This window comes from Lathyrus oleraceus, chromosome 3 (assembly GCF_024323335.1).
Source record: "Lathyrus oleraceus cultivar Zhongwan6 chromosome 3, CAAS_Psat_ZW6_1.0, whole genome shotgun sequence".
Lineage (NCBI taxonomy): Eukaryota > Viridiplantae > Streptophyta > Magnoliopsida > Fabales > Fabaceae > Lathyrus > Lathyrus oleraceus.
Window position 1 is genome coordinate 301,002,097 of NC_066581.1, and position 72,089 is coordinate 301,074,185.

At 35.3% G+C, this 72,089-nt stretch overlaps 2 protein-coding genes and 1 long non-coding RNA gene across 4 annotated transcripts; 1 reads left to right on the top strand and 2 right to left on the bottom strand.

Annotated features, from left to right (window-relative positions):
• Positions 1–1,424: 1,424 nt before the first annotated feature.
• LOC127127230 (uncharacterized) lies at positions 1,425–2,552 on the bottom strand. Its single transcript, XR_007805289.1, has 2 exons — positions 2,025–2,552; positions 1,425–1,840 (listed from the first exon to the last, which is right to left on the bottom strand). It is a non-coding gene; the product is annotated as an uncharacterized LOC127127230 (long non-coding RNA).
• LOC127127229 (uncharacterized) lies at positions 1,834–18,296 on the top strand. 2 transcript variants are annotated; one of them, XR_007805288.1, is made up of 2 exons: positions 1,834–2,065; positions 17,999–18,296. XR_007805288.1 is itself a non-coding variant. In XM_051056360.1 (2 exons), the coding sequence occupies exons 1-2, from the start codon at positions 2,046–2,048 to the stop codon at positions 15,549–15,551; spliced, it is 597 nt and encodes a 198-aa protein (XP_050912317.1). In that variant the 5' UTR covers positions 1,834–2,045; the 3' UTR covers positions 15,552–16,182. The 2 variants fall into 2 exon arrangements, 1 of the variants encoding a protein (XP_050912317.1); XM_051056360.1 differs by lacking the exon at positions 17,999–18,296 and adding an exon at positions 14,975–16,182.
• Positions 18,297–30,195: 11,899 nt separating this feature from the next.
• LOC127127231 (cytochrome P450 76T24) lies at positions 30,196–32,912 on the bottom strand. Its single transcript, XM_051056362.1, has 2 exons — positions 31,960–32,912; positions 30,196–30,931 (listed from the first exon to the last, which is right to left on the bottom strand). Exons 1-2 carry the CDS (start codon positions 32,866–32,868, stop codon positions 30,323–30,325), a joined length of 1,518 nt encoding a protein of 505 aa, XP_050912319.1. The 5' UTR covers positions 32,869–32,912; the 3' UTR covers positions 30,196–30,322.
• Between the last annotated feature and the right edge of the window lie 39,177 nt (positions 32,913–72,089).

Genomic DNA, 72,089 nt, shown 5'->3' on the forward strand with positions numbered 1-72,089 from the left:
GGAGATATGAGATAAAAACATAGGTTAAACACAGGTAGCTAAAGCATGTTTTCGACACCAATATTATAAGATTAGATAGGTGTGATTATTGACAGAGGCAGTTGGAAGACTTAAAGTTGTTTTCGATAGCAGTAACGATTTTGTAGCAGTTCAAGAACTGAAGAGTCGTGGGAGCCAAGATAAGACAAAAACCCATGTAATAGTGTACGTGTGAGTTATGGAAAGTTAGCCGTTGTTGACGGTAATTAATGTACATAGTCTATAAGTATATTTCATTTCTATGAAAGGAGTTCGCCTTTTCATTATACTCTCTTTAGAATTCACACATCCAAAATATATATAGATACATAATTTTGAGAAATGTATGAACTTGTGTCTCACTTTTAATCTAAGCATTTTATTCAATTGTTTTAATATCTTTATGCAGTTACTTTGTATTTTTCAAGCAATTCTGCAAGTTACTTGTTGGAACCAAATTGGATTCGGGAGTCGATTACGCAAGGGGAAGGTATTAACACCCACCATGTCCGTTGTACTCAGCAGGAACCTTTTAGTTAGACTTGCGATCGAATGTTATCTTATTTTAATTGTTTTCTTCAAGTAATCAAAAGTTAAAAAAAGGAAAGGGGTCGCAAAAATATTTTTATTAGGATGCTTGCCGAGATTGCGGGTCTTGCTCATACGTATTCTCGGATACAATGAGGAACTCAAAGCTTCGTAGTTCGGGGGGAGGCTACAATTTGTTGGTTTGTGTTTTTTATGAACAAGTGTTTTAGATTGCATTCTAACGGTTGAACATTGGTTACTCTACTCTCGAAGGAGGCTTAAGCACTAATTTGTATGCGCATTAGAACAAACTAAACAATTTTCTTTTGAAAAAAAGTTTTGATCGCACGGTGGTGAGAAGTTGAGTTAATATGTTGAATGTTTGTTTGAATGACGATTACTCGGATAGTCAAGTAAGGCAAGTCATATCTTAATAACCAATTAGATGAACGGAAGGCTCTAGACCATCTCCTTTTTCATCTTTAATTGCAAAAGGATTTAATATAGTTAAAATATTTTGAGTGGATGATGAATACTCGAATGGTCGAGTAAGGCAACTCATATCTGAATATTCAGAGAAGGGAATATAAGGCTCTAGACCACTTTCTTTTTCATCTAAGTTATTATCAAAATGAGTCTGATTTGATTTAATTATGAAAAGAATTTTAAGGTGAATTAAATTGAAATTTTTTAATGGATGACGGTTACTTGTTTTAATAAGTTAAGTATTTTAGATTTAATTTGGATAAAATACTCGATGTTGATCAAGGTTTTAATTCGCGCTCAAAACAAAATAGGATTATGGAAATGATTTAAGAAAAAAGTCGTTTGGCGTTGGACCAGGATTTTTGCATTTTAAAAGATCTATTTACAAAAAGTTAAAGTTACTACTCATTTTATTTCAATTTAAACCAAATATAACAACATCAAAATACCATTTAAAATGAGCAAAAATAGAGATAAGAGTGCATCAAAATATGATAGAGGTTGGACCACCTCTGTTTGCCACATGTCGCAGATGGAATGAAGACATGGTGGGGAATCATTGCTGAGGGAATCTCATAAATTAACTCAACCCACTTTCCACACATCCTTACAACAAACAAACTCAAAGGCCCCTCTCTCTTGCCTATGAACAAACAAAGATCCAACAACATGAACCCAGAAAAAAAGATCAAACGCGGCGGAGGACAAGAACTCTCATGGCGGTGTTGATGAGTCTCACGGTAACGCCACAGTGAGACACCTAGAATCCATCCCCGCTTCTTACCCTACCTAAACCCAAATCCATCATCTATTTCAGCAGAATCACAACCAAAAATCACAAATCCCAAATCAGAAACAAAAAACCTTGAAACTTCAAAGTGAAATTAAATCTTAAATATCAACAATTTCAAACAATTAGTGGAGGGTTTTTTCTCAGTTGAACAACAAACACGAAGGTTTGAAAATCTTAGACAAAAGGAAAGAAAAGTTACTTGACCGGAACTAGTCTGACGATGACGTCTTCTCCGACGAGGTTCAGATAAGTCTTCTATCTACTTTCTTGGCCTTCTTCTTGCTTATGCATATGTGTGATGATTGTAATGATGTTATTATGATGAGCGGCCTTAGCTCAGACCTAAGCTTAGAGCTTTGATTTGAAGCTCCAATTGGTCTTTGTTAGAGAGCTCTTGGTGAGTTTTTTTGAGGGATTTTTGCACAACATTTGGTGTAATCAGGGTCCTCTTAAAATGAGTGAGAGAGGTATTGTTATATAGAAGATTTGTGAGTGTGTCATTTGTGTGAATTGAAATATCCTGTGAGGTTTGTGTGAAGGAGAAAACCGTTACACACAATTTCCAAATCCCTGATTTCACGGGATTTCAGAGTGTGATGTGAATTTGTTGTGTGAATCAAACATGTATTGAGAGTTATTTCATGTGACTGTTTTGATTTGTGTGGGGAGGTGCGTGTGGAAAATTGAGCTATATAATATTGATGTAATAATTTCACTAATATATCTTATTAATGAAATAAGAAAAACAATATATATACTAGAGCGGTAGGGGCCTCTAAAATACTACTACTAATAATACTAATAATGATAATCATAATGGTGGAAATATTAGTAAAGATAAAGAAATTATTGATAAAATAAAGAGATTAATTGTTATGCACTGTCAGTTTTTTACACGGTCAATGCATCACAATCATCTGTTTGTATTACTTTTTAAGTGGTTAAAATAAAAGTCAAATATGTTAAATAAATCAATGGTTGTAATTAACTGACAATGTAAAAAATCTTGAGATTAATTACTATATACTGTCAGTGTAAAAAGTTTTACACCGTCGGTGCATCACCATCACCCGTTTGTATTACTTTATAGATTTTTAAAATAAAAGTCAAATTTCTTTTAATATCCAACGTCTATAATTAAGTGATGGTGTAAAACCCTTTTACACTGACAGTGTATTTCAATTAATCTCAAAAATCTTTACACCGTCAGTGTATATTAATTAATCTTTAAAATAAATTGTAAGAGTAAAATAATATGCGGAAGACATGGAAGACATGTTGAAAATATTAAAAGAGTTGCTTTTATTTATTAAAGTACTTATAAAGGATGGCAATCAAGAATTTCAAGTTTTAAGACTGAAAACTCGAATGCCTTTCACAACATACAAATGATCCTTTTATAGGTAAGGATCCACACGGACTTCAAACTAAATTAAACTAAGCATAAACTTTATAAAAATAATGATTCACATGGTCTGAATAATTGAAATAAAACAAAAAACTTTAATAAAGTAGAGTCAATAATTCAAAAGTAATTTTGAGTGGAAGGTAATTGAGGCCAACAAAGGAGGTCGTTGTTGTCTTTAACTTCTTATCTTCACCATAATTGATTTTATGTTCAAAATAATTCTGACAAGAGGAATCTTCAAAATCTTATATTCATCATAATTGAACTTATCTTCAACATAATTTAGAGATCTATGATTCCATAATAATTATCTTCATTATTATTTTCATAAGTGCTAGAAGCACTATCGCTTTTAGATAAAGCAGTCATAACTTCTTTAATTCTATTCAAGAATTCTTTATGGCTGGAAGTAGCAGATAAAGAGGCAAGTAATTTTGATTTATCTAACAAGAACGATGTATCTTCTGGAGAAATGACATTTTCTTTGCAAAGACCCGTATGAGACTTGAACCAAGAATCTAATCTTGATGGAGAAAGCAAATCTAGATTAAACTTTGACCACCATTTAACAGAAAATTTCTGGACTAATTGAGTAAAAGAGGACCCTTCCCATAATGGATCAGTTGAAAAGGTCCAAGATGAAATCCATGTAATTTCAAAAACAGCACAAAAACATAATAAAGACTTGTAATCAGGACAGGTAGTTTTTGCTGTAAAATTGTTAAAGGCCTTTGAGGCATAATCAGGAAATATTTCTAAAATTGGCCCAACAATTATGAACCACTAGATAAACCAATTAGGAAAGCTAAGTGAAATATCCTTGTTGAACCATATAAGCCAAGTGTGGTTGAAAGGTTCGACCGACAAAAAATTGAACCAAGCATCCATGTAATCAAAGTACGAATAGTATTGTGGAGTAAAGGCTCTGGAAAAAGATTTTAATTCTGATGGAGGTTGATTCCAATCAAAAGGAGATAATACCTTATTAACTTTGAATTTAGAGAACTTTATTTTAGATTTATCATTCGGATCTGTGTGGTGGGTAAAAGTAATGGACTCAGAATCTACCAGGATAAATTCGTAGAATTTTCTGGTCTTGGTTTGGTCTTTAGGAATGAAGAAAAATCCTGGGGGAAAAATTCTTGAAATATTTTGTAATAAAGAGGAGTTTGGAGGACAGTAAAGTGTTTCTAAAGGTAATATTGATATAGACAAATCTTTGATAATAAATGTCGATTTTGGTATAGAAGAAGGAGGTGTATAGTAGGCTAGTTTAGACGGGTGATTTTTCTGGATAGATAATGGACTGGTAATTTGAGATGTAAAAGCTAATGGAGTTAATAATGTAGGCTTAATAGTTGTCAGGGGAGTAGCAGTAATAGGAGAGATAACTTTGGAAATAAAAGATGGAGAACCTAAAATTATTTCCTTATCTTTTTTATCTTTAATGGGAGGACCATAATCATCTCTGGAGTCAACTGATTTTTTACTCATGTTTTCCCTGTAAAAATTCTCTGGTTAGAAAATCTGGTAATGAATTTTTAATTCCTTGAATATGCTCGATTTTAAAATCAAAACAAGAAAGTAATGCTTGCCACCTAGCAAATATATGTTTTGAAACTAAATTTTTAACATCCTTTTGTAAAACACTTTGTCCAGCTTTGCAATCTGTTTTTAATAAAAATATTTTTGAAAATAAGTCATCTTGAAATTTTGTAATACACAAAACAATAGATAAAATTTCTTTTTTAATAGTACTATAGTTTAATTGAGCTGGGTTCCAAGTTCCAGAATAATATCTGACCACTTGTACCTTTTCCATAATGCAAGTCAATAATCACCACCAACCGGGCTCTAATACCAGAGCGGTAGGCCCTTCTAAAATACTAATAATAATAATAATAATACTAATAATGATAATCATAAAGGTGGAATTCCATGTCTTCCGCATATTATTTTACTCTTACAATTTATTTTATCAATAATTTCTCTATCTTTACTAATATTTCCACAATTATGATTATCATTATTATTATTATTATTATTATTATTATTATTAGTATTTTAGAGGCCCCTACCGCTCTGGTATCAGAGCCCGGTTGATGGTGATTATTGACTTGCATTATCTTTTACTAGATTTCTACTAGTTTTATTAAAAAAAAAGAAGTGTTATTTGAAAAGTTTTCTTATTTCGCTGTTTCTTTTTAACCGTAACCATGAACTTTGAATTTCTCTAAGGGTACCTGCTGGTAATGTGTGGTCCAGGTCGTAAGTCCAGATAGGTGAGGCGGTAAACCCATTGGTTTAGCACACTGTAGTTGCCGTTAAGAAAACAAACAATAAGGGGGAGGATAGAGACAGATAGTGGGTGAGAAAGTCGAAGAATAACTAGTTCGATTAAATAAAGCTATTTGTATAAATATTGTTTTAAAACCATGTCTCAAATCATCAAGGCTTTTAGCGAATTAGGATGTAGTTCACGGAGTAAAATTAATAACCGAACCTTAGTTCCTGCTACCTTAAATAATGATAAAATTGAATTAGATCAAGATACCTTCCCCAACCGCTATACTCTAAGAGGACCTCTAGGTCACCCTCTCCAACCGAATCCCAAATACTAGGTGTTATTACAAATGACGAACCCTTTGTCATAGACAAAGCTTGGATTAGAGCTGACTTTGAGGCCATTTATAATTTAGAAAAGAGAAATTGGTATTTCTCAAATTTCTTTAAAGATCAGACTCAAATGTATTTGCAAATTTTTTATAGGTTTCTAGAAACACATGAAATTAATATCTATTTCTTTATATGGTTTGAATTACTCTGTCTAGAAGAAGAGATAGAAAATCCTTTTGCTGTTAAGATGTACTTAGATGTTAATGTTAGGATAAGTACCAGATGGAAAACTTCTAAGAAAGAAATTATAGAGTCAGTTCATCCACCATTGGAATCTATTAGAATTACCCCTTCTAAAGAGAACATAGAAATAAAAGCTTCACCATTTAAATCGATAGCTAATCCTGTAGATCAGAGAAAAGACATTAAAATAATCTGCATAGTCAGATTAACTATTCAAACCAAATACTTCACACTATTTCCCAACAATTAGATAGGATAGAAAACTCTATTCCTCAACCTAAGGATGTTAAAGACTATAAATTGGATCCTACCCGACCTATTTATCAATACCATACTCCTTCTAACCAAGAGTTGAAAGGAATGAGTTTAGGTCGTGATACTACTCATAAAATAGAGGAATTAGTTACTAAATTAAAAGCCTTAAACATAGAAACTTCTTCAGAAGAGATAAATACTTTATCTCGAGACGAAGAATACGACAATATGGTGAGCAAATTAGGCGGAAGAGTCCCAAGACCTAAAACCCGAAACTATTATCCTAGGCCTTCATTTACTGATGTGCAATTTGAAGAAAGAAGTAGTTTTATAGAAAATAATTATTCAGGAGAATCCATTGTCGAGTGGAATATCGATGGTGCGTCTGAACAACAAGTTTTGGATACAATACAAAACATGACCATGGCTGCTACTACCTTCAAACTTAAAGGAAATACGGATAAACATACTAAAGAGATATTAGTTATGGGATTTAGCGGACAATTAAAAGGATGGTGGGACAACCTCCTTAGTTCAAAAGCTAAATACCAAATAGATTCAGCCGTAAAAATAGAATCTAACGAAGAGATTTGTGTTACAACCCTCTTATATGCTATTACTAAGTTCTTTGTAGGAGAACCCTTTAAACTCCAACAAAGAGCAGCTGACCAATTGTTAAACCTTTATTGTCCAACCATGTCTGATTATAGGTGGTATAGAGATATGTTCTTATCTAAACTATGCCTTAGGTCGGATGGTGTGGCAGATTATTGGAAAGAAAGATTTATTAGTGGTTTACCTAGGTTATTTGCAGAAAAGGTAAAAATTAATATTAAGCAAAACTTTAATGGAACGATCCCCTATCAATTATTAACCATTGGGGAATGATCTAATTATGTAATTGAAACTGGTATACAAATTTGTACAAATTATAAATTACAAAATAAGATTAAGAATGAAAAGGCTAGTAATAGGCGTGAAATGGGATCATTTTGCGAACAATATGGAGCTACTCCTTTAAGAGCCCCGAGTAACCCCAAGAATAAAAAACCTGCTAGTAAAGGAAGAAATAACTTCCATTATCATAAGAAGCAATTTTACAAAGACAAGCCAAAATTCTATAAAAAAATCTTACAAGAAAAATTATGGTAAGAAACCTTACAGAAAATATAATAATAAATCTAAACCCAATGATAAAGATGCTAAATGCTATAAGTGTGGTCGTTTTGGCCATTATGCTAATAAATGTAAGGTTCAAGAAAAAATTAATCAACTAAGTAACTTAGACATTTCAAAAGAGTTAAAAGAAAGCTTAATAACTACTTTAAATAACATCTTGTTAAACTCGGAGGAAGAAGGGTCATCAACATCTGAAGAATCTTCTTACGAAGAAATACATCAAATTGACAATTCTGAAAAAACGAATGATGATTCTGATGAATGGTTAGGCCTAGATTTCTCTAATTGTGACAATTGCAACAAAATAATTAATGTTTTAAGAAATAATTAAGTTAATACTTTGATAGGAATATTAGACAAAATGGAAAATTCAGAAAGTAAGAATGCTTTCATGAGACAAATTAAAAAAATTATAGATGAAAATGATATTTCCAAAAAGAATATTCACAAAGTAGAATTTAAAAATGTTATGGATTTATTTAAGAAACCGGTTGAAAAAACTGTTTCTATTAAAGATTTACAAGAAGAAATTAGTAATTTAAAAAATGAAATTAGAATTCTAAAAACCAGGGATGATGAGATAGAAATTAAACTTTTAGAGTGATAAGGAAACATGATTATTCAGAATCAATCCAATGAAAATTTAGCCTCATCTAGCTTAACCAAAAATAATGAGGAAACTATTATTCTGAATAATGAAGATGGGTATATTAACAAAATAGAAAAATTAATATCTCATAAATGGTATAGTAAAATAAATCTCATTGTTAAAGATAAAACTTATGAATTAATTGCTTTGATTGATTCAGGAGTAGATTTAAATTGCATCTAAGAAGGGTTGATCCCAACTTATGAAAAAACCAAAGAATCTTTAAGAGGAGCCAATGATAATAGATTATAAGTTTCTTACAAATTATCAAGTGCTAAAATTTGTAAAGATCAGATTTGTTATAGAACCTCTTTTCTTTTAGTAAGAAATATTCATGAGTCCATTATTCTATGAACCCCCTTTCTAGCTTTACTCTACCCTTTCACAATTAATAATGCAGCTATAATCACTAATGCTTTAGGGCGTGAAATTAAATTTGAATTCTTAGAACCACCTAAGATTAGGGATCTTAACTCTGTCCAGAGTAAGGTTATATCATTTATTAATCAAATTAATAATAAAAGAAAATAAAATAATTTCATTAATAAAGAAATACACTATAAAAAGATAGAAGATCAACTGCAATCTCCAAGTATTCAAGAAAAAATTAAAGGTATACAAAATAAATTCATTAAAAATCTTTGCTCAGAACAACCTAATGCTTTATGGAAAAGAAAAGTGCATACTAACTCATTACCCTATGAACCTGACTTTAAGGAAGCAAATATCCCCACTAAAGTCAGACCAATACAAACGAATAAACAAAATTTAGACTATTGTAAAAAAGAAATAAAAGATTTCTTAGACAAGGGATTGATTAGACCCAGTAAGTCTCCTTGGAGTTGCTCCGCTTTCTATGTTACTAATGCTTCTGAGCTAGAAAGAGGAAGTCCTCGGTTAGTAATAAATTACAAACCCTTAAATAAAGCATTACAATGGATTAGGTATCCCATACCTAATAAAAAGGATTTGATAAACAGATTACATAATAAAAGTATATTTTCAAAGTTTGATCTTAAATCTGGATATTATCAAATACAATTAAAGGAAGAAGATAAATATAAAACCGCTTTTGTGGTGCCCTTTGGTCACTATGAATGGAATGTCATGCCTTTAGGATTAAAACATGCTCCTTCCGAGTTCCAAAATATTATGAATACTATATTTAATGATTACTCGCACTTCACCATAGTCTATTTAGATGACATATTAGTATTTTCAGATTTTATAAATCAGCATATACAACATATGAACCTATTTTATGAGATAATTAAAGAAAATGGGTTAGTCTTGTCTGAAAAGAAACTTAAAATATTTCAATCTAAAGTAAGATTTTTGGGTTTTGATATTTCCCAAGGTATGTATACCCCCATTAGTAGATCTTTAGAATTTATTAATAAATTTCTAGATGAACTAAAGGATAAAACCCAGTTGCGAAGATTCTTAGGTTGTATAAATTATGTGGCTGACTTCATATCTAACTTAAGAACCATTTGTATACCATTATTCAAGAGACTTAGGAAGAATCCTCCTCCTTGGGATGATTCAATGATCCAAAGTGTTTTGCAATTAAAGAAAATAGTTAAAAAATTACCCTATTTAGGAATACCTGATCCTAGTGCCAACCTTATTGTTGAAACCGATGCCTCAGACATAGGCTTTGGGGGAGTTCTAAAACAAATACTTCCGGGCATGGAAAAGGAACAAGTGGTCAGATATTATTCTGGAACTTGGAACCCAGCTCAATTAAACTATAGTACTATTAAAAAAGAAATTTTATCTATTGTTTTGTGTATTACAAAATTTCAAGATGACTTGTTTTCAAGAACATTTTTATTAAAAACAGATTGCAAAGCTGCACAAAGTGTTTTACAAAAGGATGTTAAAAATTTAGTTTCAAAACATATACTTGCTAGGTGGCAAGCATTACTTTCTTGTTTTAATTTTGAAATCGAGCATATTCAAGGAATTAAAAATTCATTACCATATTTTCTAACTAGAGAATTTTTACAGGAAAAACGTTTGTAAAAAATCAGTTGACCCCAGAGATGATTATGGTCCTCCCATTAAAGATAAAAAAGATAAGGAAATAATTTTAGGTTCTCCATCTTTTATTTCCAAAGTTACCTCTCCTATTACTGCTACTCCCTTGACAACTATTAAGCCTACATTATTAACTCCATTAGCTTTTACATCTCAAATTACCAGTCCATTATCTATCCAGAAAAATCACCCGTCTAAACTAGCCTACTATACACCTCCTTCTTCTTTACCAAAATCGACCTTTATTACCAAAGATTTGTCTATACCAATATTACCTTTAGAAACACTTTACTGTCCTCAAAACTCCTCTTTATTACAAAATATTTCAAGAATTTCCCCCTGGGATTTTTCTTCATTCCTAAAGACCAAACCAAGACCAGAAAATTCTACGAATTTATCCTGGTAGATTCTGAGTCCATTACTCTTACCCACCAAACAGATCAGAATGATAAATCTAAAATAAAGTTCTCTAAATTCAAAGTTAATAAGGTATTATCTCCTTCTGATTGGAATCAACCTCCATCAGAATTAAAATCTTTTTCCAGAGCCTTTACTCCACAATACTATTCGTACTTTGATTACATGGATGCTTGGTTCAATTTTTTGTCGGTCGAACCTTTCAACCACACTTGCTTTATATGGTTCAACAAGGATATTTCACTTAGCTTTCCTAATTGGTTTATCTAGTGGTTCATAATTGTTGGGCCAATTTTAGAAATATTTCCTGATTATGCCTCAAAGGCCTTTAACAATTTTACAGCAAAAACTATATGTCCTGATTACAAGTCTTTATTATGTTTTTGTGCTGTTTTTGGAATTACATGGATTTCATCTTGGACCTTTTCAACTGATCCATTATGGGAAGGGTCCTCTTCTACTCAATTAGTCAAGAAAGGTCAAAGTTTAATCTAGATTTGCTTTCTCCATCAAGATTAGATTCTTGGTTCAAGTCTCATCTGGGTCTTTGCAAAGAAAAGGCCATTTCTCCAGAAGATACATCGTTCTTGTTAGATAAATCAAAATTACTTACCTCTTTATCTGCTACTTCCAGCCATAAAGAATTCTTGAATAGAATTAAAGAAGCTATGTCTGCTTTATCTGAAAGTGATAGTGCTTCTAGCACTTCTGAAAATAATAATGAAGATGATTGTTATGGAATCATAGATCTCTAAATTATGTTGAAGATAATTTCAATTATGATGAAGATAAGATTTTGAAAATTCCTCTTGTCAGAATTATTTTGAAGATAAAATTAATTATGGTGAAGATAAGAAGTTAAAGACAACAACGCCCCCTTTGTTGGCCTCAATTACCTTCCACTCAGAATTACTTTTGAATTATTGACTCTACTTTATTAAAGTTTTTTGTTTTATTTCAATTATTCAGAACATGTGGGTCATTATTTTTATAAAGTATATGCTTAGTTTAACTTAGTTTGAAGTCCATGTGGATCCTTGCCTATAAAAGGATCATTTGTGTGTTGTGAAAGACATTCGAGTTTTCAGTCTTAAAACTTGGAATTCTTGATTGCCATCCTTCGTAAGTATTTTCATAAAAAAAAGCAAGTCTTTTAATATTTTCAACATGTCTTCCATGTCTTCCGCATATTATTTTACTCTTACAATTTATTTTATAAATAATTTCTTTATCTTTACTAATATTTCCATCATTATAATTATCATTATTATTATTAGTATTTTAGAGGCCCATACCGCTCTAATATATATATATATATATATATATATATATATATATATATATATATATATATATATATATATATATATATATATATATATATATATATATATATATATATATAACCCGAATTATCTCAATTTAAAGATGAGTACTACACTCAAACGAACCTTGCGCAGGATTTCATTCCTTTTGTGAAATGGTTTGTTAACTATTTTATAAGTAAAAAACAAGACGAAATCCTTGTTTTACAAAGACCTTGGGAAAATGTTAGAGGAGAAAAAATGGAAGCTCCTTTTCCCCTTGAACAAACGATAAGTTTGAGTCAAAATACTGAAGTTACCCCTTACCTTAACCTTCAGTTACAAAGAGTTGAACAAAATCAAGTTACTCTTAAGGAATTAAATTCCGTCATCAGGTCTCAGAATTATACCAATGCTTATCTTGTTTGCTTAGGAGAACAATTTATTACTATGGAAACAATTCTATTATCCATAAAAAATCTTTTAGAAAAACAAATAGCACGTCAAGATATCATTATTGACCTCATAAATAAACCTAAGGACCAGATGTCCACATCCACTATTTCGGATGTTCCTATAGTACAACCTCCTGTTTCCAAAGAGAGATTTAAAATGGAAATCAATGGTCAAGAATTTGTTCATATTTTAGAACAAAAGTTAAAAGGTCTTAATATCACAGTTATGTCCCATGAAGATTATTCTGAGAATAATAACGAAAACCATATTGACCAATTATCTGATATGTTTGCTAATTTAGACATTAGTAACCTTGACATTAATAATACTAATAATATAAACCCTGTTTATTCTCCTAGGCCTATAGAAAAGTATTATCACAAACGCCCCTCACTGCAAGATTTGCTCTTTGAGGAACCTGAACCATTCCAGAATTCTTATTCAGGAAAAGCCATTTATGAATGAAATGTTGATGGTCTTAATGACAAACAGATTATACATACAATCCATATGATGATCCTGTATTCTACTGTTTGCAAGCAACATGGAAATTCAGATAGTTCTATAGCATCCTTTATAACCACATGATTTGTTGGCCAACTTAGAGGCTGGTGGGATCATTATCTCACAGAATCTTAGAAATTAGAAATTCTTAATCATAAGAAAATCATTAAAATTGAGCCAGGAACCAGTAGAAGCACTACTTTGGCTACAACATTAATAAGGAATTAAACTGCCTTCAAGAAGGAATTATTCCCACTAAATACTTTGATAAAACCACACAATCTCTTACCCAAGCTGGAGGAGATAAACTCACGGTTAATTACAAGTTGTCTAATGCTTATATCTGTAACAAAGATATTTGTTTACCTACTCATTTTATTCTTGTAAAAAATTTAACTCATAGAATCATATTAGGAACTCCTTTTCTGCATAAAATTATGCCTCTAATTAATGTTGATCAAAAGGGAATTACCTCCATTATCAATAACAAAAGAATTACTTTTGAATTTGTTACTGATCCTCATACTAGGATGATTAATGAAGTTAAAGATATTCTTCTTAAAAAAGAAAAACAAATTTGTTTTCTTAAAGAAGAAGTAGATTTATTAAACATTACTTCTCAACTTAAGAAACCTGAAATTCAAAATCAAATTAAATTAATTGATCAACAGTTTAGAGATGAAATCTACAATGATTTACCTAATGCCTTTTGGGATAGAAAGAAACATGTTATTTCTTTACCTTATTTGATGACTTTAATGAAAGTCAGATTCCCACTAAAGCTAGGCCTGCTCAAATGAATCATGAGTATTTGGATTTATGCAAAAAGGAGATAGAATCTCTTTTAGAAAAAAAATTAATAAGAAAATCCATATCTCCTTAGAGCTGCACAACTTTTTATGTTAATAATGCTGCCGAAAGGGAACGTGGCGTCCCTAGACTTGTTATAAATTACAAACCTCTTAATAAAGTGTTAAAATGGATTACATATCCTATTCCTAATAAAAAAGATCTTTTAGATAGATTAAACAATACTTTAATCTTCTCTAAATTTGATATGAAATCTGGTTATTGGCAAATTCAGATTAATGAATCTGATAAGTATAAAACAACCTTTACTGTTCCTTTTGGACATTATGAATGGAATGTCCTTCCTTTTGGCCTTAAAAATGCCCCTTCTGAATTTCAAAATATTATGAATGATATTTTTAATCCTTATACTGAATTTATAATTGTTTATATTGATGATGTCTTAGTTTTTTCTAAAACTATAGATCAGCATGTTAAACATTTAAAAATATTCAAAGGATTAGTTAAACATAATGGATTAGTTAAACATAATGGATTAGTTATATCTGCTCCTAAGATGAAACTTTTTCAAACAAAAGTTAGATTTTTAGGTCATGAAATTGACCAAGGAACTATAATTCCTATACAAAGAAGTATTGAATTCACTTCTAAATTCCCCAATATTATTACAGATAAAAAACAATTACAAAGGTTTCTTGGTAGTCTCAATTATATAGCAGATTATTATGAAAATCTTGCAAAAGATACTGCCATATTACATGCTAGGCTTAAAAAGAATTCTGGCCCTTGGACTGATAAACATTCTTAGGCAGTCCAAAGAATTAAAAATAAAGTTAAATGTTTGCCTTGTTTATCCCTTGCTAACCCTAAATATTTCAAAATTGTTGAAACGGATGCTTCCGATTTAGGCTATGGAGGAATCCTTAAACAAATTATACCTGATACATCAAAAAGAAGTTTTAGTCAGATTTACCTCTGGAAAATGAAATCCTGCCCAATCAAAATATTTTACTATCAAAAAAGAAATGCTCTCTATTATAAAATGCATTTCAAAATTTCAAGATGATCTTCTTAATAAGAAATTTTTATTAAAAATTGATTGTAGCTCAGCTAAATCAATTATTGAAAAAGATGTTAAAAATCTTGTTGCTAAGCAAATTTTTGCTAGTTGGCAATCTCAATTATCTATGTTTGAATTTGATATTCAACACATTAAAGGTGAAAATAATTCACTTGCTGATTATTTAACTTGTGAATTTTTGCAGGGAAAAAATGTTGACCCCGTATAGGGGAAGAGGCCGCGGTTATGGCCGTGGTGGAAGGGGGAGTAACAATATGTTACCCCAGTCAGAATCAAACATTCCTCTTAAAGGGGATTGGACTACAGTTTACAAAGGTAGAAAAATGCAACAATTACCTGCATCTTTATCTAAAAAGGAAGATATTCCTTCCTCCTCCTCTAATAAAAGTACATCTTACAAAGAAGTTGCGGTTAATAACCCACCTAAAGAGCTATTGGATTATTTTGAAAATCCAGTAACTGAAAAAATCATGTATATTGATGAAGAAGATATTCAAATCAATCTAAATGATGGATGGTCTATCAAAACTAGATACCTCGAATCAAGAGGATATCCAGGCCTACATGGAAAATCTAGGCCTCACCTAGAAATTCTTCTAACCGTTACCAAATCGGTAACATTTACTCACCATTACCAGAATAATAATCCTGAAAGTTTTATAAACTTCAGTAAATGTCACATTAATCAAATCCTGTTACCAAGAGAATGGGGTCTTAATCCAAATGGTGAAAAGGCAATAAGAATTGCAGAAGGAAAGTAAATTTACTTTAATTACTGGCACTATGTCCAAGCTTTTACTCAAGCTTTTTATTATCAAAATTCCAAGAATAAGCATTCTTGGTTTTTCTCTATTAATCCAGAGATGATTAATAAACCTATACCAAATTGGTTTTATGAATAGTGGACTAAATTTGGTATGTCTTTGGAAATACTACCCAAAGAATTACTTGATTTATACAATCCTTGGTGTGACAATAGCCCACTTATTGCAAATATTTTATCTGATAATTTAATTACCGGACAATGTCCATTTTGGTTCTTTACCAAATTTCAGATTCCATGGATATGGAGATGGTCAATCACCATATCTCAAGATAAATTCAACATACCCATTTTAGAAAGAAATTTCTTCTATAAATGGTGGAACAAAATGAGTTCCGAAGAAGTCCAGAAAATAGGAAATTTAATTCAAACAGCTATAGCTGAAGACCAAAGTAATAAGGTCAAAGAGCAAAGCTCCCAACAAATGTCTATGGGAAATCTGAAGAACTTCTTCCAGAGAAAATATCCAAATGAATCAGAAGATGAAATCATGTTTAGAACTTTGGACCATATGAAAAACCAATTCTTCTCCACTTTTCCAGCAAAAGCATCAAAAGATGAGGATTCATCTATGAAGACCAACTCTTCCATGGGATCAATTGATTCCCACAACTTTGACTGTTTGGCAGGAGAAGCCCAAGCAGAGGACCCAACTGCAGAGGATTTCTGGGACGCAATGATTCAATCCATGGCCCAGAAAGCAAAAGAGAACAAACAGTCAAAGAAATCCTTTGATTGAATCATTGCGTCCTAGAAATCCTTTGCAGTTGGGTCCTCTGCTTGGGCTTCTCCTGCCAAACAGTCAAAGTTGTGGGAATCAATTGATCCCATGGAAGAGCTGGTCTTCATAGATGAATCCTCATCTTTTGATGCTTTTGCTGGAAAAGTGGAGAAGAATTGGTTTTTCATATGGTCCAAAGTTCTAACCATGATTTCATCTTCTTATTCATTTGGATATTTTCTATGGAAGAAGTTCTTCAGATTTCCCATAGACATTTCTTGGGAGCTTTGCTCTTTGACCTTATTACTTTGGTCTTCAGCTATAGCTGTTTGAATTAAATTTTCTATTTTCTGGACTTCTGCGGAACTCATTTTGTTCCACCATTTATAGAAGAAATTTCTTTCTAAAATGGGTATGTTGAATTTATCTTGAGATATGGTGATTGACCATCTCCATATCCATGGAATCTGAAATTTGGTATAGAACCAAAATGGACATTGTCCGGTGATTAAATTATCAGATAAAATATTTGCAATAAGTGGGCTATTGTCACACCAGGGATTGTATAAATCAAGTAATTCTTTGGGTAATATTTCCAAAGGCGGACCAAATTTAGTCCACCATTCATAAAACCAATTTGGTATAGGTCTATTAATCATCTCTGGATTAATAGAGAAAAACCAAGAATGCTTATTCTTGGGATTTTGATAATAAAAAGCTTGAGTAAAAGCATGGACATAGTCCCAGTAATTAAAGTAAATATACTTTTCTTCTGCAATTCTTATTGCCTTTTCACCATTTGGATTAAGACCTTATTCTCTTGGTAACAGGATTTTATTAATGTGACATTTACTGAAGTTTATAAAACTTTCAGGGTTATTATTCTGGTAATGGTGAGTAAATGTTACCGATTCGGTAACGGTTAGAAGAATTTCTAGGTGAGGCCTAAATTTTCCATGTAGGCCTAGATATCCTCTTGATTCGAGGTATCTAGTTTTGATAGACCATCCATCATTTGGATTGATTTTGATATCTTCTTCATCAATATACATGATTTTTTCAGTTACTGGATTTTCAAAATAATCCAATTGCTCTTGAGGTGGGTTATTAACCGCAACTTCTTTGTAAGATGTACTTTTATTAGAGGAGGAGGGAGGAATACCTTCCCTTTTAGATAAAGATGCAGGTAATTGTTGCATTTTTCTACCTTTGTAAATTGTAGTCCAATCCCCTATTAGAGGAATGTTTGATTCTGGCTGGGGTAACATATTGTTACTCCCCCTTCCACCACGACCATAACCGCGGCCTCTTCCCCTATACGGGGTCATCATTTTTTCCCTGCAAGAATTCACGAGTTAAATAATCAGCAAGTGAATTATTTTCACCTTTAATGTGTTGAATGTCAAATTCAAACATAGATAATTAAGATTGCCAGCTAGCAAAAATTTGCTTAGCAACAAGATATTTAACATCTTTTTCAATAATTGATTTAGCTGAGCTACAATCAATTTTTAATAAAAAATTCTTATTAAGAAGATCATCTTGAAATTTTGAAATGCATTTTATAATAGAGAGCATTTCTTTTTTGATAGTAGAATATTTTGATTGGGCAGGATTCCATTTTCCAGAGGTAAATCTGACTAAAACTTCTTTTGATGTATCAGGTATAATTTGTTTAAGGATTCCTCCAGAGCCTAAGTCGGAAGAATCCGTTTCGACAATTTTGAAATATTTAGGGTTAACAAGGGATAAACAAGGCAAACATTTAACTTTATTTTTAATTCTTTGGACTGCCTGAGAATGTTTATCAGTCCAAGGGTCAGGATTCTTTTTAAGCCTAGCATGTAATATGGCAGTATCTTTTGCAAGATTTTCATAATAATCTGCTATATAATTGAGACTACCAAGAAACCTTTTAATTGTTTTTTATCTGTAATAATATTAGGGAATTTAGAAGCGAATTCAATACTTCTTTGTATATGAATTATCGTTCCTTGGTCAATTTCATGACCTAAAAATCTAACTTTTGTTTGAAAAAGTTTCATCTTAGGAGCAGATATAACTAATCCATTATGTTTAACTAATCCTTTGAATATATTTAAATGTTTAACATGTTGATCTATAGTTTTAGAAAAAACTAAGACATCATCAATATAAACAATTATAAATTCAGTATAAGGATTAAAAATATCATTCATAATATTTTGAAATTCAGAAGGGGCATTTTTAAGACCAAAAGGAAGGACATTCCATTCATAATGTCCAAAAGGAACAATAAAGGTTGTTTTATACTTATCAGATTCATTAATCTGAATTTGCCAATAACCAGATTTCATATCAAATTTAGAGAAGATTAAAGCATTGTTTAATCTATCTAAAAGATCTTTTTTATTAGGAATAGGATATCTAATCCATTTCAACACTTTATTAAGAGGTTTGTAATTTATAACAAGTCTAGGGACCCCACGTTCCCTTTCGGCAACATTATTAACATAAAAAACTATGCAGCTCCAATGAGATTTGGATTTTCTTATTAAATTTTTTTCTAAAAGAGATTCTATCTCCTTTTTGCATAAATCCAAATACTCATGATTCATTTGAGCAGACATAGCTTTAGTGGGAATCTGACTTTCATTAAAGTCATCAAGATAAGGTAAAGAAATAACATGTTTCTTTCTATCCCAAAGGCATTAGGTAAATCATTGCAGATTTCATCTTTAAACTGTTGATCAATTAATTTAATTTGATTTTGAATTTCAGGTTTCTTAAGTTGAGAAGTAATGTTTAATAAATCTACTTCTTCTTTAAGAAAACAAATTTGTTTTTCTTTTTTAAGAAGAATATCTTTAACTTCATTAATCATCCTAGTATGAGGATCAGTAATAAATTCAAAAGTAATTCTTTTGTTATTGAAAATGGAGGTAATTCCCTTTTGATCAACATTAATTAGAGGTATAATTTTATGCAGAAAAGGAGTTCCTAATATGATTCTATGAGTTAAATTTTTTACAAGAATAAAATGAGTAGGTAAACAAATATCTTTGTTACAGATATAAGCATTAGACAACTTATAATTAACCGTAAGTTTATCTCCTCCAGCTTGGATAAGAGATTGTGTGGTTTTATCAAAGTATTTAGTGGGAATAATTCCTTCTTGAAGGTAGTTTAAATCAGCGCCACTATCAATAAGGGCAACTTCATTTTCTAAAATGAAATTTCTATTAATAACTAAAGTTATTATAACAAACCATTTTTGAGAGGTCACTCTATCAATGAGAGAAAGGAATTCATCACTATGTGAAGGATTACTAGTTGAAGATATCTCTTCAACCTTGGAATTACTAGATTCTAACAAAGTGAGTCTTTGAGATAAACCATAGTTTTCTCTTTTAATTTGAGATATCTCATTCTTTAAGAGATTTATTTCTCTATTTAAATCCATAATAGAAATAGGAGTTTCACGGATGTTAGACTGTCGAAATATAGACAAAACCTCACTTAATTGGTAAGGTGCTTCTGTAATAACAGGAAAATCTTTTTTAGAGTTTTCTTGTATTAAGACCTCAAGCATTTTTCTTTTTAGTTCCTTATTAGAAATAGATTCTATAGCTTTTATAGCTTCGTCTTGTTCTGAGGTTAAAACATTTAACCCATTCATATCAACAACTGATTTCCAGTAATCTAATTGATTACATTGACAATCATTACTGTCAGAATATTCAGAAGAGCATTCAGTAGAGGATTCATAAATCATATTAATATCCTCTTCTGAAGAATAATGTTTAGAATCAGAATTGAGAAGTAAAACTTTTTTTAATTGAGAACGCAATTGTTCATCTTCTATCTCATTAAGAGCTTTTTTAGTCCAACATTGGTTGGCATAATGACCATGTTTTCCACATTTATGACACGTTATGTCTAGCTTTTTGGCTTTTCTTTTACCTTTAGGGTCAAAAGATTTTTCTTTAGGTCTACCTTTATTGTAGTGACCCTTTTTCTTATTCATATAGGAATTTTTATAAGAATTCTTTGACTTACCCTTATAAGGTTTATTGCAGAATTTTTTTTCTTTTTTCTTATTATTATTATCTGGAGATTTTCCAAGATCAAAAGCAAACTGTTCGCAAAATTCACCAAGTTGGTGTTTCTCTGAAAGCTTTTGCTTTTTAAGTTGATTTCTAAGCTTTATGTCATTACATAAAGTTAATCCTTCATTAACACAAGTGCTAATTATATGACCATAAGTAAGGTCAAAATAATTTATATTTATCCCATCATTTTTCTGTCTTAAAGATTGTCTAACCTTTTCAGAAAAGAAATGGGGTAATCCATCAATAAATTTTGCTTTCCAATGCAAAGAATTGAGATTGTTTAATTGATAAACTCTTGAAAGAAAAGTATCCTTATACCATCTAAAGTGGGTAAGAGAATGACACCTAAGGTTTTGGAGAAGTGTCTGGATTTTTTCTCCAATGGGGACATTGGTTCCTACAAAATGCTGTAAGATGGATAGACACAGAGTATACACTGCATCTTCTTCTCCCGTGGTAGTTGTAGCCAAAGTAGTGCTTCTACTGGTTCCTGGCTCGATTTTAATGATTTTCTCATGATTAAGAATTTCTAATTTCTGAGATTCGGTGAGATAATGATCCCACCAGCCTCTAAGTTGGCCAACAAATCCTGTGGTTATAAAGGATGCTAAAGAACTATATGAATTTCCATGTTGCTTGCAAACAGTAGAATACATGATCATCCTATGGATTGTATCTATAATCTGTTTGTCATTAAGACCATCAACATTCCATTCATAAATGGCTTTTCCTGAATAAGAATTCTGGAATGGTTCAGGTTCCTCAAAGAGCAAATCTTGCGGTGAGGGGTGTTTGTAATAATACTTTTCTATATGCCTAGGAGAATAAACAGGGTTTATATTATTAGTATTATTAATGTCAAGGTTACTAATGTCTAAATTAGCAAACATATCAGATAATTGGTCAATATGGTTTTCGTTATTATTCTCAGAATAATCTTCATGGGACATAACTGTGATATTAAGACCTTTTAACTTTTGTTCTAAAATACGAACAAATTCTTGACCATTGGTTTCCATTTTAAATCCCTCTATGGAAACAAGAGGTTGTACTATAGGAACATCCTAAATAGTGGATGTGGAGATCTGGTCCTTAGGTTTATTTGTGAGGTCAATAATGATATCTTGACGTGCTATTTATTTTTCTAAAAGATTTTTTATGGATAATAGATCTTTTTCCATAGAGATAAATTGTTCTCCTAAGCAAACAAGATAAGCATTGGTATAATTCTGAGACCTGATGACGAAATTTAATTCCTTAAGAGTAACTTGATTTTGTTCAACTCTTTGTAACTGAAGGTTAAGGTAAGGGGTAGCTTCAGTATTTTGACTCAAACTTATCGTTTGTTCAGGCGGAAAAGGAGCTTCCATTTTTTCTCCTCTAACATTTTCCCAAGGTCTTTGTAAAACAAGGATTTCTTCTTGTTTTTTACTTATGAAATAGTTAACAAACCATTTCACAAAAGGAATGAAATCCTGCGCAAGGTTCATTTGAGTGTAGTACTCATCTTTAAATTGAGCTAATTCGGGTTTTGGAATTTTTTTAAAAAACCATTCTCTGAATTGAGTATATCTCTCATGTTGAAACTCATCATTGATGAGTTGTCTCATCTTGCTACCAGGGGAGTAATCTAACATTATAACTGGAAATCCATGTCTGACGGAGTAGGTGATTCTACTCTTGGAGTATTAGGTTTTTGATAAAGTTCTTGGGGAACTCTATTTTCGCTAAGTCTTATATTCTCAACGACCTCTATCTCTTCTCTTGTTTGAGAAGTAGAAGGTCTAGGTGATTGGCTAGAAGCTGTGAAAAATTCACTAACTGAGTGTCTAGTAGATAGAGATCTAGGTATCCTAATTATTCTTTTAGGAGTGAAGTTTATTTCTAGATCTCCTTCAGTAGTTTGAATTATTTGATCTATATCCCTATTAAGGATAGGTTCAGGATCTATTTCCTGGGGAAGAGACCATGTCTCTGGGAAGTTTATTTCATCCCATTTTATCAATCTATTGGTTGCAACATTGGAAGTTAACAAATTGGTTTGAACCAAAGTAGTAGTTCCAGGGAACGCTAATTGTTTTGCTTTGGGATTAAGCGTAGTAAGAACCTTATAGTAGATTCTATAGCATATTGCTATGATTTCACTTCCAGGTTTGAAATTGTAACCATCAGTATGAACAGTTAACTGAATAGCATCTACTAAATTCTTATCAGATAAAGATAGAGTTAAATTTGGTGAGACATCAAAGTAAACTGGTCCATGACACAGACTTGTCTCTACCATTGCGGCTAAAGATTGTTTGAAATCCTTACATCTACCATCTCTAACATAAGCCATTATGCTAGAATTTAAACCTAATAATGTTAACGGTTTTAAAGCAATTTGAACCAATCCAATATGGATAAAATTATAATTTTTAAAAGGTTTCAAATCTTTTTTAGTTAACAATTTGATTGTCTGTTTTTCTTTAGAAATTTGAATTGTTTGCTCTAGAGTTTTGACATTGACACATAAAATTATGATTTTAAATGTTTAAGATACATACCTGGAAAATAATTTAAGTTATATTATCGCAAATAATAGTTTAACTTATATCTTCATAATAAATTGTTGATTAATACAAATATTTTCACAATAATAAGTGTTTTAAAAAGTTATTAAAACATAATAATTTATATTATATTTTAAATTTATGATAGAATGGTTGTATTATTTTGTATTATTTGTAATATACGGTCATTATTATAATAATTATTACAATTTTTGTATAATTAAAGAAAATAAAGTAAATATTCTTAAAATAATGTATGAATCCAAAAATAGAAAAATGTGTGGTTTTTAAATTATTTATGTTACAAATATTTTTATTTTAAAATTAATTTTAATTTTCAAATACAATATTTTTTAAGAAAATATATGAAAAATTGACTATATATTATTGATGTAATAATTTCACTAATATATATATGTTTTTATATATATATATATATATATATATATATATATATATATATATATATATATCTTATTAATTAATTTAAAATGTTTTTAAATTAATGAGTGAATCTTATTATTTTTTAAAATGTGAACAAGTTTTTTATTGATCCAAATATTTTTATTAATAATTCAAAACAAAAATAATATTTACATACGAGAAAATATACGGTTTATCTAACTATTTTTATATATGGACAAATTATATTTATGATCCAAACATAAATAAAAATATATTTCTTTTAATAATAAATAAACTCTTTTGGTTACACATTTTTTTTCATTCTTATTATATTTGGCCTGAATGTCATTTCCACGAAATTATATTTTCAAAATGCCACTCTTTGAAAAGAATATCCATAATTACTATCTTTTTTTAATCATTTTGTGGCTTTTTTAAATTTATTTTCAGTATCCTCCATCCTAGATGGTAGACACCCCAGAGGTGCAGAGGTGCGCCATCTGGGATGGAGTATCTTTTTTTTGTTTTTTAATTTTTGAAATATATGTATAATTGATTAAAAGTATTTTTTAATATTAAACAATAATTAAAATATTATATTAAAATAAATTAATTAAAAAAATATTATTAAATTAAATATTTTTTTACATAATATTTTTAATAAATATTTAATTTTAATTAAAAATTAATATTTAATATAAATTTGAATAATTTTTTTAACAAATTAAATAAATTGTTACATAATATTTTTTAATAAATATTAAATAAAAAAATTAATATTTAATACAATTAAAAAAAACATAATTTAATAAAGTAAATACATTGTCACATACTATTTTTAATAAATATTAATTATTAAATAAAAAAATTAATATTTCATATGATATTAATTAAAAACAATACTTACAATGTTTACATTCTTAATATTATTAAAGTATAATTACAAATTACAAGAAATTAAAAAGAATTAATTTCTACGTTGATTGGGATCTTCATCGACGAAATGACTATCGGTTCCACATCTTGCACGAACTCGAACCCGGTGACCACGACATAATGGTTGTGTTGAGGTAGGTACAGGAGGGACTCATGTTGTGGACGGATAAGCAGTGGTTTCAAAAATGGGTGGTTGTTCACGAAAAATTTCGAATGCTTCAAAATTCTCGAAATTTATATTAGGAGAAAAGTTGTTTAATATTTGTGTGAATGAGACGGAGTTTGAGTTTGAAGGTTCTATGGTTGCGATGTAATAGTCGATGTAATAGTCGCTCACATCGGTGGTTGTTGATTGTTGATGGGTATTTGAATAATCAAAGTTAGGTGGTGGGATGAATGTGTAGTTATGTGGGGGACGTAGGTGTGGTTGTTGTTGGGTTTGAGAAGGGCAGTTTGTAGGGTTTTATGGTGTTTGATATGGGTAATTAGTTGGTGTTTGTTGTGTTTGTGTGTGGTAGTTTGGTTGTTGGTATGAGGTGTGTTGTGTTTGGGTTTGGTAGTTTGGTTGATGGTATTGGTGTATTGTGTTTGTTGTTAGAAGGGTTGTGTATATTGAGTTTGTGGTTCATATTGGGTGGAAGTCGATGTTTGGGTATAATGTTGGTTGGTAGGGATTTGTGTTTGGGGGTTTGTTAATTGTGGTCGTGGTGGAGTCGACATCTGTGATGCGGAACAATGCTGATGAGGGCCAATAAGTAGTTGTTCTATTGACGCGTATTGTAATGGAAGATTTCAAAGCCAATTAAAATATTCTTCGCTTGGCTTCAATTCTCCCTAAAACGTTACCCCAGTCAAACACAGTTGGTGTCTGTTTTCCCAAAGTTGTTGTTCATGTACTGTTCTAGTTAGGTTTTTTACATAATGATACAATTTCATCTACTGTTCTACGAAAACTAACATACAACTCTAATGGGCCTAAGTTAATGAAATTTAAATAACTGTCAAACATTTCACGTACATCTCCATCATTACAAATTCAGATTTCTTCATACAACAACATGCCATTTGAATTGATGTATGGTTTTCGATAGCGTAGAGCAACGATTTCTCTCTCAAATTCGGTAACATGACGTATCTGAGTTTGGATGTCGTTGAAACCAAAGTTTTCCATTAGTCTGACTGATATTGGATCAGAAATAGTATTGCAAGAATCAGTTTTTTCATATGATATTTGCTTAATAATGTATACTAGACCAATTAGGAGAGCTATGTAGATAGCTTATGCGTTTAGAATTGTTCAGGCCTAACTTTTATACTGTGTTTGATAAGACTAAAAGTGCAGTATATGTTCGACTTCTAAGATGGCAGACTCATGTTACTTTTTCAGAATTTTGTTTGGGTCCTCCATGCAGGATGACACATCCCAACAACATCTTTTTTACACGTACATGGGTCCTTCGTCCAAGATGGCGCACCCCAAGTAAGTTATTGCAGGAGTCCTTCGTCCCAGATGGCGCACCATAACTGAAATATTTTCACGTGCATGAGCCCTCCATCTCAAACGGCAGACCTCTTCTACATTTTCAGAAGCTAGTTCAGCTCCGGTATTTCAAATGGCGGACCTAAGCTGCATGGCTTACACATATATTTTTGCACATTCGTTGTATATAATTGAACCCATAATTCTCAAAATTAATCAGACATACAATGGCTCCAAACAATATCACAGTTCAAGTCCATTATAATGGAAGTATTTTTCCAGATGTCAATGTCGGGGTCATATTTCAAAACACAAACACACATCAACTCAAAATACACCACAAATCCAATTACACGCATTTAAAAGAAAGACTCGAAAACAAGCTCCAACAACAAATATCTGATATTTATTATTGATATCCATGTTTTAATGACGGCGATAACAGTGTCACTTATACAACAACGAAAATAGAAGACGACAATGACGTCAGATTAATGCTACAGTGCCACACAACTTATAGTTTGTCAAGTGTGATTGAATTATACGTGTGTTTACTAGACCACAATGAGGGGCCACAAGTAACGTATCCGACACAATCTTATCTATCTCATAAAAATCAAATGAGCCAAGAGACTACATTATCGTTGACACCAGATCCAATAACCGCTCAAAATGAACCTTTTTTCCCAGATGAGGATGTCGGGGATGATAGTGACTATGAAGAAGCGCGATACATAAATATGCAAAATCTTTTTAGTGGGGAAAGTGACAACTCTGACAACGATATCGCCGTGGTGCATCAACATAAAGTGTTGGACCTATACAATCCACCATTACACATGAGAAATCCCACATACTTACATGACGAAGATACTTCAATATTTGAAACCACAGAGCCACTTTAGGTAGAGGAGGGTTGCTTGGCATGGAATTTAATAACAAAGAAGGATGTTTATAGCCATTCGGTAATTTCACATCAGAAATTGTCTTGTTTATTCTGTTTATAAGTCTGATTCTAAACGAATCATAATCAAGTGTGTTAACAAGGAACGCACCTTCAAATGTAGAGCCTATGTGGGGAAGGGGAATGGTATGTGGGTGATCACTAAGGTTAGTGGTCCGCACACCTGCATGTCTTCCACAATGTCTCAAGATCATAGAAAAATTGACTCTAATATAAAATGTGACAATATCAAATCTCTAATCAACAATGGTGCCTCTCTAAAAGTGAAACACATCATCGTTCATATTCGGGAGACATTCAACTACACAATCTCTTACAAAAAGACATAGATTTCAAAGAATAAGGCTATCACTTATATTTATGGAAACTGGGAGACTTCATACAACGACCTGCCACAATGGTTATTGGTCATGAAAACATTTCTACCAGGTACTATAATAGAACTCAAGACCCTTCCTGTATTTTCAAACAAAGGGACACAAATCAGTGGTGCTAGAGTTTTTCACCGTCTTTTTTGGGCTTTCTAACCATGCATCAAGGGTTTTGCATTCTGCAATCCGGTGGTTCAAGTAAATGGCACATGGTTATATGGAAAATACAGGGGAACTTTGTTAATGGCTGTGGCATAAGATGGAAATAGGAACATATTTCCAATAGCTTTTGCATTGGTAGAGGGTGAAACTGGAGAAGCATGGAGTTTTTTCTTGAGAAATCTTAAAATGCACGTTACACCATAACCCAACCTATGTTTGATATCAGATCGATATGAGTCAATAAAGAGTGCCTATAATAACCCGGATAATGGTTGGCAAAACCCTCCCTCATCACACGTCTATTACATCATACATATAGTGCAAAATTTTATGAGGGAATTCAGAGAAAAGGGACTTCGAAAAAAAGTTGTTAACATGGGTATTTTCCTAAACATATCTTTGTTAAGATATCTAACAGTAACTTCTATATACTAATTTATTTTTCATTTTCATACACAGGGCATGCATTAAATGAGGCAACATATGAATACTACAGGGGATAGATACGTAAAGTTAACATAGAAGCGTTACAATGGGTAAACAATATTCCAAGAGAAAAATGGACGAGATCATTCGATGGAGGGAAACGATGGGGTCATATGACTACCAACCTTGTTGAATCAATGAACTCAGTTTTAAAAGCCACACATAACCTACCTATTACTGCTTTGGTGAAATCAACATATTATCGATTGGGCACACTGTTTGGGAAAAGAGGACATGACTGGACTAAAATGTTGGATTATAGTCGATTGTACACTGATAACTGCATGAAGAGAATTGAGGAAGAGGTAATCAAATAAAATAGCCACACGGTTATGCAATTTGATCGTCAGAGGTTCTGCTTCCTGGTCCAAGAAACTGTCATCATAGTGACGGCAGGCCGACTACCCATTGCAACGTCGACCTTAGGAATCTGACGTGTGAGTGTGGAAGATTCCAAACGTTTCATGTCCCTTGCTCACATGTTATTGCAGCGTGTTCAAGCATAAGACAAGACTATTCTGTGCATATAACTGATGTGTTCAAAGTTGTAAACATATTTAAGGTCTACGAGGAGAGCTTCCTTGGGATCCCAACTGAAACAACTTGGCCACAATATGGAGGTGACACGCTTTGCCACAATGAGAGCATGCGGAGAAAAAAGAAAGGTCGCCCAAACAGTTGTCGGATTAGAATTGAAATGGACATCGTTGAAAATGAAAAAAAAAGGTGTGGTATTTGTCGAGAAATCAACCATATGCGTAGAAAATGTCCAAACGGGCCTGACCCTTCTACTTAGTTATGTCTGAAGTTTTAGTCTATTCAATCGTCGTTATATTTCGTATATTTTCTTTTTCAACAATAACTTTTATTTAGAGCGTAACATTTCCATCTACAACACATGAAAGGTGATAACATAATAACAACTTCAAATAAAGATAAAGCACAACAACTATTTTAACACGTTATAACAGCTAATCACTCCAACACCTTTTTATCATATTATCCTATTAAACAAAAACAGCTAAAACAAGTGGATCTTCAACGCCTCAGCTAACTTCTCCACTATGCGCAGAAAACATATAACTAACATCCAAATCATTTTCTACACGATCCCAATAATGCATGTATGTACCATCTAGGTTAGCATCCGTCAGAGTTATGTAAGAACAATAATATTCAATTTTTCTAACACGTCCAATCGGACCACCCAGTTGTCCAAAACTTGCATTGATGGCAGAAACCAATTGTCTGAATTTCCATTGTGGGTTCAAAGAAACCCTCATGTGCTTATATGTTTTAAAAAAACAATACAACACACATACATGATTTACAAATATGTGAAACAATTATTTAAGACAACTTATATTTTCATCTGTCTTAGCCACCTCTATTTATAGAAAACCTAATGGAATGAAAAAATAATATTATAACACTGTTTAGGCGGGAAAAAATTATACTGAAAAATTGTTTGGGAAAAAAAAAATTATACATTTAAGTACGAAATATGTTATACTTTAAATTATATTAAATATTAATTAATTTATTTAATATTTAATATTTAATATTTATTAAAAATATTATGTAGCAATTTATTTAATTTGTTAAATTTTTTTTATTCAAATTTATATTAAATATTAATTTTTAGTTAATATTAAATATTTTTAAAAAATATTATGTAAAAAATATTTAATTTATTAATTTTTAAAATTAATTTATATTAAATATACTATTTTAATTATTATTTAATATTAAAAAATACTTTTAATCAATTAACAATATTTCAGAAGAAAAAAAAGGTACTCCATCCCAGATAGCGCACCCCAACTGCACTTTTGGGGTGTCTGCCATCTAGGATGGAGGGTGCTGAAAATAAATTAAAAAAGCCACAAAATGACAAAAAAAAGTGGCAATTATGGACATTTTTTTAAAGGATGACATTTTGGAAATATAATTTCGTGAAAATGGCATTCAGGTAAAAAAAACCTCGAGTTTGGGATAATATTTTGATATTAAAATTTTGATTTTCACTTGACAGTTACTAAGAGATATATTTAAAATTTTGATTTTCTCTTGACAGTTACTAAGAGACATATTTGAGATAATCTTTTTAGACATATGATGATTGTTGGCCCTGAATGTCTTCTACCAGGGGGTTATTGAGTCTAGTGATCTTTTTGTCTCTTGCAAGTTGGCGGCTTACATTTAGTATAATGTTTTTAAGTGCCTTAGGTGAGAGTTCATTTTGCCTATGAGTATTGAATTGAACTTAGATATTGTGAGGTCACTTGGATTGACGTCTAAAGTGAGTATGACTAGTCTCTAATATGACATTTTGTTAAAAATATCAAAGTTAAACCTTCTTAGAGTGGAAGGTAAACCTCTTTTTATGTATACATCAATATTGGTTTAGTGTATGTTTACTTAAGTGTTATCTTTTTCAAATTCATACTCAAAAATCGTAATGCCACATAAATTTGATACTAAAGCTTCTAGAAATTGAAATAACATACACACTAGTAACAATTCTAAAAATATATTAACCTAAGCTGATGAAGTAGCTTGAACTCGTAGAGATTGAACCATCTTTAAGGTTAACCCAAATTTCTCCTCCATATTCATATCTTCTGGCTTTAGTCCATTAGCAAGTGTCCATTCAAAGTTACATAGAAGGGATGCCACAATTAAATGCACACTCCTATGAGCCAAAGGCAATCCTGGACAAATTCTTTTACCTGCCCCAAATGGTATAAGCTCAAAATTATTGCCCTTATAATTGATCTCACTCTCCAAAAATCTTTCAGGCAAGAACATATTTGGATTTTCCCAAATAGTTGAATCTCTTCCCATGGCCCACAGATTGACTAATACTTGTGCATTTTTTGGCACATTGAACCCTAATATGTTGACACTTTTATCACATATGTGAGGTAGCAATAATGGACCAGGTGGGTGCAATCGAAGACTTTCCTTCACAACTGCTTGTAAGAAAGGTAGCTTGCAAATATGTGATTCTTCAATCGTTTCATCTTTACCAATTTCTTGACATAGCTCTTTTTTTGCTTTTGTTAATTTTTCAGGATTACGTAATAGCTCTGCCATGATCCATTCGATTGTGCATGATGTTGTATCAATCCCAGCAACAAATAAATCCTAACAAAATATTGTTTCAACATTCAATTAAGTTTGCAATAATGCAGAAAAAATAGTATTGAGAAATATTTTTTGTAACACAATTTTATGATTGTATCAATAGTCACTTTCATTATTTTATTAATCATAAAATATTATTATTAATTACTTATTTTATTTATATCTTTTTAATAACAAATGAAATATTATATATGAATACTTAATGAAATATTATATATGAACACTTATTAACTAATATCATATATTTTTGTGTTTAATGTGATAGTGATAATGATTAATATGACATTGTACTTATGGATAGTGTAGTTGATAAGACACCTAAACATGTGGATGGAGTCTCATGATTCAGATATCTTTGGGTCCACTAGAGAGCAAAATATCCTATGGACTAAAAAATGACTAAGGTGTTAAAATATTTGATTTAGTTATAACTATGATCATATTTACAAAAACAATTGTACGAAAATGAATATTATTTTAATATTAATATAATTTTATTTGTATTAGTAAACTAATAGGGATTAATTATTATGCACTATCAGTATAAAATAATTTACATTATCGATTCATCACCATCATCCGTTTACGTTATTTTATAGGTTTTTAAAATAAAAGTCAAATTTATTTCAATATTCAACGTTTAAGTTTAACTGACGGTATAAAATTCTTTTACATCGTATATTTCAATTAAATCCAAACGAATATTATACTTATTATTACATATAAATTATTATTTTTATTATTTTATATTTAAAATAATAAAAATACATTCATAATAAATAAGTACAGCTCTTACTATTGTTTTTCTTATATTACTCTATAAATTTTTTAAGTTAATTTTAACAAATAATAGCTTGAGTGACAAAAAACAGTATTGTTAACATCAATATTTAAACTGAATTTTATTATTCTGTATATTATCGTTTTATTTACTAACGACTTCTAAAAAAGATAAACAACATATTATAAATTTTAAACTCTAATAATTGATGTTAATGAAAATGAATTATTTGAAAAGCAACACTAACCATAAAGAGATGCACCATCTCATTGTGGCTTAATTCCAACGTGGTTTCTCCAATGTTATTGCCTTTAAGAAGTGAATCCAACACATCATTGCAAACATCCTCAGAGTAACCTTTGGTAGATCTTGAACTAATTCTTTCTTCAATAATTTCATAAAAAATCTCATATAACCTCTTCAAATAATTGGTGCCCTTTGCATACACACTTTGTAGATCTAAGGGACGAAGAATGGGAAAGAAATCTGAAACATTAGGCTTCCCAGCTTCTTCCATGATACCCCAAATAATTTTCATAAATTCTTGAGACTCTTGGCCATGTATTGAATGAGCCAAATCCATAGAGAACAAAGTGTTTGAAATTGAATTAAGAACAGTTGTAAAAACAGCCTCACCAATATCAAAAGCCTCACCTTTCTTGCTTTGTTCATTCACATGATTCAATAGTTCTTGCAATTTTTGTTGGCGAAGGATTTTTGTTGAGTCAAGCATTTTGTTAGAAAATACTTTTGTGGCACAAATTTTCCTTAGTTTCTTCCACAAATCTAATGTTGGAAGCCACACAAGTGAGAATTTGTGATGATCAAGTACATAGCTAGCATGTGGAATAGTTCTATTAGAGAAAACTTGTGAATTTTCTTGTAAGACTTGTTTGGCTACTTGAGGGGATGAGATTACTATGGTTGTTATTGTTCCTAATTTTAGTGTCATGATTGGTCCATAGATTTTAGAGAGTTTTGTGAGAGATTTGTGTGGGTTTTTGCCAAGTTCTAAGATGTTACCAATGATGGGAAGTGGGTGTGGCCCTGGTGGAAGTTTTCTAGAATTTTGGGCTTGGTTTAATTTTCTAAGAATGAAGATAAGAATGGTTGCACACATAAAAGTAATAACTAGGAGAAGCGTTTGGAACTCCATGGCTTATTGTTCATGCATTTCCTTTTTGAGATATACACATTCATTTATAAGAAGACATTAATGATGTGATATTTGTCTTTTATATGATTTCAACCGTTGGAGTGGATATGCTTTCACATGGGAGACAGAAAATTTTATCCAAAATCCCTACATTATATATTTTTATCAAAATATCCTTATATAAATAGTTTATTATTCAGAATTTTCTACTCTTTCTCACTCTCATTTTTTAAGTGTTATGATCTAACAAAATTAATTTTTATTTCAAAATTATTTTATAAAGTCTTCCGGTATACACATTTTTTTTTTAAAAACTGACTACCGGAACTCTTTTGCAAAGTCTTCCGATACACAAAATAAAAATTAATTAAAAAAAACAGACTATCGGAACTCTTTTGCAAAATCTTCCGGTATACAAAACAAAAATTAAAAAACGTAAAAAATTGATTATCATAACTCTTTTACAAAGTCTTCCGATGAACAAAATAAAAGTTAAAAAATATTTTAAAAAACTTACGAACAAAACTCTTTTGCAAAATCTTCCGATATAAACAAAATAAAAGTTAAAATATGTTAAAAAGCTGACTACCATAACTCTTTTGCAAAGTCTTCTGATACATAAAGAAAATTTAAAATGTTAAAAGCTGACTACCGAAAATCTTTTACAAAATCTTTCGGTACACAAAATAAAAGTTAAAAAATATTAAAAACTGATTAGTGAGACTCTTTCTTTAAAGTCTTCCGGTACACACACAAAATTGAACACCGAAAATTTTACACAAAGTGTTTCGGAGCACAATAAAATTCAAGGGCAACATTGATAGTTTATATAAAATGCAGGAGTATAGGGATAAATGTAGGGGTGGGGTAAAATTTCCAAGAGACCGACAATAGGGATAAGTGTAGGGGTGGGGTAAAATTTCCAAGAGACCGACAATTAGATAAATAAGAGAAGAAATATCTGAGTAAAGTTTATATCCTCAACTAGAAAAATAAGAGAAGTAATATCTCACTAATCTATTAAAGTTTATACCCTTTTTCTTTGAGAGTAAAAAGTAATATTAATAGGCTGAGATCACTCTTGATGTACTCGAAGTGAATCCTTCCAAATTCACATGTTTCCTTCCCTCAGTAAATGGGGCGCGGTGGGGGATATCTCCCCTCATGAGCGATATGATCTTGTCACCCCTTGCGGGAGATAAGATTTCAACGTCCCTTGCGATTCCTCCCAAATATATCACTATATAGTCCCTCAAGCATAAGGGGCTTGATAAAAAGCAAAGTTCTTAATTGACTTTAAGTCAGGGGAGCTTAGGCCTATGGGCGATATGCTCAGATGTCCTGCCTATTGAGACACTTAGTCCCTCAGGCAAGGTATTCCGATGAGTCTGTCTGATTAGACTCTAAGTCCCTTAGGAAATACTTTAAGACGATCATGTCTAATGAGACTCTAAGCCCCCCTAGGAAATACATTTAGATGAGTCTGTCTGATGAGACTCTAAATTCCTCAAGAGAGACTTTAAGTTGAGCCTGTCTAGTGAGACTCTAAGCCACCCAGGGAATGCGTTTGGACGAGTTTGTATGATGAGACTCTAAGTCGAGTCCCTCAAGCGAGATGTTAAATTGAACTTATTTGATGAGACTCTAAGACACTCACGTGAGGCGTTTAGATGAGTCTGTCTACTGAGACTCTAAGTCGAGTTCCTCAGGTGATACTTTGAATTAAGCATATCTAATAAGACTCTAAGTCTTTCAGGAGAGGCGTTTTGATGAGTCTCTCGTGCTAGACTTCAGTCGAGTCCCTCGGAAAAGACTTTAAGTTAAGTGTCTCGAGTTGGACTTTAGTCAAGTCCATCATGTGAGACTTAAAGTTAAGTCTCTCGGGTATGACTTTAGTCGAGTCCCTCAACCAATACTTTAAGTTAAGTCACTCAGGCCAAACATGATTTAAGTCTCACGGTTAATACTTTAAGTTGAGCCTATCTAATGAGACTCTAAGTCCCTCAGGTGGGGTATTTATATGAGTTTGTATGACGAGATTCTAAGTCGAGTCTCTCAAGTAAGAATATAAGTTGAGCCTGTCTGATGAGACTCTAATCCCCTTAAACAAGGAGTTTAGATGAGTCTCTCAAGATGGACTTCGGTTGATTCCCTCAGGAGAGAGTTAGTTAAGTCTCCCAGGTTGGACTTCAATTGAGTCCTCAAGCGATACTTAAAGTTAAGTCTCTCGGGATGGACTTTGTCGAGTCCCTCATGTGAGACTTTAGGTTAATTCTCTCAGGTTGGACTTCAATCGAGTCCCTCGGGTAATACTTTAAGATGAGTTTGTCTGCTGAGACTCTAAGTCCCTCAAACGAGGCATTTCAATCATTATGTCTGATTAGACTTTAAGTCGAGTCCCTCAGGTAAAACTTTAAGTTGATCCTGTCTGATTATACTTTAAGTTTCTCAGGAAAGGTGTTTAGATAATTCTCTCAAGATTAACTTTAGTTGAGTCCCTTAGGTGAGACTTTAAGTTAAGTCTCGTATTGTACTTTAGTCGAGTCCATTAGGCGACACTTTAAGTTAAGTCTCTTGGGCTGGACTAAAGTCGAGCCCCTTATGCGAGACTTTAAGTTAAGTCTCTCGGGACAAAATTCGGTCAAGTCCCTCAGACGATACTTTAAGTTGATTCTATCTGATGGGATTATAAGTCCATTAGGCGAAGCATTTAGATGAGTTTGTCTAATCAGAATTTAAGTCAAGTCCCTCAAGAGAGACTTTATGTTGAGCCTGTCTAATATGACTCTATGTCCCTCATGTGAGATGTTAAGTTGATTTATTCTGATGAGAGTCTAAGTCCCTCATTGGAGGCATTTATACGAGTTTGTCTTATGATACTCTAATTTGATTCCCTCATGCGAGACTATAAGCTGAACATGTATGATCATACTCTAAGTCCCTCAGCATATAACCTATTTCTATTTCCTGTGAGGTCGGCAAGGACCTTCAAGTGGAAGTCCAACATTTATGTATTGCCTTAAGATGTAGGAAAGATCTTTATGTGGAAGTCCAATATATTTATGTTTCCTTAAGAGGAGGCAATGATCTTTCTATGGAAGTCCAACATATTTATATTGCCTTGAGAGGTGGCAATGATTTTAATGTGGAAGTCCAACACACTTAATAGTAAAACCAAAATATTCTTCCTGTTCATAAATAATCTGAAGTTCGTACATAGATGGATAATAAGCCCCCATTGGAAATTTGTAAATAACTTAACTACAATAATATTTTAAGCGGGTGGAGTTCCAAGTCCTAGGGATGCGTCGCCCATCCAATTCTTCCAGCTTATATGCTTTATGTGGTAGCTTCTAGAATATAAAATATGATCCTTCCCAGTTAGGCTACAATTTTCCCCACTCAGCAAACAAGATAAATTGTCTTAACACCAAGTCGCTTTCTTGCATTTCCCTTGACATTACCTTGGAGTTATATCTTCTATATGCTCTTTGCTTGGAGGCGAACTCTCGGATGTGGGCGATGTCTCTTACTTTGTCGATTAAGTCAATGGTGTACTTCAGCCTTATATCAATCACCTCCTGGTAAAACTAAGAACGCCACCATTAGGGCATGTCAATCTTTAGGGTAGCGTATTATCTACCTCATAAACCATGGTGAACGGGGTATCCTTGGTAGTTGAATGTGGGGGTGGTATGTGATAACTCACTTTTTGTGAGTTATTATAAACCTTAACATGTGAATTTATCTTTTAAATTAGTTATTTGTTAGTTTAATTTTATGCATTTTGCTCTTTTTGAGTAGATTATAATGAGTACAATAGGTGCTATTATTTGTAGTTTTTATGTGTTTCTTGTTTGTATAAAGATAACTTTTGATGATTCCTGGAACGACAGTTGTGGAACAACGCTTTAACCTCTAACTTTAAGAAGATATAAGGACAAAATAGAGGAAGCAATTGATGTTACCAAGAATAGACATTCACAGTTTTAGGGCTTACGTGGCACCAATATGTATAATGGAGTGCATTTGATTCAAAATGTTAATGGATAGAAACAAGGCTAAAGGACAAAAACTTTGCACAATAGTACACTCATTACAACACCATGCTTTTCTACCTTCTACAAAGGACGAATGCAAAACACCACCCCCTGAGTATTTGTACCACTAGCCATCCACAAGACACTTTGTCTCCCACATGATGACTATACTTGAGTCTGCAATGGTACGAAAAGAAAGAATTTGAGGGAAACTTGTTGATTCCTTTGGGAAAGAATTCTTGAATATCCCAAAGCACGTGATCTAAGATAACGCAAAAATCATAGAGGGAAATGAATATAAAAGGACCTCTTGGAGGAAATGTAATGAGCTTCAACAACAAAGAGAAAGAAGCACTTAGTAAATATCAGTGAGTAGAGTGAGTTAAAAAAGTGGATATGTTCTTCTTCTCATCACCTCAAGTGTATGCTACTAGTATTCGACGTGACAAAAGTCGTCTCTTGCTGATTTAAGGTTGCAAGAGGAAGAAGAAGTTCCTCTTAGGTTTTCATTTCTTTTTTATTATGTGTTTAAGAATGTTTAGCTTATGACCCAATATTGATGTATGTACTAAGATCACCATAAGCTAAACCATTTATTGTTGAGCAATGTGAAATTCATATGAAATAGTTGTTTGTGTTAAATAATGTGTTATTAGTTATTTATTTTATCATGTGCTAAAATTTCATAAATCTACTTCTTTGAATGATCAACTCAGAAAAAGATTCAAGCCTGTTGTTGTGAGAGATCCAACCAAAATAAGATTTTATGATAAAAGTGATTAAAAATAGTAGGATATAGATATTCACTAGATTAACTACTTTAGACATGAGGAGCTAAAATCATAGAGGATATTCAAAATAAAACCATACATGCATTAAAGTTACAAGGAAGAATTAGAGATTTGTCCCATTTCTTTATTGTATATGTTTCTGATGTTGTATAGATACACTACAAGATCCCTTTTTAACATCTTCTAGCATGACACACTGTAACACCCCTTTTTCTACCCCAAAATACTTAACATATAATCAGAGTAAATAAGCACGCATATAAATAAAAGGGCGTCACATCGACGTTTTCAAAAACTAAAAAGCTTTCAAAAACCAAAAATCATTTCTCATCAATATACCATACATCTGGTCATTTAAAATAACACCTTTCAATTATCATGAATATTCAAGAATATGCGTTCGCAGCGGAAAATAATGAATACTCATGTATGTCATAAAATGATCCATGTCCCATACCATGATCATCTCTCAATAATCACCTCAAGATAAAATAAAACAAGTAATAACATAATGCATATCCAAATAAGATATGAGTTCAATACTACTAATCTACCCAGTGTTACATGACCAGAGCATTGACTCACTACTTAGTCTCTAAACTGAAACACGGAGCCTCTCCATCTAAATCTCGAGTGAGTTACCGTCCACTTACTTCCGCAATACTACTCTGGAGTATCTGCACGATGCCATGTAAAGCAACATTCAAACAGAAGGGTGAGAATTCAAATCATTATGAAGAAGTATAATAAGGCACAATGATTAAATCAACAATTAACGGAATTCCTCACGCCTTGTATAACCATGTAAACAATATTAACCAACATTTATTTCACATGTTTCAAACATCCATCAAAACTCAAGGAGTACAATATTAAAATCCAATACTATATTCCCAACTATACACATAACTACAATTATCACATAATCACATATTTTGCCAAATTATGTATCCAAACATCACCAAATTCAATTACCATATCTCATACACACCTCACAATCACATTAATGCATACATTCAATTATCACATAACTCTAATGTGACTCCATGCAAGACATGTGACTCTATGCATGCGGTACCTCAATGTGAACCCAACGTTTCACCGCTTTCCGATTCAATATCTAGAATCCAAGCCACGCTTCCAATCCGGACAAGATCAAAGCCACTGCGCCTATTTCCAATTAAGGATCAACGTCTGCTACGCCTATTTCCATTCAAGGATCAACGTCTAATACCATGTGAACCCACAGTTTCACCGCTTCCACTATGAAGCCGACCATGCCATGAATGAATGTACAAATACCAATACATATGAAATTAAGATCATCTCTACCATCTTAACATTCCACATATCACCATAATTCAACTCTATGAATTATCCACCAATGGTACATATACACATTCATAACAATATATCATTCACAAATATAGGCTAATTATCAAATACGCACACTTAGATTTCATTTCAAAATGAATACAACTTTTAAAATCTCAATTTTTCATTTTTCAACAGTGTTAACAGGTTATCGCTATCAGGTAACCGATTAACGCGAGACAGAATGCACTTCTTGGCAAATTTCAACAGTGTTAACCGGTTAACGCTTTTGGTTAACCGGTTAACGCAAAAACAGAATGCTATTCCTGCGTTAACACAAAACAGAATTAACTACTGGGCGGGTTTTTAGCAAGTAACCGGTTAACGCTCGGAGGGTAACCGGTTAACGCAAAACAGAATGCAGAATTTTCTGCATTTTCATCGTTGGAGGACTTTCGGACCTCCGATTTCGATTCCGTAAAAAGCCAAACACTCAGCAAATTATAACTCATACAATACCCTAAGTATATCAAGTTAATTCACAGTTTTAACACAATTAAATCACCACAAATCAAGAATACTCATCAAAACCTAACAATTCCAAAACCATGAAATTTAGGGATTTCAACGTAAACATATTTCTACCAATTTACCTAATCATACTAACCCATAATAATAAGGATTCTCCCCCTTACCTCTTCAATTTTCTGGAAACCTTAGCTTCTCTCTTGTTCTTCCCCTCTTCTCCTTACTTTTCCTCTTTTCTTTCTCTGTTGCCGTCAAATGATTAAATGAATCCTACTTCTCACACTCCTCACCTCTTATATACTAGTATTATATTTGGGTTTAAAGCATGATACCTCTAATTTAATTAATAGGCCCAATAAGACCTAATATTTAAATATTTCTAATTAGTTCAATTAAATTAAACTAACACAATATACACACCAAGTTAATTAATTCAATTATTCATTATATCTCATATCAACTAAATAATTAATTAACACACCAAATTAATTAATATAATCAATTATTATACTATCTAACAACCAATTAATTAATTAATACTCTAAATAAATAAAATAAAATATAATAATAATAATATAAGAAATAAATACTAAAATTGGGTTGTTTCAACTCTCCCCCACTTAAAAGATTTTCGGCCTCGAAAATACCTCAAACGAACAACTCCGGATACGATTCCTTCATCTTATCCTCGAGTTCCCAAGTAATATTGCCATTAGCGGCTCCGCCCCATATCACTTCCACCAAAGCAATCTCCTTACCACGAAGCTTCTTCGTTTCTCGATCTTCAATTCGCATAGGTGATGTATCAACCGTCAAATTATCCCTTACTTGAACATCATCTAATGGAACAACATGCGATGGATCCGTAATGTACCTCCTCAATTGACACACATGGAACGCATCATGAAGATTAGAAAGTGACGGTGGTAATGCAATCCGATACGCCACTTCACCTACCCTATCGGAAATCTGATAAGGACCAATGAAACGCGGCGTCAACTTACGCGACTTCAAAGCTCTACCAACACCCGTTATTGGCGTAACTCGAAGAAACACATGCTCATCTTTCTCAAACTCAAGAGCTTTCCTCCTCTTATCATGGTAACTCTTTTGACGACTCTGAGAAGCCTTCATCTTCTCTTGAATCATCTTAATCTTATCCGTAGTCTCTTGAATCAACTCGGGTCCAACCACAGCACTCTCTCCCGATTCGTACCAACACAAAGGAGTTCTACACCTTCTACCATAAAGAGCCTCAAAAGGTGCCATTCCAATACTCAGATGGAAACTGTTGTTATACGTAAACTCGATCAAAGGCAAGAAACTATCCCAATTTCCTCCTTGTTCCAAGACACAAGACCTCAAAAGATCTTCAAGTGACTGAATAGTTGTAATACCCCAATTTTATCCCTAAGGTCCCTCATGCATCATAACATTGCATTTGCATTGCCTCAAGGATCATTAGTATCTTGGTTCCCTTTGCCTTTGAGTGGGACCTCTTGTGAGTGGTTGGAGATCACCAAGCATGTTTGAATTGTATAATCATTGCTTTTCTCATTTTGTTTACTAACCAAAAGCACAAAAATATGTCACTAACATCTTTTGTTTGTAGCTTGAGCAATCACAAGGTCAAGAGCTTCAAGGAGATCCTTTGTGCAAAGATATGGTCAAATGAAGATGAAAGCAAGCATGGTAATGGTTCCCAAAGCTCTCATCCATCAAATATGCCTCCCTAGCATCTCAATTCATCATTTTGATCAAAGAAAGTCAAAGGGTTTAAGGTTTGTTCCCCAGAGAAACCCTAATTCATCTGTGCACCACAATGCCTTGCTCATGAAGCAACCTCAGCCCATGGTCAAATGCAATCAAGGGAAGTTATTTAATTCATCATTTCATGCATATTTGAACTTATTTGAGTGTCCTCAATCATCAATTCATCAAGATATGAGTCATGGACTTGAGAAGTTGATCAGTCAATTCATTTGACTATTTTGAAATGCACTGAGGCCTAAATTTTTATGTGTTGGTCAAATGGAGATGATTCCAAAAGCAAAAATGTTCTTAAGGACAATATGAACAACTTTCATGTTCATCAAAAATTAATTTGAAGCTTGGAAGGTCATCTCCCATTCCAATACATTATAGGTCATTTTGACTGAAACCCTAATTTTGGGTCAACTTCCCTAGAACATAACTCATTCATTTTTCATGATTTTGAGGTGGGATCAAATGCATTGGAAAGCTTAAGATGTTTAATTCAAATGTTATTTTTAACAAAATTTCCAAATCTCAAAGGAAATACATGTGATAATGCAAGACATTATAGGGTATTTTGAGTCAAATGCATTAAAAGGCAAAAAAGTCCAACTTCAAGTGCCCATAACTCTTTCATCAAAAATCCAAATGATGCAAATTTGAAGTCCATTTTGATTGTCTTGAAAATATCTACAACTTTGATGTTGGAGGTTTTTTCATTTGAGGCTTGCATCATCAAAACAGAAGGGCTTGAATATTGGCCAAATTTAGAAACTTTGCCTTTTCATGTTTTGCACCTTGCACTTTAAACTCCAATTTCACCAATTTCCACACTTCAAATGGATTTTTGCCCAACATAACAATTATTCCTTACATCAAAACCTTTCCAACCATTACTCACATGCCTATGTTTGGATTTTCTAAATGGGACTTTTGAAGAAGGGAACATTTAGGTCCAAATATGGAATTCACATGAAATCATGATACACAAGCAAATGCCATTCAAATTACACGTCCAATTCAACTTGGTTTATGTTCAGCATTCATTTGCATCAGCTTTTAGGCCTCACATGCGCCTGTACAGGCCCATGCATGGAGGACCCAATTCTCATGCACACGAGTATTGCCTTGCATTGCTTCAAGCTCAGCTATAAATACATGCTCCCCTTCATTCAATTCTCAACCTAATGGCGCATGAGATGCTGCACAACTGAATTCATAACCATTACCAAAGACATATGTGTATGTCACTGGTAGGGATAGTGTATGTCATGTTGAGACATATGTGTACAATGCATGGATATTGGTGTGGAGTATCCATGATTGTTAAGTTGAGGGGGAGTTTTGGTTAACCTCCTCAAGTCTGGTCAGCCTAGGGTCTGGTTGGCTGTTGACCTGTGTCACATGGGTTCTGGTGGTTGTGTGACACATTTGCAAGGAAGAATTCATCTCTCTCATTCCTAAGGGTGAACTTAATCTGGGAAGACTTTCAAAATTGTCTAGGTGCTTGCAAGCAGAAGATGTTGACACAAGAAGAGTATTTTCAAAGTATTCTTATGGTGGAAGTATCTGAAGGGATGATTGGGAAAGGATTTAAGATCAATGTCTACTTGTGCCAAGTACAAGTGTTTAATTGATTATCCTTGGAGCTCAAGATAACTGATGTTCTTAAAGATGTTGGAACATCACTTCTTCAAGACCCTGTGCAGAATCACAGGAAGGATAGTACATTGGCTTATGATCTATCTCTTTGGTGGCAGCAAAAGCATATGATCTCTGAAAAGGTTTCCTGGCAAGAAACATGTTCAGCCTTGGTATGTACAAGAAGAAGAAGACATCATAGTCTTGATGGTGGTTACTTGGATCAGTTTATTTCTGATCTAGGTAAGGAAGTGCATTAGCTTATGCACACTGTGAAGTCAAGAACAAGTGGCAGCAGTCTTGACATCATGGAAACAGCCTTGCTTTAGGAAGAGGAATCCTTGGCATAGCTGAAGGGATAGTTTCTAACTGTTCCTTCTGAAGACTCATACATCAAAATGTCTGATGTCTTTGGAGAAGAAGCAGGGATTCATCAAGGTGTGAGCTTGGATGACTTAACTGCAAACCTGCAGGATGGAGGTTGTTTATTCAAACTTGGTTCCACAATCAAGTCTATGAGAACATTGAACTCTTGTTCTGTGAAGGGAGGAAGTTCTTTCAAGTGGCAGAAGAAGGAGCTGAATTCAACAGCTAGATGTCAAAACACAATGTTGTGACATTTGGTTCAACATCAGATTCTTAGTTGGTGAAGTGGCACATCAACTTGAAATAGAAGGGTCTACAGGGTTGTAGATTGGATACTTCAAAAGGGTCGTCCTCGTAGCAGTACTTTGGAGTTGCTGAATAGAAAGGATGGTGCATGTGCATGTCTTAGAAGAGCTAAGCTTTGTTCAACATGTAGCTTGAAGTTCAAGTCTCACTTGGAAGGTCAGAATATCTTTGGAAGAAGTCTAATAAACTTGGGGAAGTCAAAACGCAGCATTTGACCTTTTCATATGAGAATTCATGAAGGAGGTAATCAACCAGTGGTAGTTGGTCTATCTCAGAAGTGAGTTCGAAGAATCAAGATAATCAACATAAGGCAGCTGGTTATTCTTGAGGAAAGTCTGAGACTAACTACTTTTGAGCAGAAAAGTAGCAAGTTGAAGACTAAAGGAGGTGTCTTCTATTCATCCCTTGGAGCTTGTGGTAGGAGTTCTGAGCCATCTATGGAAGATTATCTCATGTAATGGGATGAAAAGGCATATGTCCCAATTTATGTCTGGGTTCTTCTTGATCAAGCTGGTGACTCAGTGATATTTGAAGACTATCAGATGGTGTTCCCTGTTATGTGTGAAGGATGTCCTAACGAATGTTAGAACATTTTGTGAAATGGCTTTCTGTTCTGGTTAGAAGAGAGATTGACACAGAGTGTGGATGTGTTCAACCAAGAGGGTTGAACAGAGGGTGCGCTCTTGAAGACATGAAGATGAGTCTTATGTTTTCCATTCATCAAGTGGGTTGAGTTCTTTTTGAATCAGGAAGAAGGTGAAGGTCCAACCATGTTGGATATGTGTGACCTCCAAGAGAGTAGGTTGTCCATGACAGGGGGAGTTGTGCCTTTGTGCTGCAAGCAATCACCAAGCTTGTGGTCTATGTGCTCCCAGATGACTAGGTAGTTATCAGGATGCTGTGATGTATGTCAAGGCTGAGTGAACAGAAGAATGTCTGACCGGATGTCATGACATTGCCCTGGACATTGCTGTTAATTCCTCCTGAATTTTAAAGTCAGTAGGAATTATAAGGGTGATGTGGCTAAGTCTGATAAACCAGAATAAGCCTGATGGCTACAGCTGTGTGGTACAGGGGGAGTAACCATCAACTGAAGTGTGAAAAGTTGGTTGTAGCAGTGCTAGGTGTCAAGTCTCTACTGGAGGTATGACAGAGGTCTTGGGAAATGTTGAATACTGGCTGAATGCAGGAATGTTAGACATCGCGTGCAACGTGTCTGACTGCATATATGGAATGGTCTCCATGCACTGGAACGGCTGTTTTGGAAAAGAAACAGTCAAGAGCTATAAAAGGTATTCAAAGATAGTCTGAGATTTTGTTGGTAATTCTCTGACTGTTTCTCAGCAAAAATAAATGCATCTTGACCAAGCATTTATTTCTACCGGAAATTCCTAGGCACGGGCAGGACTATTTAAAGGATGCAATAGCCCTCTTCCTCTCACAAGAAAAACACTCCACTCTCAGAATCATGGGGTATAATAAGGTTTGGGCAAGCTGCGCCTGGATCTGGTTTTGTGAAGGGTGCCTTTACAAATGTTTAGCTAAAAAGGGGGAGAGAAATATAGTCCTGGGGTTGAGAATGTACCAGAAGAAAGCCAACTGTGGAGGTGGCAGCAAACAGAAGTTGGCATCAGGCACAAAATCCACCAACTGGGGTTTCCACTTGTGTCTTGTGATCTGAGTTAAGAAGACAGTTGTGCCTTGTGATCTGAGTTACATTGTCTAAGTACTCAGCATTACATATTCTTCTGGAAGCTCTCCGGTTGAGGGGAAGGGTTCTGGTACAACTGAGTATTGTCCCTCTTCTTCCCCATGTACACCAACTTTGGTGTTTGTGGTGGTGGAGCAAATGACGGAGATGAAGAGCATTCCCAAATTGGGATGTTTTGTCCAGTGTATTGTTTATTTGTTTTAGCTAAAATTTGCCAAAGGGGGAGATTGTTGATTCCTTAGGATTGGCAGTAATTTTAGAAAACAAATAATGTAATCATCTCTGTTGTTTTAATATGTTGGGTTGAAGAAATTCAACATCTGGACCAACATGTCATGTACGATGTCACGACATCAGGTCTGTGACATCGCACATGTGTAGGAAACTGAATTAATTAATTCAGTATATTTCAGGGGATCAGCAAGGATATCTGGTGAATATCCTAACTCCCTTGTGGAGGTCTTGAAGACTAAATCAGAATATATATAGGCTCTAAATATGGAGATATATATGGAGAGAGTTTAGGAACTTGAAGACCTTGTTTGTAGCAGAATTTTTCTGCTGAAGTTGCAACAGCAAAGAACAAGTCTGCTGCAATTTTCTGAAGGCCCAAATCCAGTTGGGTGATTAGGTTATAAATAGCTGATTGTAATCTAGTCTTCGTAAGCCTCTTAGAATGAATTTTTAGGGGTGTGTGTAAGGTAAACCTCCCAATCTGTGGGAAGGGTACCATGTGTTTCTCAGTGGTAAACCTGAGAGTGTTTGTTACTCAAAGCCTGTAGGCAAGAGTAATTATGTTCTTGAATGAAGCTGTGAAGCAAGTTCAAGGTGTTTGCACATTACATTGTATTTGTAGTGATAGGAATGGAAACTGGAGGTTTCTATCTAGGAGTTCCTAGGTATAGATTGCATTGGGTAGGGATTAAGTGATGAGTTGTAAACGGGGGAGTTTAACTCTGAATTGATACTACTAATAGTGGATCTTCTTCCTGGCTTGGTAGCCCCCAGATGTAGGTCATGTTGGACTGAACTGGGTTAACAATTTCCTGTGTTTGTTTTCCTTCTGTATGATATAATCATGTATGCCAAACTGAGCATGTAATTCAGTCTGTTCAGCAAGATAATAGCAGACCTGATACATAGCCCTCTGTTGGAATGTCAAGCAGAATGTTTTGACATTCATCAACAAGAGCACATACTGTATAATAAGCTGATGATCTCAGTTCAGTATGTAGTGAAGTCTGGATATCAAAATCATCACAGACCTGGCCAAAAGATCATTGTGAACATGTCAAACTGGGTGTCTTGACAGTTCTTCCAGAAAGCTAATACTGATGTAGAGACTGGTTGGTCTTTTACAGTACAGCAAATTTAGCTCAGTCTGTTTTCAGGAACCAAACAGACTTAGCATATGGTTCTGGACTTGGATGTCAAACGGAATGTTGTGACATTCACTCCTCACTGCATATGCTAAATTGTTGGATGGTTAGTTTTCTGTTTCAGGATTTTTCTCAGGCTATTCTTCAGGAATCCACCAGCTGATCTAAAATCTAGGAAACTAACAACTAAGCTACAATTAATGATCCTGGCAAATAATCTATTTGCTAGCTCCCTAATAAGTGAAGATTAGTTTAACTTGTTACAACCTTTAATTTAGGAAATACAAGTACATGACCAACAAACTGGAACAATGAAACAGATGATGTTCAAAACAGGATTGAGACATCGTGCTGATATCTGTGTAGGAAAACAACAGAAGTGAAGGTTATGGTGCACATAACTAAGGGTTCCTCCTTTCTAGGATGACATAGAAGGAGAGGTCGTGACACTGTGAAAAGGTGCACATTAGTACAGAGTGTAATAACTGTCTTGCTGCAATAGGCAACATCATGTCACGACATCTGATCTAACATTGTACCTATTGCAGCAAGACAGTTATTACACTCTGTACTAATGTGAACCTTTTCACAGTGTCACGACCTCTCCTTCTATGTCATCCTAGAAAGGAGGAACCCTTAGTTATGTGCACCATAACCTTCACTTCTGTTGTTTTCCTACACAGATATCAGCACGATGTCTGAATCCTGTTTTGAACATCATCTGTTTCATTGTTCCAGTTTGTTGGTCATGTACTTGTATTTCCTAAATTAAAGGTTGTAACAAGTTAAACTAATCTTCACTTATTAGGGAGCTAGCAAATAGATTATTTGCCAGGATCATTAATTGTAGCTTAGTTGTTAGTTTCCTAGATTTTAGATCAGCTGGTGGATTCCTGAAGAATAGCCTGAGAAAAATCCTGAAACAGAAAACTAACCATCCAACAATTTAGCATATGCAGTGAGGAGTGAATGTCACAACATTCCGTTTGACATCCAAGTCCAGAACCATATGCTAAGTCTGTTTGGTTCCTGAAAACAGACTGAGCTAAATTTGCTGTACTGTAAAAGACCAACCAGTCTCTACATCAGTATTAGCTTTCTGGAAGAACTGTCAAGACACCCAGTTTGACATGTTCACAATGATCTTTTGGCCAGGTCTGTGATGATTTTGATATCCAGACTTCACTACATACTGAACTGAGATCATCAACTTATTATACAGTATGTGCTCTTGTTGATGAATGTCAAAACATTCTGCTTGACATTCCAACAGAGGGCTATGTATCAGGTCTGCTATTATCTTGCTGAACAGACTGAATTACATGCTCAGTTTGGCATACATGATTATATCATACAGAAGGAAAACAAACACAGGAAATTGTTAACCCAGTTCAGTCCAACATGACCTACATCTGGGGGCTACCAAGCCAGGAAGAAGATCCACTATTAGTAGTATCAATTCAGAGTTAAACTCCCCCGTTTACAACTCATCACTTAATCCCTACCCAATGCAATCTATACCTAGGAACTCCTAGATAGAAACCTCCAGTTTCCATTCCTATCACTACAAATACAATGTAATGTGCAAACACCTTGAACTTGCTTCACAGCTTCATTCAAGAACATAATTACTCTTGCCTACAGGCTTTGAGTAACAAACACTCTCAGGTTTACCACTGAGAAACACATGGTACCCTTCCCACAGATTGGGAGGTTTACCTTACACACACCCCTAAAAATTCATTCTAAGAGGCTTACGAAGACTAGATTACAATCAGCTATTTATAACCTAATCACCCAACTGGATTTGGGCCTTCAGAAAATTGCAGCAGACTTGTTCTTTGCTGTTGCAACTTCAGCAGAAAAATTCTGCTACAAACAAGGTCTTCAAGTTCCTAAACTCTCTCCATATATATCTCCATATTTAGAGCCTATATATATTCTGATTTAGTCTTCAAGACCTCCACAAGGGAGTTAGGATATTCACCAGATATCCTTGCTGATCCCCTGAAATATACTGAATTAATTAATTCAGTTTCCTACACATGTGCGATGTCACAGACCTGATGTCGTGACATCGTACATGACATGTTGGTCCAGATGTTGAATTTCTTCAACCCAACATATTAAAACAACAGAGATGATTACATTATTTGTTTTCTAAAATTACTGCCAATCCTAAGGAATCAACAATCTCCCCCTTTGGCAAATTTTAGCTAAAACAAATAAACAATACACTGGACAAAACATCCCAATTTGGGAATGCTCTTCATCTCCGTCATTTGCTCCACCACCACAAACACCAAAGTTGGTGTACATGGGGAAGAAGAGGGACAATACTCAGTTGTACCAGAACCCTTCCCCTCAATCGGAGAGCTTCCAGAAGAATATGTAATGCTGAGTACTTAGACAATGTAACTCAGATCACAAGGCACAATTGTCTTCTTAACTCAGATCACAAGACACAAGTGGAAACCCCAGTTGGTGGATTTTGTGCCTGATGCCAACTTCTGTTTGCTGCCACCTCCACAGTTGGCTTTCTTCTGGTACATTCTCAACCCCAGGACTATATTTCTCTCCCCCTTTTTAGCTAAACATTTGTAAAGGCACCCTTCACAAAACCAGATCCAGGCGCAGCTTGCCCAAACCTTATTATACCCCATGATTCTGAGAGTGGAGTGTTTTTCTTGTGAGAGGAAGAGGGCTATTGCATCCTTTAAATAGTCCTGCCCGTGCCTAGGAATTTCCGGTAGAAATAAATGCTTGGTCAAGATGCATTTATTTTTGCTGAGAAACAGTCAGAGAATTACCAACAAAATCTCAGACTATCTTTGAATACCTTTTATAGCTCTTGACTGTTTCTTTTCCAAAACAGCCGTTCCAGTGCATGGAGACCATTCCATATATGCAGTCAGACACGTTGCACGCGATGTCTAACATTCCTGCATTCAGCCAGTATTCAACATTTCCCAAGACCTCTGTCATACCTCCAGTAGAGACTTGACACCTAGCACTGCTACAACCAACTTTTCACACTTCAGTTGATGGTTACTCCCCCTGTACCACACAGCTGTAGCCATCAGGCTTATTCTGGTTTATCAGACTTAGCCACATCACCCTTATAATTCCTACTGACTTTAAAATTCAGGAGGAATTAACAGCAATGTCCAGGGCAATGTCATGACATCCGGTCAGACATTCTTCTGTTCACTCAGCCTTGACATACATCACAGCATCCTGATAACTACCTAGTCATCTGGGAGCACATAGACCACAAGCTTGGTGATTGCTTGCAGCACAAAGGCACAACTCCCCCTGTCATGGACAACCTACTCTCTTGGAGGTCACACATATCCAACATGGTTGGACCTTCACCTTCTTCCTGATTCAAAAAGAACTCAACCCACTTGATGAATGGAAAACATAAGACTCATCTTCATGTCTTCAAGAGCGCACCCTCTGTTCAACCCTCTTGGTTGAACACATCCACACTCTGTGTCAATCTCTCTTCTAACCAGAACAGAAAGCCATTTCACAAAATGTTCTAACATTCGTTAGGACATCCTTCACACATAACAGGGAACACCATCTGATAGTCTTCAAATATCACTGAGTCACCAGCTTGATCAAGAAGAACCCAGACATAAATTGGGACATATGCCTTTTCATCCCATTACATGAGATAATCTTCCATAGATGGCTCAGAACTCCTACCACAAGCTCCAAGGGATGAATAGAAGACACCTCCTTTAGTCTTCAACTTGCTACTTTTCTGCTCAAAAGTAGTTAGTCTCAGAATTTCCTCAAGAATAACCAGCTGCCTTATGTTGATTATCTTGATTCTTCGAACTCACTTCTGAGATAGACCAACTGCCACTGGTTGATTACCTCCTTCATGAATTCTCATATGAAAAGGTCAAATGCTGCTTTTTGACTTCCCCAAGTTTATCAGACTTCTTCCAAAGATATTCTGACCTTCCAAGTGAGACTTGAACTTCAAGCTACATGTTGAACAAAGCTTAGCTCTTCTAAGACATGCACATGCACCATCCTTTCTATTCAGCAACTCCAAAGTACTGCTACGAGGACGACCCTTTTGAAGTATCCAATCTACAACCCTGTAGACCCTTCTATCTCAAGTTGATGTGCCACTTCACCAACTAAGAATCTGATGTTGAACCAAATGTCACAACATTGTGTTTTGACATCTAGCTGTTGAATTCAGCTCCTTCTTCTGCCACTTGAAAGAACTTCCTCCCTTCACAGAACAAGAGTTCAATGTTCTCATAGACTTGATTATGGAACCAAGTTTGAATAAACAACCTCCATCCTGCAGGTTTGCAGTTAAGTCATCCAAGCTCACACCTTGATGAATCCCTGCTTCTTCTCCAAAGACATCAGACATTTTGATGTATGAGTCTTCAGAAGGAACAGTTAGAAACTATCCCTTCAGCTATGCCAAGGATTCCTCTTCCTAAAGCAAGGCTGTTTCCATGATGTCAAGACTGCTGCCACTTGTTCTTGACTTCACAGTGTGCATAAGCTAATGCACTTCCTTACCTAGATCAGAAATAAACTGATCCAAGTAACCACCATCAAGACTATGATGTCTTCTTCTTCTTGTACATACCAAGGCTGAACATGTTTCTTGCCAGGAAACCTTTTCAGAGATCATATGCTTTTGCTGCCACCAAAGAGATAGATCATAAGCCAATGTACTATCCTTCCTATGATTCTGCACAGGGTCTTGAAGAAGTGATGTTCCAACATCTTTAAGAACATCAGTTATCTTGAGCTCCAAGGATAATCAATTAAACACTTGTACTTGGCACAAGTAGACATTGATCTTAAATCCTTTCCCAATCATCCCTTCAGCTACTTCCACCATAAGAATACTTTGAAAATACTCTTCTTGTGTCAACATCTTCTGCTTGCAAGCACCTAGACAATTTTGAAAGTCTTCCCAGATTAAGTTCACCCTTAGGAATGAGAGAGATGAATTCTTCCTTGCAAATGTGTCACACAACCACCAGAACCCATGTGACACAGGTTAACAGCCAACCAGACCCTAGGCTGACCAGACTTGAGGAGGTTAACCAAAACTCCCCCTCAACTTAACAATCATGGATACTCCACACCAATATCCATGCATTGTACACATATGTCTCAACATGACATACACTATCCCTACCAGTGGCAACTAACTCCTCCAATCAGACTCCAGCTGACCATAAGTACTAGTGAGACACACAATACCAGTCGATAGTAGTTATGCATTGCCAGGGCATACTACTTCAACCAACCTATGAATCTTCATATTCTTACTCCTTGACAGAACTGCCACTTCTGCACGTGGTGTTTGAATAACATGATTCATGGTTCCAATCCTCGTAGATGATACAGCACTCAGGTTACCCCATTATTGACTGCTAACATCCAGGGGACTTGTCTTCCAACACAGCATAGTACTTCAGGGAACACCTATCCAACCCTGCTCAATCTACAGGAATATGCCAAACAGCAGGAGATTGCACACTGCCACATCTCAACCAGCTCAACTTTTAGAGATCAGACTTCTAAAGGTGACCTTCTTGAGCACACATACAGTTGACCCTTCCCTTGTCAACTTAGCACACACAGATGTCTCCTCTTCCAGGTCAGGAGTAGGTTCCAAACAGAAGTATCCCTTTGTTTGATACCTAAAAACATCTGCTCTTCAACCAGTAGCTGCATACTTGTTGAACAACATGTTCTAACATCGCATAGAACATCAGTTCCACCTCCTTGGAACAAACCTTCCTTGAAGGTCTTCAAGGTCTTCATACACCCTACTCAAGTGAGTAAAAGAATCAGTGATTAAGTGATTCTTACCATCCTGAAGTGAGAACGTCATGATGAGTGGACTTGAGGGGACTCAAGTATCTTTGACATCTTCAGTAGATTATGATGAGATCTTGAATACAGCAGCCTTACATCCACATGAGGGGAAACAACATCAGAGTTTGAGTTTTGCCAGGTATTATGCAGCGGAAATCATAATACAACTCAACCTATGAACACACACTTCACCAGATCAGCCTCCAAGACCATACCAAGTTTGAATGTGATTCAATACTGGCACAGCTGTCCCACACACAGGCCAATTGCCACCCTCCAGAGACAGGTACATACCATTCCTGTCATGAACAGTCCATCCACCTACTTCAAGCGACCATTCAGGGAAAGTACAGAACCTTTCACAGGTTCCAACATTAGTACTACCATAACTCCTTGCAAGATACCAGAAAGTATCACCCATGGATCTCATCCAGAGACAGAACAGGATGCCTGCTCTGATACCAATTGAAATTATGGCGTAGTCAGTATTCAGATGTTCTACTTCAAGTCACGACATCTGATCTAACATTGTACCTATTGCAGCAAGACAGTTATTACACTCTGTACTAATGTGCACCTTTTCACAGTGTCACGACCTCTCCTTCTATGTCATCCTAGAAAGGAGGAACCCTTAGTTATGTGCACCATAACCTTCACTTCTGTTGTTTTCCTACACAGATATCAGCACGATGTCTCAATCCTGTTTTGAACATCATCTGTTTCATTGTTCCAGTTTGTTGGTCATGTACTTGTATTTCCTAAATTAAAGGTTGTAACAAGTTAAACTAATCTTCACTTATTAGGGAGCTAGCAAATAGATTATTTGCCAGGATCATTAATTGTAGCTTAGTTGTTAGTTTCCTAGATTTTAGATCAGCTGGTGGATTCCTGAAGAATAGCCTGAGAAAAATCCTGAAACAGAAAACTAACCATCCAACAATTTAGCATATGCAGTGAGGAGTGAATGTCACAACATTCCGTTTGACATCCAAGTCCAGAACCATATGCTAAGTCTGTTTGGTTCCTGAAAACAGACTGAGCTAAATTTGCTGTACTGTAAAAGACCAACCAGTCTCTACATCAGTATTAGCTTTCTGGAAGAACTGTCAAGACACCCAGTTTGACATGTTCACAATGATCTTTTGGCCAGGTCTGTGATGATTTTGATATCCAGACTTCACTACATACTGAACTGAGATCATCAGCTTATTATACAGTATGTGCTCTTGTTGATGAATGTCAAAACATTCTGCTTGACATTCCAACAGAGGGCTATGTATCAGGTCTGCTATTATCTTGCTGAACAGACTGAATTACATGCTCAGTTTGGCATACATGATTATATCATACAGAAGGAAAACAAACACAGGAAATTGTTAACCCAGTTCAGTCCAACATGACCTACATCTGGGGGCTACCAAGCCAGGAAGAAGATCCACTATTAGTAGTATCAATTCAGAGTTAAACTCCCCCGTTTACAACTCATCACTTAATCCCTACCCAATGCAATCTATACCTAGGAACTCCTAGATAGAAACCTCCAGTTTCCATTCCTATCACTACAAATACAATGTAATGTGCAAACACCTTGAACTTGCTTCACAGCTTCATTCAAGAACATAATTACTCTTGCCTACAGGCTTTGAGTAACAAACACTCTCAGGTTTACCACTGAGAAACACATGGTACCCTTCCCACAGATTGGGAGGTTTACCTTACACACACCCCTAAAAATTCATTCTAAGAGGCTTACGAAGACTAGATTACAATCAGCTATTTATAACCTAATCACCCAACTGGATTTGGGCCTTCAGAAAATTGCAGCAGACTTGTTCTTTGCTGTTGCAACTTCAGCAGAAAAATTCTGCTACAAACAAGGTCTTCAAGTTCCTAAACTCTCTCCCTATATATCTCCATATTTAGAGCCTATATATATTCTGATTTAGTCTTCAAGACCTCCACAAGGGAGTTAGGATATTCACCAGATATCCTTGCTGATCCCCTGAAATATACTGAATTAATTAATTCAGTTTCCTACACATGTGCGATGTCACAGACCTAATGTCGTGACATCGTACATGACATGTTGGTCCAGATGTTGAATTTCTTCAACCCAACATATTAAAACAACAGAGATGATTACATTATTTGTTTTCTAAAATTACTGTCAATCCTAAGGAATCAACAAAGAAGCTATTTCACTTTTCTTCAAATTTTTCAGATCCAAAATTCAACTACATCTGGTTGAATCCTTGGATCTAAAGCTTTTAAACCTTCATCCTTCAGCTCATTGATCTTCTGTTTTGGCAAAGAAAGCAAGGAATCGAGCTCAAATCTCCAGAAGTTAAGTTTGTTCTTCAACTGGTATTTGCTTCGAATCTCTCATTTCTTTGATCTATTTGCCTGGCCAAAGTGTTTTCTGAAGTCCTCACTTGAGAGGCAAGCTAGTGGTAGCTTCAATTTTGTTTTTCTTTGATATGTATTTTTCATATCTGAATCTTCCACCTCAGATTTCTCAACCTATAGGAATCTTGAGTGTGATTCAAGGTTACAGGGGTGATGTACATCACCCCAGCTTCATTTTGGTATAAGGACCGTGCAAAATGGTGAAGGTTTGAAAACCTGCAAATCTGGCCGGAATTTGGAAGCTCACCGGAGAAGAAGGTGGCTCTGGTGGCCGTCCATTGCCAGTTTGAATCTGGATCGTTGGATCTCATCTCCAGATTCAATCTCAGCCTTTGGATATTATGACTTTTTTTAATTCTTTGTGTGACGCGTTTGACCAAGGTTCACCATGAGCGCGCGCTTCAGGACCATCAGATTGTCCACATCAATTAATGAACGTGATCCAACGCTTCCTGATTTTCCATATTTTTTAATTTCTGATTTTATTTTCTTTAATTCCTTTTTATTTCAAAAATTCATAACTCTCTCATTTTTAATCCAAAAATTATGGGACCAATTGCATTCTTCTCCAAATAATTTCTAGTTTCTCATTCTGATTTTTTTCATTTGATATTTTTTGTGAATTTTCTCTTTTCTGGTTATTTTTAATTCATTTTAAATAGTTCTTGATATTCAAAAAATACAAAAATATTTTCCTAACCTATTTGAATGATGATGGATCTATGAAAAATATTCTCATCAATTGTTTAATTGATTTGAGTTTTATTTGAGATTTTAGTTCAATTAGGTTATTTTTATTCATTTTTAATTGATTAAAAATGGTTTCTGACTTTTAAAAATGCTGAAATTTTTTGTCAAACTTTGTTTGACCTTGTTGAACTTGGGATAAATTACTTGGACCTTTCAAGGTTGATTTGAAGTAATTTTGAAGTTTGACCTTTCTTTTATTTTTAATTCAAGTTTATTTTAATATTAAAAATGCCAAAAATATTATGCTTATGGTTTGATCTCCAATTTCCATCTCATTTCTGGTTTCTTATTGTTTGACTTTGACTTTTAATGTCATTTGGTCAATACATATGGATTGATATATCTTATTTCATCTCATGCATTTTGATCTTTCCATTTCCTTATCCATTCTTCATCTCCTTATTCCTTTTTCTTTCTTTTGATCAATGAGTTGAAGGTTGATAAGTTAACATTGATTAAGGATACTTAATCTTCCTTGATTCAAATCTAATTCATCTTGATCAATTGATCAAGTGAATGGCTTTGCATTAAGGATAGGTTGTTTTCTAAATCATGCAAAAGGCTTAAACCAATACAAGATCAATTCTCTTTTCCTTTTTGGCATGGCAAGTTGTTGGAACTTGGTTCACTAATCAAGACTTCTAATTTGTGTTGTTACCTACATTATTATTGACCGGCCTCAGATAGTTGTGACTTCTTGTTGCACCCAAAAATTTGCCCTCTATTTTTAACTCTAACCAATTTTTTGTTTCACATTCATTTGCATCCTCTTCATAGCATAACATTTTTTTCTGTCTGAATATTAGCCGAAATAATTTCTCGGAATTTACAAACAGACTGGTCAAATTAACTTTTTAACTGTGCCTAAAATTAGTCAACGAAAAAATGTCAAGTTTAAGTTTGCAAATGTCGGTAACATTAATCTGCGGTTCACGTGGTTTAATTTGACATGCTAAAAATATTTTTACGACTATTTTTGGTCATATGTTGATCAGTTTGAGCAGTTTAAACGGTCATAATTTTTATTTCAAAATCCGACCAAACGCTGTATTTTTCCGAGTCATTTATTTCGCGCTGATTATTTTGACGTGTTCATTTTATTTTTTCGAGCATTTTGGTGCCCGACTTTTTTTTTTGAGTCTATTTATTTTTATATTGGGTCTAGAATAAATAAATAGGTTAATTAATTTTTATTTTAATTTTAACTATTTTAATTATTTAACTTTATTCAGTTTTTAATTTAATATTGGGTTTCAAAATAAACTTAGGCCCATTATCATTAACCTAATTTGTTCCTATATATATTTACTAGCATGACTGATAGAGGGAGGCCGAAAGACAGAACAAAAAAGAGAAACTGAGAGTGGCTGATCTATACTATCGTACACACAGTTTGGTAATAGTTTATATATGATATATACTTTATCTATTTTGTTGATATATTTGTTACTGTGTTTCAAATACATGTTCATATGTGTGACTGTGTTATGTATTCCAGATACATGCGGTTTGTTTAAATATATCAGGATATCGCCGTTTTGCTTTTTTATGCACATAAGTATAACATGTATAATAATTTGGTTCATTGTATTATGTATTTGATGTGTTTGTTTTTATATAAGTTTTACATGTCTCATAATATATAATATAATATAATAATAATTTTGTTGTTAATAAAAATGCATATGGATCATATAATATATAATTTATAATATGTAACTAGTGTGTTAAATATATATATATATATTTCTATTTTATGTTATAATTTGATTATGTTTTCGGATCGGATCGTGACAATACGCCGTTTTCACATATACGTGTATGAGGCGTGACATTTGTGTTATCCGATCCAGTTGCGATGATCGCAATTTTGCGCTAGCAACGCCGTTGTTTTTTTTAATTCATTTTTTTTATATACATATATTTAGATCTGCACATTTTTTTCATAACTAACTACCCTGATTTTTCCTAAACCCTGACAATTTCGCCACAAACTCTAAATTTCAAACCTAAAACTTTAACCGTGTTATTTCCTCTAAACCATAAACCTTTTCTTAAACCTTAACAAACCTTATTATTATTTCCTATTTTCGCTCATATTTATGTTATTCATACACTGTAACTGCTTCGCCCTTGTAATATTTTAAGTTTTAACTTGTAATATTTTTAGTTTTACTTTTCGCCATCTTTATTATGTAACTGCACCAAAGCGTTGTAATAATTAGGGTTTTATTTTCTGCCATTTATTTTCTGCCATTTATTTTTCTGCCATTTAAATTCCTGCCATTGATCCTATATTAACTGCGTGGTTTAGTAATGTAGGGCGTGAAAACCTACTAAATTAATTATTTAATATTTTTCTATAACCTTTATATTTTTTGTAAATAAATAATAAATACTAACTATTTTAATAATTTTTTTATTACTTACTTATAATAATAAATCCTTATATATTTTGTAGATAAAATCTAATTGACAATTTTTCTAATTGAAAAATAATAATAAACCTATTAATCTAATAATTTGATATTTTCTATAATCTTTATTTATTTTGTAAATAACTAACTTAATATTTTTCATATAACTCTTTTATTTTACAATTTGTACATTAATGTATTTTAAATTCTTTTATTATTACTAATTTATTTTAAACTCATATTTTTCTAATAACTTCTAAAAAAAGCTAACTTGTTTAACCTAAAATAATTTCTTTTAAAATTCTAACCTTTTTATTATCACTTTATTATTATTGTTATTTTATTATTGCTTTATTATCATTGTTTATTTATTATTTTATTATTATTTGCTTTTATCTATTCTATTTTTGCTTCATTATTTTCCTTATTTTAATTTTGTTTTATTTATAATATTAGGAACAAATGTATACGTTGTAAATTTATTCTTTCTCGCCTGATTATTATGTATCTGTCCCATAGCCATGTAATAGTTTAGGAATTTATTTTTCTTGCTTTTATTTTTGTAAATATTTATTGCGTGGTTAGTAATTTAGGGAGTTACAAAAAAACTAACTGTAAATAATTGAACTTAGAAAATTAAATTCAAGACAAATATCTGAAAAATAACACTCACACACGTAAGTCGATCTTTGATCGCCATCTGTACTTCCTAGGGTATTCCTCTTGGTTGCCTTCTTTAAATGGTCAAGTCCCTCGAAAATAGGGGTGTCTTAAGCAAAGTCCCTTCAAACAGAAAAATCATCAAGTCCCTATAAACTTAAAAGATCAAGTCCCTACGAGGTTGCCTACGATATAATGGTCTTGTCCCTTCGGTAAATATGATGATAGTCCCTACGAGTTGCTAAAGACACCCCTTATGTTGCCTTCATTGACCATACGATGACCCTACGCCCGTCCCTTAAACACATCCAAGGTAATGACTACCTATTCCTTAATAATAGGGACAGTCTTACCATTGAAAGAATATACGAGAACACGAAAGACTTAATCTAGGGTAGGTATCTCATAGTTACTTGCTCACACTTTTCAAAATTACTTTTACACCTCACAATTTCTAAACTAGGCTTTGTATACACCCATACGAGGGTCATTACAAAGTACTCAGAGAAATTTTTCTAATCACACACTACACTCTTGCAAACAAACAAAGTGAGCTAAGTAACTAAGAGCCCATGGATAACCATGGATATAAAGGGTGCTAATACCTTCCCTTTGTATAACCTACCCCCCGAACTCAAAATCTTTTTAAGGTCTTTCCTGTTCTTTTATGTCCTTTCCTTTTGGATAAAATAAAAGTCGGTGGCGACTCTTGCTATCCGCAACATTTAACTAAAGTCAGTTCTCCCACCATGTTACAGAACTGACGACTCTGCTGGGGACTTAATAAAAGAGGGGTACCCTTAGGAATTGGATCACTTTAAAATTGTTTGCCTTGTTTGCTTTATACTTATCTGTTGGGTGCTCTTATGTGTGAAAGACCCTAACCCGGATCTAGTGTACCTTAGGTAAATGGCAATAGACCAAGGAAACTGTACGGCGTATATCGATATGGTTGATCTGGTGGCCATAGTTAGTGTGACTTCTTGGTTAGTGCTTATGTTCCTTAAGCAAGTTGAGGATAATATGAGACTGCCATATGTTGTCAATACACTAACTGACTTTTAGAACCCTAGTCATCCCATCTTGGCCTTTAGAAAGTAGTGAGATAACCGGCTTTGGTGAAGACTGAAGTTGGTTGATACTCGATACTACACTCATTGAGATCCTAAACTTGGAGGGTTTTGGTTGGCAAGTAAGTTGCCTACTGAACAACCACCCTTGTGAAGGATCAATGATTTTGAGATCCCTTAGAACCTGGTTACTTTTGTAGGACAGGATGAATCAACTAAACTTCAGGGGAGGGTACTTACCTTTAAACTTCATGCAAGCCTTCAAACATAGGGCTATTGTGTGACTTGTTTGTGTGTGCCACATGTTTGTGATTGAGCATAACATCATAGCATCATCATGCATCATAAGCATAGCATTTTCACTAACCATTTCAAGGACCAAAGGATTTATCTTTGTTCTTTGTTACAGGTCATGGCTTCTTCTCGTAGGAATACTATCCGGATCAACTTTGTAGGAATACCTCCTAAGCTTAAGGAATTGGTCTCTCAAGTTTCTGAAAACTCCCAGTTCATCAAGAGGCATGGTCATCTACTGGATCTAGTCACTTCAGGGTTCAATGAAGACATGATGAGTGTCCTGTTTCAGTTCTTTGACCCTAAACATCATTGCTTCACATTTCCCGACTATCAGCTGGTTCCTACAATGGAAGAGTTCTCCAAGCTTTTGGGTATACCTATTCTTGATCAGAAACCCTTCACAGGCTTGGAAAAAGAGCCTAAACCTGAAGTCATTGCTGCAGCCTTACATTTAAAGAAATCAGACATTGTCCTAGAAACAAGGAGTGGAGTTAAGGGTATTCTTGCTAAGGTATTGATGGAGAAAGCTCAAGTATTCCTGAAGGCTATGAGTTATGATGCTTTTGAGGAGATCTTAGCCCTATTGATTTATGGCTTAGTACTGTTCCCCAATCCAGACCAGTTCATAGACGTACACGCCATCAACATATTTCTGACTCGCAATCCAGTGCCTACATTACTTGGAGACATCTTACACTCTCTTCATACCCGTACTACGAAGGCACGAGGAACTCTGATGTGTTGCATACCTCTATTATCTAGGTGGTTTATTTCTCACCTTCCTCGATCAGTGATGAAGAATGAACAAGGGTTCAGGTGGTCCAAGAGGATTATGTCACTTTCTCATTCAGATATTCATTGGTGCTCTAGATCTATGGAGAATGTTACCATCATTGACCGTTGTGGGGAGTTCCCTAATGTGCCACTCCTTGGCATAAGAGGGGGCATTACCTACAACCCTTCTTTAGCTCTACGTCAGTTTGGTTACGCTCGGACTGATGGTCCTCATGACATGCTTATTCAGGGTATTGTGTTCGACTACGACAATGATCTTCAAGGTTACCGTCAAAGGTTCATACGAGCATGGTTTTCCCTTTGCTCACTTGAGCACATGTTTATATTAATGCCATTTGGTTTTCCCTTTGCTCACTTGAGCACATGTTTATATTAATGCCATTTGCCTTTTGCTCACTTGAGCACATAATTGTGTATATACTATTGTGCTTGTGTTTTGTTTTGATTGTTGTGAACCAAATGCAAAGAATTGGACAAATGGACTTAGACTTTAGGACTTTCCCTATGCAAATTTGGAGTCAAAGAGCAACTAGGAATTGGGCCTTTAGAGTGCTATAAAAAGTCAAAGAGCAACTAGGCATTGAGCCTTTAGAATGCTTAAGCTTGAAGATGAACATTGAAAGGACCATATTCTAAACTCCCTCTTGTCCATTTTTTGATTGTGTTATAGAACCTTTTGATGTGTGTTTTCTTGTGCTAGGAGTTCTAACTTGAGCTTACTTGGGAAACCATTACCATGAGCTTCTAAGAGAGAGAGATCCAAGATGCATTGAGGAGTCTTTCCAAGAGTTCACTTCGATTGATGATTGCTTGAATTTATACTTTGTGTGATTGCTTATTCCAAAGGATGGGAGCTACTTGGATCATCCATATGATCTCAAGAGAGGGACTCCATTGTGGTTTTGTTTCTTTATCCCTCACCTTTTTTGTTTTACTTAGGACTTTAGCCCTTCTTCTTCTTCCCTCCACTCTAACCCAAGCCAAAACTTTTGTGCAAACATTTAACTCTTGTTTTCAACATTAGAAACCTAAGCCTTATGCTTTTGATTTTCAAACTTTCTTTTCATAATACTTATTTTGAATTGAATCTTTAAGTTCACTTTGACCATTTTGTATATACTTCTAATTGGTAAATAAAACCCACTCAAATATGTTTTTGTGGTTTCAATGGCCACCTTCTAATCTAAACTTTTTCATAACCTTTAGTTATTAGGTTTGAGTTATCTTTGTGGTAGATGTAATACTCACCTATATCCTTAGTGATGGACAATGAGTCTTCCATGCTTATTATAGGGTTAACCCCTCACTAGCATGTTGAAGCTATCCTCACATGGTGGATTTGTGGTTTTTAGGTTGAGTTTTCTCCCTTTGATAACAAAAGACCTTAAGGCTTTTGGACCAATCAATTCACCAACTTGTTTTGAGATTTTTACCCTGAACTACGAGGTTTTGATCCTAATCTTTTTTTAGACAGTACGTAGGCAATGAGTTTATCCATCCAAACACAAAAATATAAATAACTTGTATATTCTCTTCTCATCTCTTCAATCGTGTTTGCACAAACAAATTTTCACAAAACAATAACCTTGCAACAAGTGTAAAAAGGGCTCCCTAGGAGTACCTAGGATGTTTTGGGTGCCTAACACCTTCCCATTACATAACCAACCCCCTTACCCAGATCTCTGTTTCTCTTTTACTAGTTTTTGTTAAAACTTTTAGGTTTTTATTCGCTTTCTAACCATTCCTTTGGATAAATAGAAGTGCGGTGGCGACTCGACTTGTATGATTTATCTTGGATTTAGTCAATATCTCTAATGGTAACGAATACCCCGCTACAGAAAAGTGGCAACTCTGCTGGGGACGTGCCTAGTGGGTTTTGCCAACTTTTCATACTTGTTTTATTGTATTGACTTGTGACATATTTTTGTGCAATTTGGGATTACTGTATTGTATGTAATGATTGAATTGCTTGAATATTAATTCCTTGTATGCTTGGTGATCTTTGTGAGATGAGTTCTATACCCGGACTCGAGTGCACTTAGGATAGGAGAATGTCGTAGTCTTGTTGACTTGTGTGGAGTTATTCCTTAGCAAGTTGGCTTGCAAGTCCATTCACTTGGTGGAGGTCATGTTGGGATCCATAATGTCACACAAGTAAGTTGTGGTTAGACATTACTCTTTCCAATATAGACCTTAGAAGCCAAGGATCTTAGTTTACCAAGCCCATCTTGGCCTATTCTTAGGATGTAGTGCGAAAGTCGTTCAAATGTAAGATTTGATACGATTGTTACGCGATACTACACTCATAAGAGTCTCTCTTAAGAATATTTTTGGAATACGAGTAGTTGTTTATCCGATAATATCTGAAAGATGGGACGATGACTATGGGAACCTCTTGTAGAACATGTTTGGCAGGTTTGAACCCTAGTACACCCCCTTTGAGTGGTTCTTAACCGAGACTCCATGCTCGTGACTCGCAACAAACCCTTGATTCGTGGTTGATCTGTTCATGTATCCTTAATATCAATGGAACTTGGGTGTTGATAAGGTGAAAACCATAATCCACCAAAATGGATGATTGATATTAAGGATGATATGATCCATCCCACGACCTTTGTTTGGTGTGCTTTTCTTGATCCTTGAGTGTGATTGTTGCATTCATGCATTCATGCACCCATTTGCATCCATATGATCAATAATGAAGAAAATTTTCAAGGAACTTAAGGGGTTTATTTGCAAAATTTTCAGACATGGAAAGACAAAGAAGTACAGTTTCAGACGACCAGACTTGAAAGAGTTAAGGAATCTGACATCTTATGTACTAGATCCCTTGGGTTTCAAGGCTCGTTTTGGGAAGCTTCTTCCTCTTCTGACTACTCAGGTGGACGAAGAGTTGATGAGTGTATTGGTGCAGTTTTATGATCCCTTATACCGTTGTTTCACGTTTCCGGATTTTCAGCTTTTGCCCACGCTTGAGGAGTATGCCTATCTTGTGGGTATACCTATTCTAGACCAGTTGCCGTTCAATGGCTTAGAGAGTGTTCCTACTTCTCAAGAGATAGCTGACATGTTGCATATAGATGAATCTCTGGTTGGTGCTCATATGACTACCAAAGGTGGAATTCAAGGTCTCCCTTCTGAGTTCCTCATTGCTCAAGCTACTATGTATGGGAAGGCCATGAGTGAGGATGCCTTTGAAGCCATATTTGTACTTCTCATCTATGGGTTGGTGTTGTTCCCCAACATCGACAAGTTTGTGGATGTGAACGCTATTAGGATTTTCTCTACTCTTAATCCCGTTCCGACTCTGTTGGGTGACACTTATTTCTCTTTGCATATGAGGAATGCAAAGGGTGGTGGTGCCATTGTGTGCTGTTTGCCTCTGTTGTATAAGTGGTTTATTTCTCACTTACCGCAGACGGTCGCCTTCAAGGAGAACAAGGGATGTCTGCGGTGGTCTACGAGACTCATGTCTCTCACTAATGATGATATCTCTTGGTACAACCGTGTGTATGATGGTGTGCAGATTATTGACTCTTGTGGTGAATTCTCCAACGTACCTCTTATTGGTACATGTGGTGGGATTAACTACAACCCTGTTTTGGCACGTCGTCAGCTTGGGTTCCCCCTAAAGGATAAACCCAATAACATTCTGTTAGAGGGTATGTTCTTTCAGGAGGGTAAAGATCCCCAAAACTTAATAGGAAGAATGGTCCGCGCTTGGCACAAGATCCATAGGAAAGGAAGGAAAGAGTTGGGTCCTAAGAATTGTGTTGCTATGGAGCCTTACACTGCTTGGGTTAGGAAGAGAGCGTCTGATTATCTCATGCCTTACGAGTATCCGAGACCTACACCTTTGGTTACGGCTGGGCCTTCAACCCTCCCTGACCAAGGAGTAGAGGAGTTGAGAGACGAAGACCGATCACGTGCTTGGATCCGTGAGCGAGAGGAGTTGCTCCAGCAAATCAAGGAGAAGGATGCTTTGATAGAGTTCCTCGAACATCAGGTTATTGATGATCCTGATGATGCATGGACTTCTCTACTTCCTCAGTCTTCCAGGTTTTGGAAAAGGAAGTACGACTGACTCACCAAGGAGAAGGCAGATATGGAGGCAGCCTACGAATGGGAGGTGAAGAGGCTTCGCGCATCCTATCTTCCTGTGTCCCGAGCTTTAGATGATTGTTTCTAGGGATCCATAGGATGATTATTTTCCTTTTCTCTTGTATATGGTTACCAATGCTGTACTTTTTTGGTAAAAAATATTTCCCAGATATTATGCATCTATATAAAAGTGTTTAATATTTCCAAATTTGCAAATAGAACCCTAAAGTTCCTTTGAAAGAAAAATCATATGCACAAGCATTGCATGCATCATGTGCATAAGCAGGTTTTGTTCCCGACTTCTTGTCCTGTGGTCTAACTCTGTGTTCTTCATTTATTTTGAAGACAAGCTGACTTACCGGTACTACACCAGAGCTAACATTTCAAGACTGATGGATCATCTGGAACAAGAGAACCGCGAGCTGAAAGAGGAAGTGGCCAGATTAAGTGCCTTAATGGAGTCATTCATGGCTGATCAGAGCCAGTCTTCTCAGACACCTTCAACTCCTCCCCAGAGGACAGTCATCTCTGAGATTGTCTCCTCGACCGTGCCTGCAGCCAGTGCACACTTTGCTCCAACGGCCATGCCAATCGGATTCCCGTGGGGGATGCCTCCCAATTTCATGCCTGAGGGTCCTGCTCCCACCTTTGCTTCTATGTCGGCATTTAGCCCGGTCCTTACTGTTCCTCCTCCTGTCGTGCATACTATGCCCAGAGTAGACGACACCATCTATCATTCTGAGTCGTCTGAGGGCCCAAATGTCTATGAGAAGATGGATGCTATGAACGATCAATTTCTTGAGCTTCGCAAGGAATTGAAAACTCTCAGAGGAAATGATCTTTTCGGCAAGTCTGCTGCCGAACTATGCTTGGTTTCTAATGTGAAGATCCCTGTGAAATTCAAGGTCCATGACTTTGAAAAATACAAGGGAAACACCTGCTCTCTCAGCCACCTGGTCATGTATGCCAGGAACATGTCGACTCAAACCGACAATGACCAATTGCTCATCCATTACTTTCAGGACAGTCTGTCCGGTGCCGCTCTGCGTTGGCACATGGGTTTAGATAGTGCGAACATCCGATCCTTCAACGATCTTGGTGAGGCCTTCGTCAAGCAGTACAAGTACAATGTGGATATGGCTCCCGATATGGATCAATTGAGAGCCATATCCCAGAAGGACAAGGAAACATTCAAAGAGTACGCCCAAAGGTGGCGAGAGTTAGCAGCACAGATCGTGCCTCCGCTAGAAGAGAAAGAGATGACTAAGATCTTTTTGAAGACCTTGAGTTCTTTTTATTATGAGCGGATGATCGCTAGCGCTCCTTCTGACTTCACCGAGATGGTGAATATGGGGATACGTCTAGAAGAGGGGGTTAGAGAAGGACGTCTGACCAGAGAAGAAGGCTCTTCTGCCAAACGTTATGGGTCGTTTGCGAAGAAGAAAGAAGGAGAGGCACATGCTGTGACTTCTCATATGAAACCAAGAAGACCCTCTGTGAGGAGGAAGACCGTGCGTCCCGCCGGTAACCAGCACCAGGTGGCTCACATAGCACCTGTCTTCAGAGATAATAAACAATACCAGCAACATAACAATAATCAGCAACCACATCCACAATATCAACAACAACAGCACCGTCCGCAACAGCAGGCCTACCAGCCTCGAAACAGTAATCAAGCCAGCACAAGTTACGAGAGGAAAAGGGTCACCTTCGATCCTATTCCGATGACGTATGCAGAGTTATATCCCTCTTTGATAGAGAGGAAGTTGATTACTCCGCGAGACCCACCGGCTATACCTGCTAACCCCCAGCGGTGGTATAAGCCCGAATTACACTGTGTTTACCATTCTGGTGCTCCCGGGCACGATGTGGAGAATTGTTACCCTTTGAAGACCAAGGTTCAAGACCTTGTGAGGTGTGGCATTCTGTGTTTCGAGGACGTAGGTCCTAACGTAAAGAAGAACCCATTGCCCGAGCACGGGAAATCTGTTAACATGGTCCAGGGCTGCCCTGGCAAGTACAAAGTCAAATATGTCAGTCATATTCGACAATCTCTGGTCGAGATGCATCGTTTGCTATGTGATTATAGTCATTATGAGCATAACCACGATAGATGCCGAGTTTGTTCGGTCAATCAGAGAGGTTGTCGCCAGGTGCGCAAAGATGTTCAAGAAATGTTGGACGAAGGAGTTATTGAGATCCTTCAAAACAGAAATGTTGACGAAGATGCTGACGAGGTCAACGTAATTTCTCTAGTATTTCGGATCCCCGAGCCTGTTATCATCAAGTATGATGGTAGCAAGCAAAAGGTTTCTCCCGCATTAATCATCAAGCCAGCCGGACCAGTACCATACTCTTCTGAAAAAGCGGTCCCCTATCGCTACAATGCTGTCGCGGTAGAAAATGGGAAAGAGGTGTCCTTGCCATCTTCAGCTGTTATAAACATTACGGATGTTAGCGGTCTGACACGTAGCGGTCGTGTATTTTCAGCACCGCCAAAGCCCCAAGCTAACGCTGGTTCTGTTGAACGCCCGATTGGGAATGCTGTGAGCACTCCGAATCCGGCACTTGTTGTTAATCCCTCCTCTACATTGAGAACTCCTGATTCTGTTGGCCCAAGCGGCAATGCGAAAGAAGACTGCGATGAGATGCTGAAGCTCATCAAGAGAAGCGAGTACAATGTTGTAGACCAGCTTCTACAAACTCCATCCAAAATATCGGTGTTATCATTGCTTTTAAATTCAGAACCACACCGAGAGGCTCTTCAGAAGGTTTTGGATGTGGCATATGTGGATCACGATGTCACGTTAGAACAATTCGATAGCATTGTTGCAAACATTACTGCTTATAACAATTTGAGTTTTTGCGACTCTGATCTCCCCGAGGAGGGAAGAGACCACAACTTGGCATTGCATATATCTATGAGTTGCAAAGACGACGCCATGTCCAATGTGCTAGTGGACACTGGGTCATCATTAAACGTATTGCCAAAAACCACTCTTATGAAGCTGTCATATCAAGGGCCTCCCATGAGGCAGAGTGGAGTAGTTGTGAAGGCTTTCGATGGGTCTCACAAAACTGTGATTGGGGAAGTTGATCTCCCAATCAAGATCAGACCAAGTGATTTCCAGATTACCTTCCAGGTTATGGACATTCACCCATCGTATAGCTATCTCTTAGGCAGACCATGGATTCATGAGGCAGGCGCCGTGACATCCACCCTACACCAGAAACTGAAATTTGTGAAGAATAAGAAGCTGGTGGTGGTAGGGGGAGAAAAGGCTCTCCTGGTTAGCCATTTGTCTTCCTTCTCGTACATAGATGCTGAGGATGAAGTTGGAACTCCTTTCCAAGCTCTATCCATTGCTGAGCCTATTGAGAAGAGAACTCCTTCATTTGCTTCCTATAAAGATGCAAAGTCGGTCATTGAGCATGGCGCAACTGCTGGCTTAGGGAAAATGATTCAGCTAGAAGACAACAAGTCTCGGGCTGGCATCGGTTATTCTTCTGGGGTCTTCAATACGCAAGGGCTATTCAAGAGTGGAGGGTTCATCCACACCAGTCAAGACGAGGAAGCTGCTGCCATTCTGGAAGAAGACGAGGAGGATTCTGGCAACTTCGTCATCCCTGGGGGAATCTGCAATAACTGGGTCGCTGTGGATATTCCAACAGTTATCCATAAGTCAAAGTAATGTTCATTGTGTTTGAAAACCCTCCTCCCATGCCAAAAGGAGGAGTGATGACATTGTTGGCGCATAAATACAATGATATTTTCATTCAATAGATTCATGTTAAATGTTTGTTTTCCAATTATTTTCCCTTTTCACTTTTTGCATGAAATTAGTGATCACATAAAACCTAAGAAAAAACAATCTTTTCATCTGCATAATGATTTGCCTTGTTTGAATTCTAAAGCTTTTCATATCCAAAATCATTATGCAGGTTGATCAAACCCATTGAACATAATGACCCAACACCATCTCCCAACTTTGAATTCCCTGTATTTGAGGCGGAAGAAGATGATGTTGAAGAGATTCCTGACGAGATTACCCATCTACTTGAGCATGAAGAGAAGATCATTCAGCCGCATCTTGAGAATCTGGAAACGATCAACTTGGGATCTGAAGATTGTGTGCGAGAAGTGAAGATTGGGGCACTCTTGGAAGAATCTGTTAAGAAGGGGTTGATTGAATTGCTACGAGAATACGTCGATGTCTTTGCCTGGTCATATGAAGACATGCCCGGTCTAGATACAGATATTGTGCAACATTTTCTACCTCTAAAACCTGAGTGCGTGCCTGTGAAGCAGAAGCTCAGAAGAACTCATCCTGATATGGCAGTAAAAATCAAAGAGGAAGTTCAGAAGCAAATTGATGCGGGGTTTCTGGTGACTTCTACATATCCTCAATGGGTGGCCAATATCGTGCCTGTGCCTAAGAAAGACGGAAAAGTCCGAATGTGTGTGGACTATAGGGACTTGAATAAAGCTAGTCCAAAAGATGATTTTCCTCTACCACACATTGATATGTTGGTAGACAATACAGCTAAATTCAATGTTTTTTCATTTATGGACGGATTTTCCGGATATAATCAGATTAAGATGGCACCCGAGGATATGGAGAAGACAACATTCATCACACCTTGGGGAACATTCTGTTATCAAGTGATGCCCTTCGGTTTGAAGAACGCCGGAGCCACGTATCAACGAGCTATGACCACCTTGTTTCATGATATGATGCACAAGGAAATCGAGGTATATGTTGATGATATGATTGCAAAGTCAAGAACGGAAGTTGAACATGTAGAGCACTTGTCGAAGCTTTTTCAGCGTTTGAAGAAATACAAGCTTCGTCTGAATCCCAACAAGTGTACATTTGGAGTCCGTTCCGGCAAGTTATTGGGCTTTATTGTTAGCGAGAGAGGTATTGAGGTTGATCCTGCAAAGGTCAAAGCAATACAAGAGATGCCTGCGCCCAAAACTGAGAAGCAAGTCCGAGGTTTTCTTGGTCGCTTGAATTACATTTCCAGATTCATATCCCACATGACTGCCACATGTGCGCCGATATTCAAGCTCCTCCGGAAAGATCAGTCCCATGATTGGACCGAGGATTGCCAGAAAGCTTTTAATAGCATTAAAGAGTATCTGTCCGAACCTCCGATCCTGTCTCCGCCCGTGGAAGGAAGACCATTGTTTATGTATCTGACTGTTCTTGAAGACTCAATGGGTTGTGTCCTTGGTCAGCATGACGAATCAGGAAAGAAAGAATATGCTATTTACTACCTGAGCAAGAAGTTCACCGATTGTGAGTCTCGATATTCAATGCTTGAAAAGACATGCTGTGCTTTGGCTTGGGCTGCTAAGCGCTTACGCCAATATATGTTAAATCATACGACTTGGTTGATATCTAGAATGGATCCAATCAAGTATATCTTCGAGAAGCCTGCTTTAACAGGGAGGATCGCCCGTTGGCAAATGTTGTTGTTTGAGTATGATATTGAGTATCGAGCTCAAAAGGCTATTAAAGGTAGTATTTTGGCTGACCACTTGGCACATCAGCCGATTGAGGATTATCAGTCAGTCCAGTATGATTTCCCAGATGAGGAGATTCTGTATTTGAAAATGAAAGATTGTGATGAGCCTACACTCGATGAAGGGCCAGAGCCTGGTTCCAGATGGAGCATGGTGTTTGATGGCGCTGTAAATCAGTATGGAAATGGTATTGGGGCAGTGATTATTACTCCTCAGGGCATAAATATTCCTTTTATAGCAAGGCTAACTTTCAAATGCACGAATAATATGGCTGAGTATGAGGCCTGTATTATGGGATTGGAGGAATGCATTGATCTAAGGATCAAGCATCTTGACGTTTATGGTGATTCGGCCCTCGTTGTCAATCAGATTAAGGGTGAATGGGAAACGAATCAGCCCGGTCTCATTCCATATAGGGATTATGCGAGGAGGATTTCAACGTTCTTTACTGAAGTTGATTTCCATCATATTCCTCGAGATGAGAATCGGATGGCAGACGCTCTTGCCACTCTTGCTTCAATGATTGTGGTTAAACTTTGGAACGAAGTCCCCAATATCACTGTGATGCGCTTGGACAGACCAGCTCATGTATTTGCAGTAGAAGAGGTGAAAGATGATAAGCCATGGTATTAAGATATCAAGTGTTTCCTTCAGAACCAGGTTTACCCGCCTGGGGCATCTGTGAAAGATAGGAAGACTCTGAGGAGATTGTCAGGAAGTTTCTACCTCAATGGTGATGTGCTTTACAAGAGGAATTTTGACATGGTTTTGCTCAGATGCGTGGATAGACACGAAGCAGACCTGTTGATGACTGAAGTCCATGAGGGTTCATTTGGTACTCATTCCAATGGACATGCCATGGCTAGAAAGATGTTGAGGGCAGGCTACTATTGGCTGACAATGGAGTCTGACTGCTGCAAATATGTGAAGAAATGCCATAAGTGTCAGATTTATGCGGACAAGATTCATATTCCCCCGACACTTCTGAATGTGATTTCATCACCATGGCCTTTCTCCATGTGGGGAATTGACATGATTGGCATGATAGAGCCGAAAGCGTCTAATGGACACAGATTCATTCTCGTAGCGATTGATTACTTTACCAAGTGGGTTGAAGCGGCATCATATGCAAATGTGACCAGGCAGGTGGTCGTGAAGTTTATCAAGAATCAACTCATATGCCGTTATGGCGTGCCAAATAAGATCATTACTGATAATGGATCTAACTTGAACAACAAAATGATGAAAGAGCTGTGTAGTGAGTTCAAGATTGCGCATCATAATTCTTCTCCTTATAGACCCAAGATGAATGGGGCTGTTGAAGCTACTAACAAGAATATCAAGAAGATTATCCAAAATATGGTTGTCACATATAAGGATTGGCATGAGATGTTGCCATTTGCTTTACATGGATCTCGTACGTCTGTTCGCACTTCAACAGGGGCAACCCCTTTCTCCCTTGTTTATGGCATGGAGGCAGTACTCCC

Bases quoted from the DNA above. Each gene is read 5' to 3' on its own strand.
- LOC127127229 (XM_051056360.1), top strand. From the start codon at position 2,046: ATGACGTCTTCTCCGACGAG. The intron at 2,066-14,974 runs GTTCAGATAAGT...GAATTTTTGCAG, and splicing joins ATGACGTCTTCTCCGACGAG to GGAAAAAATGTTGACCCCGT.
- LOC127127231 (XM_051056362.1), bottom strand. From the start codon at position 32,868: ATGGAGTTCCAAACGCTTCTCCTAGTTATTACTTTTATGTGTGCAACC. The intron at 30,932-31,959 runs GTTAGTGTTGCT...ATATTTTGTTAG, and splicing joins AGATGGTGCATCTCTTTATG to GATTTATTTGTTGCTGGGAT.